Source organism: Triticum aestivum, chromosome 2D (genome assembly GCF_018294505.1).
Source record: "Triticum aestivum cultivar Chinese Spring chromosome 2D, IWGSC CS RefSeq v2.1, whole genome shotgun sequence".
In the NCBI taxonomy this organism is placed as follows: Eukaryota; Viridiplantae; Streptophyta; class Magnoliopsida; order Poales; family Poaceae; genus Triticum; species Triticum aestivum.
This window is the reverse complement of record NC_057799.1, coordinates 184,792,834-184,864,922: the sequence shown is the minus strand read 5'-3', so window position 1 is coordinate 184,864,922 and position 72,089 is coordinate 184,792,834. Positions and strand designations below refer to the sequence as shown.

At 44.7% G+C, this 72,089-nt stretch overlaps 1 protein-coding gene and 1 long non-coding RNA gene across 3 annotated transcripts; one reads left to right on the top strand and one right to left on the bottom strand.

The window, feature by feature from the left end:
• Window positions 1–39,059: 39,059 nt before the first annotated feature.
• LOC123052460 (uncharacterized) lies at window positions 39,060–46,534 on the bottom strand. 2 transcript variants are annotated; one of them, XR_006424721.1, is made up of 7 exons: window positions 46,460–46,534; window positions 46,298–46,360; window positions 45,309–45,362; window positions 44,507–44,825; window positions 43,880–43,953; window positions 43,536–43,790; window positions 39,060–39,920 (listed from the first exon to the last, which is right to left on the bottom strand). It is a non-coding gene; the product is annotated as an uncharacterized lncRNA (long non-coding RNA). The 2 variants fall into 2 exon arrangements; XR_006424722.1 differs by having other exon boundaries at window positions 39,060–40,674; window positions 46,460–46,531.
• On the top strand, window positions 40,942–43,500 carry LOC123052459 (phenylalanine ammonia-lyase-like). Its single transcript, XM_044475652.1, has one exon. The coding sequence runs from the start codon at window positions 41,118–41,120 to the stop codon at window positions 43,239–43,241; it is 2,124 nt and encodes a 707-aa protein (XP_044331587.1). The 5' UTR covers window positions 40,942–41,117; the 3' UTR covers window positions 43,242–43,500.
• Window positions 46,535–72,089: the final 25,555 nt, after the last annotated feature.

Below are 72,089 nucleotides of genomic sequence, written 5' to 3'. Positions count from 1 at the left end.
GGTGAATAAAAATATAGCCTCAAGTAAAGTTATCGATAGACGAAGACGAAAGAGGGGATGCCTTCCGGGGCATCCCCAAGCTTAGGATTTTGGTTGTCCTTGAATTTTACCTTGGGGTGCCTTGGGAATCCCCAAGCTTAGGCTCTTGCCACTCCATATTCCATAGTCCATTGAATCTTTACCCAAAACTTGAAAACTTCACAACACAAAACTTAACAGAAAACTCGTAAGCTCCGTTAGTATAAGAAAATAAATCACCACTTAGGAACTGTTGTGAAATCATTATAAATTCATATTGGTGTAATATCTACTGTATTCCAACTTCTCTATGGTTCATACCCTTCGATACTACTCATGGATTCATCAAAATACGCAAACAACACAATGAAAACAGAATCTGTCAAAAACAGAACAGTCTGTAGTAATCTGTATCAAACGTATACTTCTGGAACTCCAAAAATTCTGAAATAAATTGGTGGACCTGAGGAATTTGTCTATTAATCATCTTCAAAAATAATCAACCTAAAATCACTCTCCAGTAAAAAATGGCAGCTAATCTCATGGCCGCTAAAGTTTCTGTTTTTTACAGCAAGATCACAAAGACTTCACCCAAGTCTTCCCAAAGGTTCTACTTGGCACAAACACTAATTAAAACATAAAACCACATCTAAACATACGCTAGATGAATTATTTATTACTAAACAGGAACAAAAAGCAAGTAACAAAAATAAAATTGGGTCGCCTCCCAACAAGCGCTAACGTTTAACGCCCCTAGCTAGGCATGATGATTTCAATGATGCTCACATAAAAGATAAGAATTGAAACATAAATAGAGTATCATGAAACACATGGCAAGCACATTTAAGTCTAACCCACTTCCTATGCATAGGGATTTTGTGAGCAAACAACTTATGGGAACAATAATCAACTAGCATAGGAAGGCAAAACAAGCAAATCTTCAAGATTTTCAACACATAGAGAGGAAACTTGATATTATTGCAATATGTAGAAGCATGTGATCCTCTCTCATAATAATTTTCAGTATCATCATGAATGAATTCAACCATATAACCAGCACATAAAGCATTCTTTTCATGATCTACTTGCATAGAAATTTTACTACTCTCCACATAAGCAAAATTCTTCTCATTCGGAATAGTGGGAGTATCATAAGAGACTCGAATACTATAAATTGTTTCCACATTAAAAGAGTAATGTTCAGAAAAAGGGTAATCATAATCATGGCAAGTTTTATAACTATAATCATCACTACTTTTTATAGCATAAGTGTCATCACAATAATCATCATAAATAGGAGGCATGCTATCATCATAATAAATTTGCTCATCAAAACTTGGGAGGCTAAAAATATCATCTTCATTAAACATAGCATCCCCAAGCTTGGGACAAACATTAATTGCATCAAATATATTCTCAAACATGTCATTCTCATCAAGCATAGCATCCCCAAGCTTGGGCCTTTTCATATCATAAGCATAATCACTCTCATCATTAATAGTATGGATAGCACCAATAGTATAGCAATTATCATCATCACAATGAGTAATAGGAGCAACATCATTTGGGAGGGATACCTTTCTACCTTTGCTTCTCCGTCTTTTCTTTTTCTTCTTCACATCATGTGTGGGTTTAACCCTGTAGCGACCAGACCTCAAATGGCATGTGCTGCTGTGCACCAGTGTCATCCCTGGATCAGTAATGCTGACACGCACAGTACAAATGGAGGATTTATAACAGAGTAGCAATCACACACTTATTACATCGAATATCTCCAAAGAGATTAAGTATGATGAGCATGGCTTAAGGCCATCTAACAACGATAACAGCGGAAGACTTGGAAGATAAGTGAGTCCATCAACTCCAGCGGCATCACTGAGTATAAGACCACGACCTAGGGCATCTTACTCGTCGTCTGAAAAGTCTGCAACATGAAACGTTGCAGCCCGAAAACGGGTCAGCACATAGAATATGCTGGCAAAGTAACACATAGAGAATAATGAACAATGACAATGCTATACTATATGCATATATGGCTGGTGGAAAGCTCTATGGTTACAGTTTTTGCGAAAAGCCAATTTTATCCTACTTCAAAGGAATAAATTTTATTTAACTATCATGGTGGTTGTGAAACATTGAGATGGTTGACAGCATCTCAATCCCAATTAAAAAGAAATCAATAACCCAACAAAATTAATTAGAAGTAACATAGTGTTGAGATTCACATGATAATCCAAGTACTAGATACTCAAGCTGTCCATAACCGGGGACACGGCTAACCATGATTAGTTTATACACTCTGCAGAGGTTTGTGCACTTTTCCCCACAAGACTTGATCTCCTCCGTTGGATTACTCGCACTACATGGTGTTTGAGTAACGGATGACCAAGACACAGTCTTTCAGAAGTGTTTGCACCTTACGTATGGGTAGACAGTTACACCTACTTTCCCCTACATCTGCTAGTCTACCACTGTAAGAGTTCACACAACTTAGTCAACTATGCTAGAGCCCATAATAGCTTGCGGCTGCACACGGAAGTTTCTAGCATGAATAATCTCATGATCCCTTTGAACCTGGGTGGCGGTCCAAAAGAAAAACAGGCAATCCTGGAATACCCAGGTACCTCAATCCACCCAGATGTGAGTTTAAGTTGCCACCTTAAATAAACCATTAATTAACAATCTCACATCTGTCATGAATTTCACTCAAACCCAATCCACGTCTACGAGCATAGCATGGCAATAGAAAAGCAACGTAGAAGTAACTCCCAAGGGTTTGAATAGAAAACAGGTAATAGGTTCTACCTCAACTACTTCCCAATACCCACAATTTAATTAGATCCTAATCATGCAAGTGTTTGAGGAAAACAGGTCTAATGCAATAAAAACTGGGTATGAACGGAATATGATCAAAGTGTTACTTGCCTTGCTGATGATCCGCAAAACCTAGCGATTCGAAGTAACAGGCGGCACACTCCGGGTACTCTATCGCAAACAAACAAGCATACAATCAGTACTCATCTAATGCACAGGTAAAACTCGAATGAAAGATCCAACCAGAAAGTTCAACTTAAGAACTCCGGTTTGCAAAAAGAATCAACTCGAAAGAAGCAACGAAAGTCAAACGGCGAAAGAAAGAAACTTCGTTTGCTAATCTGGATCTAGGTCAAATTTTACTGTAGCAAAAACTTGTTTGAGTAGGTTAAACAGAAAGAGAATTTCGAGACGAAACTCTAGGCCCTTGAATCGCCTGATTCCGATAAACGAGCGGGAAGTTAAACAGAATCGAAGATTCGACCAGAAATCGAATCTGAGAAAATAACGAGAAAATCCGACGAAAAAGAAAAACGGACGAACGGTTAAATAACGGACGTTCGTTAACAGAGAAAAACCGACGAACGCGTTCGTTAGAACGAACGGTTCGGTGAACGCTCGTAAAATAATAAAACCGAAAAAAAACCGATCTAGGGTTTTTTTAAACGAAGGGTTTTTTTTACAGAAAACCGGCAACGACGAACGGGCGACGGCAGTACCTCGTCGGGGCTCCGGGGAGGGCTTCCGGCGGGCGCGGGGCTTGGCGGCGGGGTACAGGGCTCGGGGGGGGCGACTCCGGCGACGAGGGGCGGCGGCTCCGGCGGCTCCCGGCGGCGGCGGCGGGCAAGTGCGGGCGGCGGCGCTCGGCGAGATGGGGGGCGGCGGCGGCGGCTCTAGGTGAGGAAAGAGAGGGGGGTATATATATAGGAGGGGGGTCCGAAGGTGGCTTGGGGAAGGGGCGGGCGAGGGGAGGCGTGCGGCGGCCGGACTCGGCAAGGCGGCGGCGGCGCTCCCGTGCGCGGGGAGGAAAGGCTCGGGCGGGCCGGCCGGCGCTCGGTTGGGCTTCGGCCCAGCGGGCGTCGCGCGGTTTTTTTTTAAATAAAAAGTTCCGCAGAAAATAATTCGCAGAAAAATAAATAAAAATCAGAAAAATATGAAATAAATTTTCCCCGTCTAGTTAGAAAATCTAGAATAGGGTGAACATTTGTATAATCCAAAATAAATATTTTGAAAATATGCAATATTTTTAATGCAATAAAAATTGCAAATAAATTCCAAATAATGATTTTAACATTTTTCCTCCAGTATTTCAATTGTTTTGGAGAAGTCATATTTTCTCCTCTCGTTCATTTAAAATGAAATATTTTTCCGGAGAGAAAAATAATTAAAACCACAATCCTCGTTTGAAAATCAAATTTGAAAATTCGAGAAAATCCCCAACTCTCTCCGAGGGTCCTTGAGTTGCTTAGGATTTATCGAGGATTTGTCAAAATGCAACAAAACATGATATGCAATGATGATCTATGTATAACATTCCAAATTGAAAATTTGGGATGCTACAAACCCTCTTTTTTGAGCTCCTTATTAACGAGATTGGTTGAATAGAAAGCTCCTCCTCGTTACCTGATTCATCATAAGAAATAATAGGAGGATATTGGGAAGTCTCTTCCCTTTCATTAGTATTCTTTTCATCTTATATTTGTTTTCTTTTCTTTATGTAATTGGCAATATAAGGATTTTCAATGCAATTCACCGCACAATACATAAAAATTTCTTCTAGATCAAAATCAAGAACTTTATCAAGGACAAATTCTGGCATATCCTTAGTTATACGTTTCATTTCTTCATAACCCAAAAGCAAACTAACTTCATTATGATGTGCAAGGGAAATCAAGTCATCACAATTTTTGGACACGATACGATCATGAAACAATTTGCATTGGATATTTAAATGACCACGTTCATTGCAAAGTTCACAAGGATGAATAAGAAAATTTAAATTTTCAGCACAAACATCTAGCCTTTCTTGCAACCATTTAGTTTCTAAATACTTATGCCTCTTGCAAAATCTATCTTCCCTATTTGGTGTGTACTTGCAAACCCTATGCACTCCACAAAAATTGACATGCTTATAAGAGACGTTTTCATCATGACTAGTGTAATCATCATTAGTACTATGGATATTCAAAGAGTTCGTACTAACAACATTGCAATCATGCTCATCATTCAAAGATTTAGTGCCAAACATTCTAATGCATTATTCCTCTAGCAATTGAGCACAATTATCGGAATCCTTATTTTCATGAAAGATATTAAAAAGATGAAGCATATGAGGCACCCTCAATTCCATTTTTTTGTAGTTTTCTTTTATAGACTAAACTAGTGATAAAACAAGAAACAAAAAGATTCGATTGCAAGATCTAAAGATATAACTTCAAGCACTCACCTCCCCAGCAACGGCGCCAGAAAAGAGCTTGATGTCTACTACTCAACCTTCTTATTGTAGACGTCATTGGGCCTCCAAGTGCAGAGGTTTGTAGGACAGTAGCAAATTTCCCTCAAGTGGATGACCTAAGGTTTATTAATCCGTGGGAGGCGTAGGATGAAGATGGTCTCTCTCAAACAACCCTGCAACCAAATAACAAAGAGTCTATTTTGTCCCCAACACACCCAATACAATGGTAAATTGTATAGGTGCACTAGTTCGGCGAAGAGATGGTGATACAAGTGCAACATGGATGGCAGATATAGGCTTTTGTAATCTACCGGTGTACAAAAGTAGGGGCTCTCCTTTTGACCCCTCTACTTGTGCACGGGCAGTCAGAGCCGCACCTGCGGCCACACTTAGCAGGGCAAAGGGAGGGAGCAGAAGCACAAGAACACTAGAGCAGCGCCCCAGCCAGAAGCACAAGACGGGCAAAACAACGCCAAGACCAGAGACACAAAGAGCAAGAGGGCGAGGCGGACTCCCCCGGCAAGACCCTTGCCGGGGCGGCCTCCACGGCCCCGGCAAGAGCCTTGCCGGGGCAACTTGCCCAAACACCAGCAGAGCGAGCCACCCTTGAGCCCAAGGGTTCCAGACGCCAACAACCACATTGGAACCAAGGCCCGGGAGGCACCTCCGTGGTGGCATGCAGATCTTTGTCAAGATCATAAGCACATAAGATAAGATGAGGACCAGAAGACAACGATCCTCGGCGAGATCCTTGCCGAGGAGATCCACGAGACCCCCGGCAAAATCCTTGTCGGGGACAACTGCGATGCCGTGGCAAGACCCTTGCCGGGGCCCCAGCGAGACCCTTGCCGGGGGCACCTGTGAGGTCACAACCAGGCCCGCGTCTGCCAAGACTCCACTGCCGTTCCCATGCAGCTACCAGCCCAACCAGCTGGGCAGGCACCTGCGTGGCGACGTGCGGCTTCCAGGACAACTCAGCAAGCACCTGCATGGCGGCATGCAGATCTTCGTGAAGACCCTACCACCACGCCATCCCAGCAGCCTACCAGCCTACATGGCGCTACATGCATTGTTGGCCTGGATGCGTGTCGGAGCAAGGCGGGGCGGCGACGGACGGGACCAGCCTCTTTGCCATCCCGAATAAAGCAATGGGACACCTAAGGGGGCACATTTAATGCGTCTTGTCCCGTAATGACAAGCGATAAGCTTGCACATTGTACACCTTTCCACCTCCTGTGTGCCACTGTGGCGACCCCTTTTGTCTATAAAAGGAGGCCCGAGGCGTCCAGGAGAAGAATTCGGATCTTTTGGGCTACACACGCACCGTAGCTAGCTCAAGAACTCAAGAACACTCAAATACATACACCAAAGTAGGACTAGGGTATTACGCATCCTCGCGGCCCGAACCTGGGTAAACAATCTTTGTGCTGGCTCCTAGACCTGCTCTTTGCACAACCCCGTCCCGCCAACCATAGAAGGGATCCCAGTGATCCCATAGGTGTCGTTCCCACCGACATCTTTGGCGCGCCAGGTAGGGGGTGCGCAGTTGTGGAAATCTAGTCTGGTTGGGGCAGCGGCTTCATCGTGGTCGTCACTCCAAGGAAGAAGACGACCAAACGGGCGGTGTCGCCTGCGGATACGGTGAACGCCCGCACAACGACAGAAAAGCTAAGTCACGCGAAATCTTGGTTATTTTCACTTATATAAGGATGTTCTCCCTGAGAGATCTCGTTCTTTGTACGGGAAACCTACACGCGATGGGACCCTTCCGCTGTTGGCAATGCCTTTGTTTCTATCTCGAGCCCGCTCGACAGTTCATGTGGCCACGCTGGCAGCGGCAAGGTGGCCTACCCGTTCCCAGCTGCGCTCTTGTCCTGCCTCGAGTCCACTCGACAGTTCAAGCGACCGCGCTGGTGGCAGCGAGGTGGCTCGCCCGGCAGCAAGCGCCCTTCCGGCAAGGTGCTAAGGATCCGTCCTTAAAGCACCATGGCATGGGTTTACGCGCCGGCAGCCTTATCTCAACAAGCGTAGGGTACGAACATACGAAGAAAGATCTAACAGGAAGATAGCGTGCATGATATTAAAGTACTGCAGAGTTATATTACATCAATTGTTGCTGCGGTTCTAACTAAAGATAAAAATTGTATTGGTCATGAACTGCAGCGGCAATAAGAAACGGGGTGCCTAATCCCGACGCTGGCCCTCTACCCTCCGAACTCTGTCGACGCGGCTGATGATGGGCTCGATACGCTCCTCGAGCGCCGCGAGGTTCGCATCCTCCGGCAAGCTCTCCAGCGCGGCATTGAAGTCAAGGTTGGGGTTCTAGTACGCCACCTTGGTGAGGACCTTGGTCAAGACATCCCGGCAGAGCTTCCGGGCCTCATCGGCCAGAGAGGCCACCCTGTTGGAACGGAACTGCTCCAGGGCCCTGAGAACACCCTCGAAGAATAGGGTCAGCTTGGCATTGGGACTCACGTTCGGCTCCGGGACGTACCTCACGCTTGGCATCCCCATGGTAGCCAGCTGCGTGGTGATCCTGCCGGCGACGTCGGCGAGGTGACTGACCCAGAGGTTCTCGCCCTTCACAAAATCCTCGTGGTTGGTGGTGTCGTTCTTCCGCAGCTGCCTTTCCTTCTCCAGATTCTTGGTCAGGGTCTCCTCCCGGGCCTTGACCTCCGAAAGCGTCTCCTCAAGACCCTCCAGCTTCAGCCTCAGGTCTTTGATGGAGTCGTTGGCCTTGGAGAGCTGCTCAGCCTTGCCGAGGACTGCACCCTGCGCCTCCACCAGAGCACCGTTGAGCGTGTCTTTCTCCTTTGCCAACTTCAGGGCCTGATCCTTCAGCCCGTCCTGCTCCACCTCCAGCTCTTTCACCTTGCCAGCATGGACCAGAGCTTGGGCATTGAGCGCCTCCTAGTGCCTCTACTCCAGGTCCTGGGTCCGCTGCATGACAAGCTTCTCCACCTCCTCATCCTTGTCGCGGAGTGTTGCGGCGAGCTTCTCCTCATGAGCGGCAAGGTCCTCCTCCTGGGAGTTTAGCTCAGCCTGGTGCTGGTGCCGAGCGGCCTCATCTTTGGCGGCCTGCTCCTTCGCCAGCTCCCGGGCATTCTCGATGTCGGCCTGCTTCATGACAAGCTCCAGCTTGCGCTCAGCCAGCACATCCTGGGCGGCCTTTGAGTCCTTGTGGGCCTGGCGGAACCAAGCCTGCGCCCCGGTGACGCGCTCCTCGAGGTCCGCCTCCGCCTTGTCCACCACCGCCATCCTGGACTTGGCCCTGTCCAGGCGGGCAGGGTGAAGCGCCCGGAGCTTCTGGAAGTTGGCGCTCATGGCTTGGAGGAGCCGCTCTTCCTGGGAACCGCCGCCACCAGTGCTCGGTTCATCGACAACCTCGAGCCCGGCGGCGGCGAGCACCTCGTCATTAGACACCTCCCCCTTGGTGGGCACCTCGATGCTCGCCGTCCCTGGGAGGTGGACGAACAGGTCGTCGCTCACCTTCAGGTACCGGCCCGAGCTAGAGGCAGCGGAGGAGGAAGGTTGGTCGTCGACCGCCCCCACCTCGGCAGCAGCCTTGCCGGCCTCCCCGCCAGGCCCCTTGCCAGCCTCCTCGGCAGCGGCCTTGCCGGTCTCCCCGACCGGCTCCTTGGCAGCGTCCTCAGCAGCGTCGTTGGCGGCCTCTTCGGCAACGATCTTGTTGGCCTCGGCCTCAGCATCCCTGGCGACCTCCTCGATGACAGTATCGATGTTCTCCTGGTCCGCCGAGGGAGCGCCTAGATGCCAAGAAGGGGGATGAGGCAGAGCCGAACCAAGGTTCAAAAAGAAAAAGAACGAACAGGGACAGAAGGCAAATAACTCACCTGTGTCGGGCTCGGAAGAAGTGGCCCCCTCCCCACCAAGATTCAGTGCCGGGACGGAGTCGCCGGCGCCCAGGTTCGCCTCCTCCTCCTCCGTGTGCATGGGCTTGGTACTTGGCGCCCTTGCTGGGGATGCCCCTCGGGGTGGCGTGGTCGATGGGGGCGGCGTGTTGGGGGTGGCCCTCAGTGGCTCCTCCTGCTGCTGTCCTCCTCCTGCAACCACGGCAAGGTCAGCGCCAAGAGATCATACCCCAACGCACGTCGATAGGGAACGAGTGATGAACGCACGCTGGGGGCTGTGCCGGGGGTTGCTATCCGGGCTGCTCTCCACCACCAGTCGCACGCCCGAGGTACCCGCCGGGGGCTGGCCGCCCGTCGAGGCCCTGGCCCTCTTCGCCACCCTCTGAGCCAGCATCTCGACATCCCTGCAAAAATAAAAACAAGTCAAGAAAAGCGGCGTGATCTAAGGGGACAGAGATGAAAGAAGGTAGAATGCTTACTCATCCTCCGCCTCCTCTTCTGCTGCCTTCCTCTTCCTCCTCGGGCTCAGAGACCCAAGGTTGAAGACGACCTCTGTGTCGACATCCGCGGGAGGAGGGGAAGCGGGTGGGGTCCAAGGACGCTTGGACGAAGAAGATGCGGACGCCTTCCTCTTCGCCACCGTGGCCTTCACCACTATCTTTGCTGCGGCGGCCCTTGTCAGGCGCACGGACTCCCCCTGGGTCTCTTGCCACTGCTTGGTCCTGCCGGGCCGGACCGTCTCGCTAGAGGTGGCCCGCCGCAGGACGCGCTTTCTCTCCAAGGCCGGATGGTCGTCAGCTTCGGCCTCCTCCTCGGTCGATTCGTCGACCACGTTTTCAATGAGAGGGGCCCCAGTGTCGGCGCTGCTGGCCTCCCCAGCGGACTCCGCCCACCCGGCAAGCTCCTTCTCCTCCGCGGCAGCCTCGGCCTCGTCCTCCACATGGCCAGCGCTGCCAGCCTCCTTGAAGAGCTCCACCTCCGCCGCCCCGGTGACGATGTAGTCCAGCTCCACTTGGCTGGTGTCCTGGATGAGCAATGGCTCGGCATGGACGTACCTCTCCGATAGCTTGTCGAAGAACTCCTGTACCTGATCCGCCCCCGGATCGGCCCAGTTTGGGTCAAGCCCGTGCGCGTTGAAGTCCAGCATCATGGCGATGATGTCGTTGGCGAGAGTTGTTGCTTAGCGGGACCACTCTCGCCGGCAGCCCAAACAAGGGCCCCTCGACGACCTTGCCGGCCTTCACGGCCTTGCGTACCTCTCGGCCCTGCCGTTGTGGTACACGTCGAGCTGAAAAAGCCTCTGGCAAAGGTGGGCGTGCCGGATTACCGTGAGGTTGTGGTCCAAGCCAGGGTGAAGTATCATGATGTTGGCCGCGTTCGTGAAGAGCCAGGCCGGCCTCCCCTTGTTGTGCAGTGGAGCGATTCGGCGGCGGATGAAATCCGCCCCAATCATCTCAAGGGTGAGTCCGGCCATGGTGAGGCGGTGAATCCTGGTGGTGGCGACCGTGAGCTTCTCATCGTCGGTGTCGACATTGCTCCAATCGTCTCTGCGAACCGGCGGCGCCTGGCGAACCCAGCAAAATTCCTGCGGGCCCTCCTCTTCAATCCAGCACCACCGGCCCCGCCACTCCTCCCACCTCTCCTTCTGGGCGCCCTCCGGATATGTCCCCTTCCCCTGGCTCCTTGGGATCCAGGCGACACAATCGGAAATGGCACCCCCCTTTTGGATCCGAGGAAAGAAGTAGTGGCGGAAGAGCGCCGTGTTGGGATGCACCCCGGCGAAGCCCTTGCAGAGGTGGGAAAAAAGAGCCATGCACGCCACGGCATTTGGAGTAAAATCCAGAAGGTGGAATCCATAGGTGTGCATGACATCGTTGAAGAAATCGGATAAAGGGGGGCAGAGCCCGCAGGAAAAGTAATCAACGAAGAATGGGTACCGATTCGAGCCGGCCTCGGCGAAGCCGGCGGGGATGATGCGCGTGGCACGGTGCCCCTTCGCCTTGCACCCCCACATGGGCTTGAAGTAGTCTCGGAGGTGGATCGCATCGACCGTCGACGGAAAGTAGGCGAGCTGCATCCGCCGCGCCGCCGACTCACTCTCTGGCGCCTCCCTCTCCCCGGCGTCCTTGGCCACTCCCTTGCCTTTGCCTGTTTTGGGTGCCATGGCGGCTGAGGAAGACAAAGGGTGAGGGACAGCAAGGGCGCAGCGGCGGCGACGAGCGAAAGCAAGGGCTTGAGAAGGAAGAGCGGAAGAACGGCGGTTCCGAGATTGAAGAAGGCACAGAGGGTAAATGGACATCGCGCCTGTGGTTTCTCCTTTTTTATGGGGAAGGCGCGGGCCGCTTCGTTACCATTTACCACGATGTGATGCATGAGGGCAGCGGCCGCCCCACGCATGCCTCCACGCCACACACGACCCTCCATGACGCGCATTCAACGCGGGTCGTGGGGAAGCGCAACGAGCGAAGGAATTACTGCGGTAAAAATCCGCCTCGCCTGCCTGCGCACCATTCTGGGCCCGGCCCAACAACGCGTTGCGCTTATGTGTGGCCCAGGCCCGGGGGCTCCTGTCGGTGTACAAAAGTAGGGGATCTCCTTTTTACCCCTCTACTTGTGCACGGGCAGTCAGAGCCGCACCTGCGGCCACACTTAGCAGGGCAAAGGGAGGGAGCAGAAGCACAAGAACACCAGAGCAACGCCCCAGCCAGAAGCACAAGACGGGCAAAACAGCGCCAAGACCAGAGACACAAAGAGCAAGAGGGCGAGGCGGACTCCCCCGGCCAGAGCCTTGCCGGAGCGGCCTCCGCGGCCCCGGCAAGAGCCTTGTCGGGGCAACTTGCCCAAATGCCAGCAGAGCGCGCCACCCTTGAGCCCAAGGGTTCCAGACGCCAACAAACACATTGGAACCAAGGCTCGGGAGGCACCTCCGTGGTGGCATGCAGATCTTTGTCAAGATCATAAGCACACAAGATCAGATGATGGCCAGAAGACGATGATCCTCAGCGAGATCCTTGCCGAGGAGATCCACGAGACCCCAGGCAAGATCCTTGCCGGGACAACTGCGATGCCGTGGCAAGACCCTTGACGGGGCCCCAGCGAGACCCTTGCCGGGGGCACCTGCGAGGCCACAACCAGGCCCGCGTTTGCCAAGACTCCACCGCTGTTCCCATCCAGCTGCCAGCCCAACCAGCTGGGCATGCACCTGCGTGGCGACGTGCGGCTTCCAGGACAACTCAACAAGCACCTGGGAGGCATGCACATCTTTGTGAAGACCCTACCACCATGCCATCTTAGCAGCCTACCAGCCTACATGGCGCTGCATGCATCGTCGGCCTGGACGCGTGTCGGAGCAAAGCGAGGTGGCGACGGACGGGACGGGCCTCATTGCCATCCCCAATAAAGCAATGATACACCTAAGGGGGCGCATTTAATGCATCTTGTCCCGTAATGACAGGCGATAAGCTTGCACACTGTACACCTTTCCACCTCCTGTGTGCCACTGTGGCGACCTCTTTTGTCTATAAAAGGAGGCCCGAGGCGTCCAGGAGAAGGATTCGGATCTTTTGGGCTACACACGCACCGTAGCTAGCTCAGGAACTCAAGAACACTCAAATACATACAGCAAAGCAGGACTAGGGTATTACGCATCCTCGCGGCCCGAACCTGGGTAAACGATCTTTGTGCTGGCTCCTAGACCTACTCTTTGCACAACCCCGCGCCAGCCAACCGTAGAAGGGATCCCAGTCATCCCATAGGTGTCGTTCCCACCGACATAATCTGAAAATATAAAAACAGCAAGGTAACTAATGATAAAAGTGAGCACAAACGGTATTGCAATGCTAGGAAACAAGGCCTAGGGTTCATACTTTCACTAGCGCAAGTTCTCTCAACAATAATAACATAATTGGATCATATAACTATCCCTCAACATGGAACAAAGAATCACTCCAAAGTCAGTAATAGCAGAGAACAAATGAAGAGATTATGGTAGGGTACGAATCCACCTCAAAGTTATCCTTTCTGATCGATTTATTCAACAATCCGTAGTAAAATAACAGGAAGCTATTCTTTCCGTTCAATCTATCCTAGAGTTCATACTAGAATAACACCTTAAGACACAAATCAACCAAAACCCTAATGTCGCCTAGATACTCCAATGTCACCTCAAGTATCCGTGGGTATGATTATACGATATGCATCACAAATCTCAGATTCATCTATTCAACCAACACAAAGAACTTCAAAGAGTGCCCCAAAGTTTCTACCGGAGAGTCAAGACGAAAACGTGTGCCAACCCCTATGCATAGATTCCCAAGGTCACGGAACCCGCAAGTTGATCACCAAAACATACATCAAGTGAATCAATAGAATACCCCATTCTCACCATGGGTATCCCACGCAAGACATAGATCAAGTGTTCTCAACTCCTTAAAGACTCAAGCCGATAAGATAACTTCAAAGGGAAAACTCAATCCATTACAAGAGAGTAGAGGGGGAGAAACATCATAAGATCCAACTATAATAGCAAAGCTCGCGATACATCAAGATCGTGCCAAATCAAGAACATGGGAGAGAGATCAAACACATAGATACTGGTACATACCCTCAGCCCCGAGGGTGAACTACTCCCTCCTCGTCATGGAGAGCGTCGGGATGATGAAGATGGCCACCAGTGAGGGATCCCCCCTCCGGCAGGGTGCCGGAACAGGGTCCCGATTGGTTTTTGCTGGCTACAGAGGCTTGCGGCGGCGGAACTCCCGATCTAGGTTATTTTCTAGAGGTTTCTGTATTTATAGGATTTTTTGGCGTAGGTCTCATGTCAGGGGGCTCTCCGAGTCGTCCACAAGATAGGGCGGCGCGCCCAGGGGGTAGGGCGCGCCCCCACCCTGGTGGACAGCCCAGACTCTTCTGGCCCAAATCTTTTACTACGAGGGATTCTTTTGGTCCATCAAAAATTGGCACGTCAATTGGACTCTGTTTGGTATTCCTTTTCTGTAAATCTCAAAAACAAGGAAAAAACAGAAACTGGCACTGGGCTCTAGGTTAATAGGTTAGCCCCAAAAATCATATAAAATAGCATATAAATGCATATAAAACATCCACGGTTGATAATATAATAGCATGGAACAATCAAAAGTTATAGATACGTTGGAGACGTATCAATGTGCATTACCGAGAGGGCCCAAAGATACCTCTCCGATACACGGAGTGACAAATCCTAATCTCGATCTATGCCAACTCAACAAACACCATCGGAGACACCTGTAGAGCATCTTTATAATCACCCAGTTACGTTGTGGCATTTGATAGCACACAAGATGTTCCTCCGGTATTCGGGAGTTGCATAATCTCATAGTCAGAGGAACATGTATAAGTCATGAACAAAGCAATAGCAATAAAACTAATCGATCATTATGCTAAGCTAACGGATGGGTCTTGTCCATCACATCATTCTCTAATGATGTGATCACGTTCATCAAATGACAACACATGTCTATGGTTAGGAAACTTAACCATCTTTTGATTAACGAGCTAGTCGAGTAGAGGCATACTAGGGACACTCTGTTTGTCTATGTATTCACACATGTACTTAGTTTCCGGTTAATACAATTCTAGCATGAATAATAAACATTTATCATGATATAAGGAAATATAAATAACAACTTTATTATTGCCTCTAGGGCATGTTTCCTTCATTAAGCATGTGCGTGACTTGTTTATTTCAGTATTGCACACTGTGTGATGTTCAAGTATTAATTGTCCAGCTCAATTTCACCAATACCGGCAACAAACTTACAATACATGACTCAGGATATCACTAGAGATGCTGCCCATTTGCTATTTTTGGTGGATGCTAACCCTGTTGTACTTAACATGCCTGTCCATGTACTTACGCAGGGTCATAACGGCCGATGCTGTTGTTTGCCGTCGAGATTAGCTGCATCCCATGTCTTACAGTATTTCACATCATTTGTGCAATTGCAGTTTAACTTCTACCATTTACTAGTTGTCTGTAGGTACACATGTCAGTGGCATTGATCCACGCTTCGACCCGGAGGAACAGCTCGCCTCCGCTGCCGTGACTTTGGGCGGGCTCTGACCAAGATGAAGTGCCCCAACAACTACCTCTCAGGACTTACTAAGTATGTACTCACCAGTTCACTCTTACCAATACCAGTTGCAATTAATGGCTATGTTCTGTACGGTCGATGTATTAAGCATGTTCTAGTAAACATGCCTAACACGTTTTAGCTACTTTCCCTACCTTTTCATAGACAACTGAGCCATTCTCTGCTCTGGCAGCACCTGCCTTGTGATGTTTAACTCTGCCAATTGCATTTTTATCAGTACCGGTTTCAACAGCTATTAAGCATGTTGCAATTAATAGTTGAATCCATTTTTAAACAGTTATATTTCAATGGCTATAAACTTACAAAACATGACTTAGAATGTTGTTAAGCATGTTGCAATTAACAGTTGTATCCATTTTTTAATCTGCCCCTTTGCTACCATGCTACTCTCTGCAATGAAGATATACTAGAGATGCTGCCCATTTGCTATTTTTGGTGGATGCTAACCCTGTTGTACTTAACATGCCTGTCCATGTACTTACGCAGGGTTATAACGGCCGATGCTGTTGTTTGTCGTCGAGGTTAGCTGCATCCCATGTCTTACAATATTTCACATCATTTGTGCAATTGCAGTTTAACTTCTACCATTTACTAGTTGCCTGTAGGTACACATGTCAGTGGCACTGATCCACGCTTCGACCCAGAGGAACAGCTCGCCTCTGTCGCCGCTGACTTTGGGCGGGCTCTGGCCAAGATGAAGTGCCCCAGCAACTACCTCTCAGGACTTACCAAGTATGTACTCACCAGTTCAATCTTACCAATACCAGTTGCAACTAATGGCTATGTTTTGTACGGTCGATGTATTAAGCATGTTGTAGTAAACATGCCTAACACGTTTTAGCTATTTTCCCTACTTTTTATAGACAACTGGGCCATTATCTGCTCTGGCAGAACCTGCCTTGTGATGTTTAACTCTGCCAATTGCATTTTTATCAGTACCGGTTTCAATGGCCATTAAGCTTATTGCAATTAACAGTTGTATCCATTTTTAAACAGTTGTATTTCAATGGCTACAAACTTACAAAACATGTATTAGGATGTTGTTAAGCCTGTTGCAATTAAAAGTTGTATCCATTTTTTAATCCGTCCCTTTGCTACCGTGCTACTCTTTCGCAATGAAGATATCACTACAGATGTGGTCGTTTTATTACCATTTGCTATTTTTGGTGGATGTTAACCCCGTTGTAGTTAACATTGGCTTTCCATGTACTTACACAGGGCTACAATGGGCGATGTTGTTGTTTGCCGTCGAGGTTAGCTGCATCCCATGTCTTATACACCATCTATTCTTAAAGAGCAAAATGAGTGAATCTAGATTCTAATCTAAACTATATCTATAATTCTATATACATCTGTATGTAGTTCATATTGAAATCTCTAAAAATACTTGTACTTAGGAACATAGGTAGTTGTATTTTACATCATTTGTGTAATCTCAGTTTAGCTTCTAACATTTACTGGTTGCTTGTAGGTACATATATGAGTGGTACTTATCCACGCTTCGATCCCTTTTGTGTATGGGGCAATGAAATATTCATGAACAACCATCAAGTGAGGAAACTAAGAAAGATTGTTAGGCGAAAGAAACGGGTAATGAGAATTAAGCTCCTTATTTACACTTTGTCCAAGACAACAGTGAACTTTAGGATGGTAAGTAATGTGTTGCCTTTTCTCCCTGCCCAAAATAAGTTACTCTATTAGACCTCAGTATCTGATATTTTTCTCTTTTCAGTGGGTTCCGAAGCTATTTAATGATGATTACCTTGCAAACTACATGACCGGAGTGGAGGCAACTAAGGTTAAAGTATATAATTCATGCTACCATGATAATGCTCTAGAAGTCTTCCTGAAGGCGGTGAAGGATGGGCAAGCGATCGTCACAAGGGGTTGGACAAACATTGTTCGTGCCAATAGCATGCAGGAAGGCACATTATGGGCATTCTGCTTCTTCAACACCATCAGCAGTCAAAATGATTCACTTGTCTCTTCACCTTTACCGCCTGTATTGTGGTTCATCATAGTTAATTGCTGTCTAATCCTGTAATTACTGAGCATATTGTAGTGACAATTTTATTTATGGATTCGTTGTTGGACCATTGTGCTGAGAATTTGAATTGCACGTTTCATATTTCAAAATTTCCAATTCGAATAATAAATTACAGGAAAAAATAATAATATACAGGAGCGAAAAAAATATGCACACAGTTAGAAAGAAAACAGCATGTGCGATGAAAAAGATAGAACAGACGGTTCTTTGACGTGAAACATTTGCGATGCCCGATGGACGCACACACGTTTTCGTCTCATATGCGTGTGCGATTCATGGTAATACGACAAACGTTTCAAACTAGTGTGCGTGTGTGATAGGAATACCTATCGCACACAGTTATAAAAATGGACACGTTGGCGTTAGTAGAGGCACCGCACATATTTTACATTCTTGAACCGTGTGCGATAACATACCTATCACAAACATATCGGCAGATTAAATGTTGATGTCCACCTTTTTCACACGACTATAGCGGTGTAATCGTTTGGGATGTCTCTCTGATCAGAAACGTAACGTCGAGATGTAACGTGTGGGACTGGGGCAGCTTCTCATACGTTTATTCTATGGCGATCGTCAGTAGCCGCTCGCCCATCCCCGATGGTTTCTGGATCGTGTGGGAAGGACCCCCCTATCGCCCACACTCACTTGGCGACGGTTCCAAATGACGTCGCGGAAAGGGGTTAAAAACCGTTTGTATAGCACCTTACGGTACCGAAAATACAAGCCGAATACCAAACATACTTCACACCAAATACTAACATTTAAAGCTGGAGGCCCCAACAAAACCACAACGCCGTGTCTTGGACACATACTGGTCCGGCGCACTCATAGAGGCGCCCACCGCCGTCTTCCACCTATCCATCTTCAAAACAGGAACTGATGCATCGGCCTTACCAGGATTGTCGTCGATGCCGCCACGATGCCAAACAGCGTCGTCCTCCTGCGCGAGTCCGTCAACCCACATCGGGCGCCGAGACTCCACTGCGCCAGCCACCGAGATCCGTCGTCATCAATGCGGAGGATAAAACCCCGCTCCACCAGTGGGCCCTTCCAGTCAGCACCTGCTCCAAAACGATGCCCACAAGAGGGAGAGCGGCATCGAAGATGTCGTCATCGTCCGATCCGGTAATACCAAGATCTAGGGTTCCCCGCGGAGCGTCCCAAGAAGGGAACAACGTCATAGACGCTGCCATCATCCTCCATGACCAGAGTCGGCGCAGCTTTCATCGGAAGTCGCGTTCCCCCGATCTCGTCGTTGATTGGCACCCTACGGAACCTCCCCGTGAAGATGAAAGTTGTCGCCAGCATGCCAGCAGGGAGCATCCAACCGCCCCTCACCGGTCCCTCCTCGCGCCACCGGCCGGCCAAGGCCACACCGAGATGGATCTGAGCGGGGTCTGCACCAGATCCGCAGCCACCGTTGCCGCCAATTTGCACGCGTAGCAGCCCACCTCGGTGAATGGAGTGCTGCTACTTCTTGAGCTTGCGTTGGTTTTTCCCTTGAAGAGGAAAGGGTGATGTAGCAAAGTAGCTAGAGATAAGTATTTCCCTCACTTTGAGAACCAAGGTATCAATCCAGTAGGAGACAATGCACAAATCACCGAATACCTGCACAAACAATCAAACAACTTGCACCCAATGCGATAAAGGGGCTGTCAATGAAGAAAATATGCCCTAGAGGCAATAATAAAGTTGTTATTTATATTTCCTTATATCATGATAAATATTTATTATTCATGCTAGAATTGTATTAACCGAAAACTTAGTACATGTGTGAATACATAGACAAAACAGAGTGTCCCTAGTATGCCTCTACTTGACTAGCTCGTTAATGTAAGATGGTTAAGTTTCCTGACCATAGACATGTGTTGTCATTTGATGAACGGGTTCACATCATTAGAGAATGATGTGATGGACAAGACCCATCAGTTAGCTTAGCAATATGATCGTTTAGTTTTATTGCTATTGCTTTCTTCATGACTTATACATATTCCTCTGACGATGAGATTATGCAACTCCCGAATACCGGAGGAACACCTTGTGTGCTATTAAACGTCACAACGTAACTGGGTGATTATAAAGATGCTCTTAGTAGTGCCTGGGTGATTATAAAGGAACACCTTGTGTGATATACATGTTATTGATATGTACCTTTCTAATGCTCGTAGTAGTGCCTGGGTATTTGATACTGGTTCTGTTGCTCATATTTGCAACTCGAAACAGGGGCTACAGATTAAACAAAGATTTGCTAAGGACGAGGTGATGATGCGTGTGGGAAATGGTTCCAAAGTCGATGCCGTCGGCACGCTACCTCTACATCTACCTTCGGGGTTAGTTTTAGACCTAAATAATTGTTATTTGGTGCCAACGTGGAGCATGCACATTATATCTGGATCTTGTTTGATGCGAGGCGGTTATTCATTTAAATCAGAGAATAATGGTTGTTCTATTTATATCAGTAATATCTTTTATGGTCATGCACCCTTGATGAGTGGTCTATTTTTTGTAGAATCTCGATTGTAGTGATACACATATTCATAATATTGAAGCCAAAAGATGCAAAGTTAATAATGATAGTGCAACTTATTTGTGGCACTGCCGTTTAGGTCATATTGGTGTAAAGCGCATGAAGAAACTCCATGCTGATGGGCTTTTGGAATCACTTGATGCTTGCGAGCCATGCCTCATGGGCAAGATGACTAAGACTCCGTTCTCCAGAACAATGGAGCAAGCAACTAAATTATTGTAATTAATACAAACTAATGTAGGCGGTCCGATGAGTGTTGAGGCTCGCGGCGGGTATCGTTATTTTCTAACCTTCACAGATGATTTGAGTAGATATGGGTATATCTACTTAATGAAACATAAGTCTGAAACATTTGAAAAGTTCAAAGAATTTCAGAGTGAAGTGGAAAATCATCGTAACAAGAAAATAAAATTTCTATGATCTGATCGTGGAGGTGAATATTTGAGTTATGAGTTTGATCTTCATTTGAAACAATGTGGAATAGTTTCACAACTCACGCCACCTGGAACACCACAGCGTAATGGCGTGTCCGAACGTCGTAACCGTACTTTATTAGATATGGTGCGATCTATGATGTCTCTTGCCGATTTACCACCATCATTTTGGGGTTATGCTTTAGAGACGGCTGCATTCACATTAAATAGGGCACCATCTAAATCCATTGAGACGACACCATATGAACTGTGGTTTAGCAAGAAACCTAAGATGTCGTTTCTTAAAGTTTGGGGCTGCAATCCTTATGTGAAAAAGCTTCAACCTGATAAGCTCGAACCAAATCAGAAAAATGCGTCTTCATAGGATACCCAAAGGAGACTGTTGGGTACACCTTCTATCACAGATCCGAAGGCAAGATATTTGTTGCTAAGAATGGATCCTTTCTAGAGAAGTAGTTTCTCTCGAAAGAAGTTAGTGGGAGGAAAGTAGAACTTGATGAGGTAATTCTACCTTCTCCCAAATTGGAAACTAGTTCATCACAGAAATCAGTTCCAGTGATTCCTACACCAATTAGTGAGGAAGCTAATGATGATGATTATGAAACTTCAGATCAAGTTACTACCGAGCCTCGTAGGTCAACCAGAGTACGATCCGCACCAGAGTGGTATGGTAATCCTGTTCTGGAGGTCATGTTACTAGACCATGATGAACCTACGAGCTATGAGGAAGCGATGATGAGCCCAGATTCCACGAAATGGCTTGAGTCCATGAAATCTGAGATGGGATCCATGTATGAGAACAAAGTGTGGACTTTGGTTTAGTTGCTCTCTGATCGGCAAGCCATAGAGAATAATAGTGTTGGAAATATGCCCTAGAGGAAATAATAAATAGGTTATTATTATATTTCCTTGTTCATGATAATCGTTTATTATCCATGCTAGAATTGTATTGATAGGAAACTCAGATACATGTGTGGATACATAGACAACACCATGTCCCTAGTAAGCCTCTAGTTGACTAGCTCGTTGATCAATAGATGGTTACGGTTTCCTAACCATGGACATTGGATGTCGTTGATAACGGGATCACATCATTAGGAGAATGATGTGATGGACAAGACCCAATCCTAAGCCTAGCACAAGATCGTGTAGTTCGTTTGCTCAGAGCTTTTCCAATGTCAAGTATCATTTCCTTAGACCATGAGATTGTGCAACTCCCGGATATCGTAGGAATTCTTTGGGTGTACCAAACGTCACAACGTAACTGGGTGGCTATAAAGGTGCACTACAGGTATCTCCGAAAGTGTCTGTTGGGTTGGCACGAATCGAGACTGGGATTTGTCACTCCGTGTAAACGGAGAGGTATCTCTAGGCCCACTCGGTAGGACATCATCATAATGTGCACAAATGTGACCAAGGAGTTGATCACGGGATGATGTGAGTTATGGAACGAGTAAAGAGACTTGCCGGTAACGAGATTGAACAAGGTATAGGGATACCGACGATCGAATCTCGGGCAAGTAACATACCGATGGACAAAGGGAATTGAATACGGGATTGATTGAATCCCCGACATCGTGGTTCATCCGATGAGATCATCGTGGAACATGTGGGAGCCAACATGGGTATCCAGATCCCGCTGTTGGTTATTGGCCGGAGAACGTCTCGGTCATGTCTGCATGGTTCCCGAACCCGTAGGGTCTACACGCTTAAGGTTCGATGACGCTAGGGTTATAGGGAAAGTATGTACGTGGTTACCGAATGTTGTTCGGAGTCCCGGATGAGATCCCGGACGTCACGAGGAGTTCCGGAATGGTCCGAAGGTAAAGATTTATATATGGGAAGTCCTGTTTTGGTCACCGGAAAGGTTTCGGGTGATATCGGTAATGTACCGGGACCACCGGGAGGGTCCCGGGGGTCCACCAAGTGGGGCCACCAGCCCCAGAAGGCTGCGTGGGCCAAGTGTGGGAGGGGACCAGCCCCAGGTAGGCTGGTGCGCCCCCCCCCCCCCAACCAAGGCCCAAGGCGCATGGGAGAGTGGGAGGGGGCAAACCCTAGGTCCAGATGGGCCTTAGGGCCCATCTAGTGGGGCGCCACCCCCTCTCCTCCCCTTGGCCGCCCCCTTGAGGGGATCTAGGGCTGGCCGCCATCCCTTGGGGTGGAAACCCTAGAGGAGGGCGCAGCCCCCTTCCCCCCTATATATAGTTGAGGTTTGGGCTGCCCAAGACACATGAGAACGTCTCTCTTTCGGTGCAGCCCTACCCCTCTTCTTCCTCCTCCTCTCCCGCGGTGCTTGGCGAAGCCCTGCGGCATTGCCACGCACCTCCATCACCACCACGCCATCGTGTTGCTGCTGGATGGAGTCTTCCCCAACCTCTCCCTCTCTCCTTGCTGGATCAAGGCGTGGGAGACGTCACCGGGCTGCACGTGTGTTGAACGCGGAGGCACCGTTCTTCGGTGCTTAGATCGGAACCAACCGCGATCTGAATCGCTACGAGTACGACTCCCTCATCCGCGTTCTAGCAACGCTTCCGCATCGCGATCTATAAGGGTATGTAGATGCACTCCCCTTCCCCTCGTTGCTAGAGTACTCCATAGATTGATCTTGGTGATGCGTAGAAAATTTTGAATTTCTGCTACGTTCCCCAACAGTGGCATCATGAGCTAGGTCTATGCGTAGTTTCTCTGCACGAGTAGAACACAAAGTAGTTGTGGGCGTAGATGTTGCCAATTCTTCTTGCCGCTACTAGTCTTATCTTGTTTCGGCGGCATTGTGGGATGAAGCGGCCCGGACCGACCTTACACGTACGCTCACGTGAGACAGGTTCCACCGACTGACATGCACTAGTTGCATAAGGTGGCTAGCGGGTGTCTGTCTCTCCCACTTTAGTCGGAACGGATTCGATGAAAAGGGTCCTTATGAAGGGTAAATAGAAATTGGCATATCACGTTGTGGTTTTACGTAGGTAAGAAACGTTCTTGCCAGAAACCTATACAAGCCACGTAAAAACTTGCAACAACAATTAGAGGACGTCTAACTTGTTTTTGCAGCATGTGCTATGTGATGTGATATGGCCAGAAGATGTGATAAATGATATATGTGATGTATGAGATTGATCATATTCTTGTAATAGGAATCACGACTTGCATGTCGATGAGTATGACAACCGGCAGGAGCCATAGCAGTTGTCTTAATTTATTGTATGACCTGCGTGTCATTGAATAAACGCCATGTAAATTACTTTACTTTATTGCTAAGCGCGTTAGCCATAGAAGTAGAAGTAATCGTTGGCGTGACGACTTCATGAAGACACAATGATGGAGATCATGATGATGGAGATCATGGTGTCATGCCGGTGACAAAGATGATCATGGTGCCCCGAAGATGGAGATCAAAGGAGCAAAATGATATTGGCCATATCATGTCACTATTTGATTGCATGTGATGTTTATCATGTTATGCATCTTATTTGCTTAGAACGACGGTAGTAAGTAAGATGATCCCTCACTAAAATTTCAAGAGAAGTGTTCCCCCTAACTGTGCACCGTTGCGAAGGTTCGTTGTTTCGAAGCACCACGTGATGATCGGGTGTGATAGATTCTAACGTTCGAATACAACGGGTGTTGACAAGCCTAGCATGTACAGACATGGCCTCGGAACACATGCGAAACACTTAGGTTGACTTGACAAGCCTAGCATGTACAGACATGGCCTCGGAACACAAGAGACCGAAAGGTCGAACATGAGTCGTATAGCAGATACGATCAACATGGAGATGTTCACCGATGATGACTAGTCCGTCTCACGTGATGATCGGACACGGCCTAGTTTGACTCGGATCATGTATCACTTAGATGACTAGAGGGATGTCTATCTGAGTGGGAGTTCAATAATCAGATGAACTTCATTATCATGAACATAGTCAAAAGGTCTTTGCAAATTATGTCATACGCTTTAGTTCTACTGTTTAAGATATGTTCCTAGAGAAAATTTAGTTGAAAGTTGGTAGTAGCAATTATGCGGACTAGGTCCGTAAACTGAGGATTGTCCTCATTGCTGCACAGAAGGCTTATGTCCTTAATGCACCGCTCGGTGTGCTAAACCTCAGCGTCGTCTGTAGATGTTGCGAAACATCTGACATACACGTTTTGATGACTACGTGATAGTTCAGTGCGTAATGCTAACGGTTTAGAATTGTGGCACAAGAGACGTTTTTTGAAACGTCGCAGAACATATGAGATGTTCCGAAGACTGAAATTGGGATTTCAGACTAGTGCCCACGTCAGGAGGTATGAGACCTCTGACAAGTTTCTTGAGCCTGCAGACTAAGGGAGAAGAGCTCAATCGTTGAGCATGTGCTCAGATTGTCTGAGTGCCACAATCACTTGAATCGAGTGGGAGTTAATCTTCCAGATGAGATAGTGATGGTTCTCCATAATCACTGCCACCAAGCTATTAGAGCTTCATGATGAACTATAAATATCAAGGATAGATGATGATCCTTGAGCAACTCGCGATGTTTGACACCGCGAAAGTAGAAATCAAGAAGGAGCATCAATTGTTGATGGTTAGTAAAACCACTAGTTTCTAGAAGGGCAAGGGCAAAAGGGATAGTTCATGAAACAGCAAGTCATTTGCTGCTCTAGTGAAAAATCCCAAGGTTGAACCCAAACCCGAGACTAAGTGCTTCTGTAATGAGGGGAACGGTCACTGAAGCTGAACTACCCTAGATACTTGGTAGATGAGAAGGCAGACAAGGTCGACAGAAGTATATTGGATATACATTATATGAATGTGTACTTTACTAGTACTCCTAGCAGCACCAGGGTATTAGATACCGGTTCAGTTGCTAAGTGTTAGTAACTCGAAATAAAAGCTGCGGAATAAACGAAGACTAGCTAAAGGTGAGATGACGATATGTGTTGGAAGTGTTTCCAAGGTTGATGTGATCAAGCATCGCATGCTCCCTCTACCATCGAGATTTGGTGTTTGCGTTGAGCATGATTGGATTATGTTTATCACAATACGGTTATTCATTTAAGGAGAATAATGGTTACTCTGTTTATTTGAATAATACCTTCAATGGTCTTGCACCTAAAATGAATCTCGATCGTAGTGATACACATGTTCGTGCCAAAAGATATAAAATAGTAATGATAGTTCCACATACTTGTGGCACTGCCATTTGAGTCATATTGGTATAGAACGCATGAAGAAGCTCCATGTAGATGGATCTTTGGACTCACTCTTTTTTGAAAAGATTGAGACATGCGAACCATGTCTATTGGTATATATGCATGAAGAAACTCCATGCAGATGGATCGTTTGGACTCACTTGATTTTGAATCACTTGAGACATGCAAATCATACCACATGGGCAAGATGACTGAAAGGCCTCGTTTTCAGTAAGATGGAACAAGAAAGCAACTTGTTGGAAGTAATACATTTTGATGTGTGCAGTCCAATGAGTGCTGAGGCACGCAGTGGATATTGTTATGTTCTTACTTCACAGATGATTTGAGTAGATGCTGAGTGTATTTACTTGATGAAACACAAGTCTGAATTATTGAAAGGTTCAAGTAATTTCAGAGAGAAGTTCAAGATCGTCGTGACAAGAGGATAAAATGTCTATGATATGATCATAGAGATATCTGAGTTACGAGTTTGGCACACAATTAAGACATTGTGGAAAGTGTTTCACAATTAATACCGCCTGGAACACCATAGTGTGATGGTGTGTCCGGACATCATAGCTGCACCCTATTGGATATGGTGCATACCATGATGTCTCTTATCGAATTACCACTATCGTTTATGGGTTAGGCATTAGAGACAACCGCATTCACTTTAAAAGGGGCACCACGCAATTCCGTTGAGACGACATCGTTTAGAGAAACCTAAGTTGTCGTTTCTTAAAAGTTTGGGGCTGCGACGCTTATGTGAAAAAGTTTCAGGCTGATAAGCTCGAACCCAAAGCGGATAAATACATCTTCATAGAATACCCAAAACAGTTGGGTATACCTCCTATTTCAGATCTGGAAGCAAAAGTAATTGCTTCTAGAAACGAGTCCTTTCTCGAGGAAAAGTTTCTCTCGAAAGAATTGAGTGGGAGGATGGTGGAGACTTGATAAGGTTATTGAACCGTCACTTCAACTAGTGTGTAGCAGGGCACAGGAAGTTGTTCCTGTGGCACCTACGCCAATTGAAGTGGAAGCTATGATAGTGATCATGAAACTTCGGATCAAGTCACTACCAAACCTCGTAGGACGACGAGGATGCGTAATACTTCAGAGTAGTACGTGATCCTGTCTTGGAAGTCATGTTGTTGGACTACGATGAACCTATGAGCTATGGAGAAGCGAGGGTGGGCCCATATTCTGACAAATGGTTAGAAGCCATGAAATCCGAGATAAATGGAACTTTGAGAAGAAGACGGACGTGGACGGTAATGCTACCGTCTATGAAGCTCGACTTGTGGCAAAGAGTATTTCCACAAGTTCAAGGAGTTGACTACGATGAGTTTTTCCCATCCGTAGCGATGCTGAAGTCCGTCGGAATCAAGTTAGCATTAGCTGCATTTATGAAATCTGGCAGATGGATGTCAAAACAAGTTTCCTTACCAGTTTTCGTAAGGAAAGGTTGTATGTGATACAATCAGAAAGGTTTTGTCGATCCTAAGGATGCTAAAAGGTATGCTAGCTCCAGATCCTTCCATGGACTAGAGCAAGCATCTCGGAGTCAGAATATACGCTTTGATGGAGTGATCAAAGTTTTTGGGTTTATACAAAGTTTGTTAGAAACTTGTATTTACAATAAAGTGAGTGGGAGCGCTACAACATTTCTGATAAGTATATGTGAATGACAAATTGTTGATCCGAAATGATGTAAAATTTCTGGAAAGCATAAAGGGTTGTTTGAAAGGCGTTTTTCAAAGGAAGACCTGGATAAAGCTGCTTACATATTGGGCATCAAGATCTATAGAGATAGATCAAGACGCCTGATGATACTTTCAAAGAACACACACCTTGACATGATTTTGAAAGAGTTCAAAATAGATCAGCAAAGAAGGAGTTCTTGGCTGTGTTACAAGGTGTGAGTATTGAGTAAGACTCAAGACCTGACCACAGCAGAAGATAGAGAAAGGACGAAGGTCGTCCCCTATGCTTTAGACGTAGGCTCTATAGTATGCTATGCTGTGTACCGCACATGTAGTGTGCCTTGCCATGAGTTGGTCAAGAGGGTACAATAGTGATCCGGGAAAGGATCTCATGACAGCGGTCGAACTTATCCTTAGTACCTAGTGGACTAAGGAATTTTCTCGATTATGGAGGTGAAAAGGAGTTCGTCGTAAAGGGTTACGTCGATGCGAACTTTGACACTAATCCGGATGACTCTGAGTAGTAAACCGGATTCGTATAGTAGAGCATATACTTGAAATGGCTCCAAGTAGCGCGTGGTAGCATCCACAAGATGACATAGATATTCGTAAAGCACACACGGATCTGAAAGGTTCAGACCCGTTGACTAATAACCTCTCTCACAAGCATAACATGATCAAACCAGAACTCATTGAGTGTTAATCACATAGTGATGTGAACTAGATTGTTGACTCTAGTAAACTCTTTGGATGTTGGTCACATGGTGATGTGACCTATGAGTGTTAATCACATGGTGATGTGGACTAGATTATTGAATCTAGTGCAAGTGGGAGACTGTTGGAAATATGCCCTAGAGGCAATAATAAATAGGTTATTATTATATTTCCTTGTTCATGATAATCGTTTATTATCCATGCTAGAATTGTATTGATAGGAAACTCAGATACATGTGTGGATACATAGACAACACCATGTCCCTAGTAAGCCTCTAGTTGACTAGCTCGTTGATCAATAGATGGTTACGGTTTCCTAACCATGGACATTGGATGTCGTTGATAACGGGATCACATCATTAGGAGAATGATGTGATGGACAAGACCCAATCCTAAGCCTAGCACAAGATCGTGTAGTTCGTTTGCTCAGAGCTTTTCTAATGTCAAGTATCATTTCCTTAGACCTTGAGATTGTGCAACTCCCGGATACCGTAGGAATGCTTTGGGTGTACCAAACATCACAACGTAACTGGGTGGCTATAAAGGTGCACTACAGGTATCTCCGAAAGTGTCTGTTGGGTTGGCACGAATGGAGACTGGGATTTGTCACTCCGTGTAAATGGAGAGGTATCTCTGGGCCCACTCGGTAGGACATCATCATAATGTGCACAATGTGACCAAGGAGTTGATCACGGGATGAGGTGAGTTACGGAACGAGTAAATAGACTTGCCGGTAACGAGATTGAACAAGGTATAGGGATACCGACGATCGAATCTCGGGCAAGTAACATACCGATGGACAAAGGGAATTGAATACGGGATTGATTGAATCCCCGACATCGTGGTTCATCCGATGAGATCATCGTGGAACATGTGGGAGCCAACATGGGTATCCAGATCCCGCTGTTGGTTATTGGCCGGAGAACGTCTCGGTCATGTCTGCATGGTTCCCGAACCCGTAGGGTCTACACGCTTAAGGTTCGATGACGCTAGGGTTATAGGGAAAGTATGTACGTGGTTACCGAATGTTGTTCGGAGTCCCGGATGATATCCCGGACGTCACGAGGAGTTCCGGAATGGTCCGGAGGTAAAGATTTATATATGGGAAGTCCTGTTTTGGTCACCGGAAAGGTTTCGGGTGATATCGGTAATGTACCGGGACCACCGGGAGGGTCCCGGGGGTCCACCAAGTGGGGCCACCAGCCCCAGAAGGCTGCGTGGGCCAAGTGTGGGAGGGGACCAGCCCCAGGTAGGCTGGTGCGCCCCCCCCCCCCACCAAGGCCCAAGGCGCATGGGAGAGTGGGAGGGGGCAAACCCTAGGTCCAGATGGGCCTTAGGGCCCATCTAGTGGGGCGCCACCCCCTCTCCTCCCCTTGGCCGCCCCCCTTGAGGGGATCTAGGGCTGGCCGCCAGCCCTTGGGGTGGAAACCCTAGAGGGCGGCGCAGCCCCCTTCCCCCCTATATATAGTTGAGGTTTGGGCTGCCCAAGACACATGAGAACGTCTCTCTTTCGGTGCAGCCCTACCCCTCTTCTTCCTCCTCCTCTCCCGCGGTGCTTGGCGAAGCCCTGCGGGATTGCCACGCTCCTCCATCACCACCACGCCGTCGTGTTGCTGCTGGATGGAGTCTTCCCCAACCTCTCCCTCTCTCCTTGCTGGATCAAGGCGTGGGAGACGTCACCGGGCTGCACGTGTGTTGAACGCGGAGGCACCGTTCTTCGGTGCTTAGATCGGAACCAACCGCGATCTGAATCGCTACGAGTACGACTCCCTCATCCGCGTTCTTGCAACGCTTCCGCATCGCGATCTACAAGGGTATGTAGATGCACTCCCCTTCCCCTCGTTGCTAGAGTACTCCATAGATTGATCTTGGTGATGCGTAGAAAATTTTGAATTTCTGCTACGTTCCCCAACAAATAGATCTTCAAGGAGAAGACTGACACTGACGGTAATGTTACTGTCTACAAAGCTTGACTTGTTGCGAAAGGTTTTCGACAAGTTCAAGGAGTTGACTACGATGAGACGTTCTCACCCATAGCGATGCTTAAGTCTGTCTGAATCATGTTAGCAATTGCCGCATTTTATGATTATGAAATTTGGCAAATGGATGTCAAAACTGCATTCCTTAATGGATATCTTAAAGAAGAGTTTTATATGATGCAACCAGAAGGTTTTGTCGATCCTAAAGGTGCTAACAAAGTGTGCAAGCTCCAGCGATCCATTTATGGACTGGTGCAAGCCTCTTGGAGTTGGAATATGCGCTTTGATATAAGAAAGTGAGTGGGAGCTCTGTAGCATTTCTAATATTATATGTGGATGACATTTGTTGATTGGAAATAATACATAATTTCTGGATAGCATAAAAGGATACTTGAATAAGAATTTTTCAACGAAAGACCTCGGTGATGCTGCTTATATATTAGGCACCAAGATCTATAGAGATAGATCAAGACGCTTAATTGGACTTTGAAAAAGCACATACCTTGATAATGTTTTGAAGAAGTTCAAAATGGATCTGTCAAAGAAAGGGTTCTTGCCTGTGTTACAAGATGTGAAGTTGAGTCAGCTCAATGCCCAACCACTACAGAAGATAGAGACAAAATGAAAGTCATTCCCTATGCCTCAGCCATAGGTTCTATTATGTATGCAATGCTGTGTACCAGACGTGATGTGTGCCTTGCTATAAGTTTAGTAGGGAGGTACCAAAGTAATCCAGGAGTGGATCACTGGACAGCGGTCAAGAACATCCTGAAATACCTGAAAAGTACTAAGGATATGTTTCTCGTTTATGGAGGTGACAAAGAGCTTGTCGTAAATGGTTATGTCGATGCAAGCTTTGACACTGATCCGGATGACTCTAAGTCACTAACCGAATACTCATTTATATTGAATGATGGAGCTATCAGTTGGTGCAGTTCCAAGAAGAGCGTCGTGGCTGGATCTACGTGTGAAGCGGAGTATATAGCTGCTTCGGAAGCAGCAAATGAAGGGGTCTGGATGAAGGAGTTCATATCCGATCTAGGTGTAATACCTAGTGCATTGGGTCCAATGAAAATCTTTGGTGACAATACTGGAGCAATTGCCTTGGCGAAGGAATCCAGATTTCACAAGAGAACCAAACACATCAAGAGACGCTTCAATTCCATCCGCAATCAAGTCAAGGAGGGAGACATAGAGATTTGCAAGATACATACGGATCTGAATGTTGCAGACCCATTGACTAAGCCTCTTCCACGAGCAAAACATGATCAACACCAAGACTCCATGGGTGTTAGAATCACTACTATGTAATCTAGATTATTGACTCTAGTGCAAGTGGGAGAATGAAGGAAATATGCCCTAGAGGCAACAATAAAGTTGTTATTTATATTTCCCTATATCATGATAAAAAATTATTATTCATGCTAGAATTGTATTAACCAGAAACTTAGTACATGTGTGAATACATAGACAAAACAGAGTGTCCCTAGTATGCCTCTACTTGACTAGCTCGTTAATCAAAGATGGTTAAGTTTCCTGACCATAGACATGTGTTGTCATTTGATGAATGGGGTCACATCATTAGAGAATGATGTGATGGACAAGACCCATCAGTTAGCTTAGCATTATGATCGTTTAGTTTTATTGCTATTGCTTTCTTCATGACTTATACATATTCCTCTTACTATGAGATTATGCAACTCCCGAATACCGGAGGAACACCTTGTGTGCTATCATACGTCACAACCTAACTGGGTGATTATAAAGATGCTCTACAGGTGTCTCCGAAGGTGTTTGTTGGGTTGGCATAGATCAAGATTAGGATTTGTCACTCCGTGTATCGAAGAGGTATCTCTGGGGCCTCTCGGTAATGCACATCCCTATAAGCCTTGCAAGCAATGTGACTGATGAGTTAGTTGCGGGATGATGCATTACAGAACGAGTAAAGAGACTTGCCGGTAACAAGATTGAACTAGGTATGATGATACCGACGATCAAATCTCGGGCAAGTAACATACCGATGACAACGGGAATGACGTATGTTGTTTTGCGGTTTGATCGATAAAGATCTTTGTAGAATATGTAGGAACCATTATGAGCATCCATGTTCTGCTATTGGTTATTGACCAGAGATGTGTCTCGGTCATGTCTACATAGTTCTCGAACCCGTAGGGTCCGCACGCTTAACGTTCGATGACGATTTGTATTATGAGTTATGTGTTTTGGTGTCCGAAGTTTGTTTGGAGTCCCGGATGAGATCACGGACATGACGAGGAGTCTCGAAATGGTCGAGAGGTAAAGATTGATATATTGGAAGGTTATATACGAACACCGGAATGGTTTCGAAGAGGTTCAGGGATTTTTTGGAGTACCAGGAGGCTATCGGAACCCCCCGGGAAAGTTAATGGGCCTCATGGGCCATAGTGGAGAAGAGGAGGCAGGCCACGGGTCGGGGCGTGGTGCCCCCTTTCCTTCTCCTTCTCCCCCCTTTCCCCTTTCCCCCTCTCCGTTGGAAGGAAGGGGGGCGAATCCTACTAGGAGTGGAGTCCTAGTAGGACTCCCCCCCTTGGCGCGCCTCCTCCTGGCCGTCGGCCTCCTCCTCCCCTCCTTTATATACGGGGGCGGGGGGCACCCCAAAGGCACACCAAGAATTCTCTTAGCCGTGTGCGGTGCCCCCCTCCACAGTTTACTCCTCCGGTCATAGCGTCGTAGTGCTTAGGCGAAGCCCTGCGCTGATCACATCACCATCACCATCACCATCACCATTACCACACCGTCGTGCTGACGGAACTCTCCCTCGACCCTCTACTGGATCAAGAGTTCGAGGGACGTCATCGAGCTGAACGTGTGCTGAACACGGAGGTGCCGTACGTTCGGTACTTGGATCAGTTGGATCATGAAGACGTTCGACTACATCAACCGCGTTAACATAACGCTTCCGCTTTCGGTCTACGAGGGTACGTGGACACAATCTCCCCATCTCGTTGCTATGCATCTCCTAGATAGATCTTGCGTGATCGTAGGAAATTTTTTGAAATTTCATGCTACGTTCCCAACAGTCAATCCCTTCACGGTTACTTGCAAAAGTGAGATCTGATAGAGATAGATAAATGATAAAGTAAATTTTTGGTATTTTTGGTTTATAGATCGGAAAGTGAAAGATTGCAAAATAGTAGATCGAAAACTTATATGATGGAAAATAGACCCGGGAGACATAGGTTTCACTAGAGGCCTCTCTCAAGATAGCAAATAATACGGTGGGTGAACAAATTACTGCCGAGCAATTGATAGAAAAGCGCAATGTTATGACGATATCTAAGGCAATGATCATGAATATAGGCATCACGTCCGTGTCAAGTAGACCGAAATGATTCTCCATCTACTACTACTACTCCACACATCGACCGCTATCTGGCATGCATCTAGAGTATTAAGTTCATAAAGAACGGAGTAACGCATTAAGTAAGATAACATGATCTAGCGGAATTAACTCAAGCAATATGATGAAAACCACATCTTTTTATCCTCGATGGCAACAATACAATACGTGCCTTGCTGCCGCTACTATCACTGGGAAAGGACACCGCAAGATCGAACACAAAGCTAAGCACTTCTCCCATTGCAAGAAAAAACAATCTAGTTGGCCAAACCAAACCGATAGTTTGAAGAGAATTACAAAGATATCAAATCATGCATATAAGAATTCAGAGAAGATTCAAGTAATATTCATAGATAAGCTGATCAAAAATACACAATTCATCAGATCTCGGCAAACACACCACAAAATAGTATTACATCGAATAGATCTCCAAGAACATCAAGGAGAACATGGTATTGAGAATCAAAGAGAGAGAAGAAGTCATCTAGCTACTAGCTATGGACCCTTAGGTCTGTGGTAAACTACTCACGCTTCATCGGAAGGGCCATAGAGTTGATGTAGAAGCCCTCCGTGATCGAATCCCCCTCCGGCAGGGTGCCGGAAAAGGTCCCTAGATGTGATCTCACAGGTACAGAAGGTTGCGGCGGTGAAAAAGTGTTTTCATGGATGCCTCTGGTGGTTTGGGGATATTTGGGAATACATAGGCAAAATAATTAGGTCAGGAGGTGCACGGGGGCCCACAAGGGTGGGGGGCGCGCCCTCCGTCCTTGTGGCCACCTTGTGGCTCCTCCGACCTCATCCCCAAGTCTCCTAGTTGTCTTCTGGTCCAAGAAAAATCATCGCGAAGGTTTCAATCCGTTTGGTTTTCTTTTTCTGCGAAACTCAAAAACAAGGAAAAAACAGGAACTCGCACTGGGCTCTAGGTTAATAGGTTAGTCCCAAAAATAATATAAAATAACATATTGATGCATATAAAACATCCAAAACAGATAATATAATAGCATGGAACAATAAAAAATTATAGATACGTTGGAGACGTATCAAACATCCCCAAACTTAATTCCTGCTCGTCCTCGAGTATGTAAATGATAAAAATAGAATTTTTGATGTGGAATTCTACCTAACATATTTATTCGTGTAATTTTCTTTATTGTGGCATGAATGTTCACATCCATAAGATTCAAAACAAAAGTTTAATATTGACATAAAAACAATAATATTTCAAGCATACTAACAAGGCAATTATGTCTTCTCAAAATAACATGGCCAAAGAAAGTTTATCCCTACAAAATCATATAGTCTGGCTATGCTCCATCTTCATCACACAAAATATTCAAATCATGCACAACCCCGATGACAAGCCAAGCAATTGTTTCATACTTTTGATGTTCTCAAACTTTTTCAACTTTCACGCAATACATGAGTGTGAGCCATGGACATAGCACTATAGGTGGAATAGAATATGGTGGTTGTGGAGAAGACAAAACGAGGGAGATAGTCTCACATCAACTAGGCGTACCAACGGGCTATGGAGATGCCCATCGATAGATATCAATGTGAATGAGTAGGGATTGCCATGCAACGAATGCACTAGAGCTATAAGTTTACGAAAGCTCAAAAAGAAAACTAAGTGGGTGTGCATCCAACTTGCTTGCTCATGAAGACCTAGGGCAATTTGAGGAAGCCCATCGTTGGAATATACAAGCCAAGTTCTATAATGAAAAATTCCCACTAGTATATGAAAGTGACAACATAGGAGACTCTCTATCATGAAGATCATGGTGCTACTTTGAAGCACAAGTGTGGTAAAAGGATAGTAACATTGACCCTTCTCTCTTTTTCTCATTTTTAGGCCTTTTTTATTTTGGCCTTCTCTCTTTTTTTCTCTTTTTTTTATTTCCTCACATGGGACAATGCTCTAATAATGAAGATCATCACACTTTTATTTACTTACAACTCAAAAATTACAACTCGATACAAGAACAAAATATGACTCTATATGAATGCCTCCGGCGGTGTACCGGGATGTGCAATGAATCAAGAGTAACATGTATGAAAGAATTATGAATGGTAGCTTTGCCACAAATACGATGTGAATTGCATGATCATGCAAAGCAATATGACAATGGCGATGCGTGTCATGATAAACGGAACAGTGGAAAGTTGCATGGCAATATATCTCGGAATGGCTATGAAAATGCCATAATAGGTAGGTATGGTGGCTGTTTTGAGGAATGTATATGGTGGGTGTAAGGTACCGGCGAAAGTTGTGCAGTACTAGAGAGGCTAGCAATGGTGGAAGGGTGGGAGTGCGTATAATCCATGGACTCAACATTAGTCATAAAGAACTCACATACTTATTGCAAAAATCTATTAGTCATTGAAACAAAGTACTACGTGCATGCTCCTAGGGGGATAGATTGGTAGGAAAAGACCATCGCTCGTCCGCGACCGCCACTCATAAGGAAGACAATCAAAAAATATCTCATGCTCCAACTTCGTTACATAACGGTTCACCATACGTGCATGCCACGGGACTCACAAACCTTAACACAAGTATTTCTCAAATTCACAACTACTCACTAGCATGACTCTAATATCACCATCTTCATATCTCAAAACAATCATAAGGAATCAAACTTCTCGTAGTATTCAATGCACTTTATATTGAAGTTTTTATTATATCCCTCTTGGATGCCTATCATATTAAGACTAAATTTATAAACAAAGCAAATTACCGTGCTGTTTAAAGACTCTCAAAATAATATAAGTGAAGCCATGCTCTAAAAAGATATAAGTGAAGCACTAGAGCAAAATTGCCTAGCTCAAAAGATATAAGTGAAGCACATAGAGTATTCTAATAAATCACGATTCATGCGTGTCCCTCTCAAAAGGTATGTACAACAAGGATGATTGTGGCAAACTAAAAAGCAAAGACTCAAATCATACCAAGACGCTCCAAGCAAAACACATATCATGTGGTGAGTAAAAATATAGCCTCAAGTAAAGTTACCGATAAACGAAGATGAAAGAGGGGATGCCTTCCGGGGCATCCCCAAGCTTACGCTCTTGGTTGTCCTTGAATATTACCTTGGGGTGCCTTGGGCATCCCCAAGCTTAGGATCTTGCCACTCCTTATTCCAGAGTCCATCAAATCCTTACCCAAAACTTGAAAACTTCACAACACAAAACTCAACAGAAAATCTCATAAGCTCCGTTAGTATAAGAAAATAAATCACCACTTTTGATACTGTTGTGAACTCATTATTTATTTATATTGGTGTAATATCTACTGTATTCCAAATTTTCCATGGTTCATCCCCCCGATACTACCCATAGATTCATCAAAATAAGCAAACAGCTCAAAGAAAACAGAATCTGTCAAAAATAGAACATTGTGTAGTAATCTGTAACTCTCGAATACTTCTGTAACTCCAAAAATTCTGAAAAAATAGTACATCCTAATAAATTTGTTTATTAATCTTCTGCAAAAATAATCGGTATTTTATCGCGCTTCCGTGATTTTTAATAATTCTGGGACTGAGCGCAAAAGTTTCTGTTTTTAGCAAGATCAAATCAACTATCACCGTAAGCTATTGCAAAGGTCTTACTTAGCACAAACACTAATTAAAACACAAAACCACATCTAGCCAGAGGCTAGATTAATTATTTATTGCAAAACAGAACCTAAAAGGCAAAAACAAAAAATGAAATTGGGTTGCCTCCCAACAAGCGCTATTGTTTAACGTCCTTAACTAGGCATAAAACATGAATAGATCTAGGTATAATCATAATAATGATAAGGCAAATCTCGAAAACTCATCTCATACTCCCTTTGTTCAGCAGCAAGTTTCCTTTGTGGTAAGCAAAAGTAATCAAAAGGGCTAAATTTAATGGGATAAGAATCCCCAAGATCAAGCTCGGGAGGAATTGGTTCCTCCTTCGGCCCCTCATATTGTATAACCAACTCATCATTATAAGCATTCTTTTGGCAAAAAGTCATGAGCTTGCGTCCAAGAGAGAAACCCAATCCATTGTTTTGTATAGCAAAATTATTATTAAGCTCGGAAATCTTATCAACTAAATCATCGGTGGGGACCCTTTTTCTTAAATTTTCATTATAAGCCACATGATCTAATGATCGTAAACGCATTATGTCCTCTTGGTTAAAGAGAATTCCCTCTATGAGAGGACGACCACCATCTACTTTATAATGCGCAAAAATTTCACTAGTTTCTTTCATAATAAATCTAAATTCATGAGCTAGAAATATAGTGGCGACGCGCTTAACGAAAGAATGCTCAATATTAGAAAACTCCAGAAAAATCTTATGTATGGATGGATGCATATGAACAAATTGTCTTTCAAATTCAACCACAAGCAAAGATATAGCATCCGCAAGACTACTAGTTTTATGGAGAATAAATCCACCTAAAGTGGGTAGTGCACCGGCACAAGTAAAGAAATCTTGAATAACCCCTTTTCCAATAATATTGCTCCTACCTATGCGAAGTTTTTTAGTGTGCAAAATAGTAGATTCTTCATGAGGATTAGTATTAGCGAAAGCATCAAAGTTCTCCCCATCGTTACTACTATTCTTTTCAGCGATAACCTCCCCAATTTCAGACATGGTGGCAACAAACCAATCTAGCAAACGAGTAAACCAAAAAACTAACAAAGAAAACAAATGAAAGAGGGCGAAGAAAAGGCAAATCTTTTCGAAAATCGTTTTAGAAGTGGGAGAGAGAAAAACAAGAGGTGAATGGCGAATAATGTAATGCAAGAGATGAGAGTTTATGATGGGTACTTGGTATGTCTTGACTTGGCGTAGATCTCCTCGACAACGGTGCCAGAAATTCTTCCTGCTACTTCTTGAGCTTGTGTTGGTTTTCCCTTGATAAGGAAAGGGTGATGCAGCAAAGTAGAGATAAGTATTTCCCTCAGTTTGAGAATCAAGGTATCAATCCAGTAGGAGACAACACACAAATCATCGAATACCTGCACAAACAATCAAACAACTTGCACCCAACGCGATAAAGGGGTTGTCAATCTCTTCACAGTTACTTGCAAAAATGAGATCTGGTAGAGATAAATAAACGATAAAGTAAATATTTTTGGTTTATAGATCGGAAAGTAAAATATTGCAAAATAGTAGACAGGAAACTTATATGATGGAAAATAGACCCGGGAGCCATAGGTTTCACTAGAGGCCTCTCTCAAGATAGCAAATAATACGGTGGGTGAATAAATTACTGCCAAGCAATTGATAGAAAAGCGCAAAGTTATGACGATATCTAAGGAAATGATCATGAATATAGGCATCGCGTCCGTGTCAAGTAGACCGAAACGATTCTGCATCTACTACTATTACTCCACACATCGACCGATATCCAACATGCATCTAGAGTATTAAGTTCATAAAGAACGGAGTAACGCATTAAGTAAGATAACATGATATAGAGGAATTAACTCAAGCAATATGATGAAAACCCCATCTTTTTATCCTCGATGACAAGAATACAATACATGCCTTGCTGCCCCTACTGTCACTGGGAAAGGACACCGCAAGATTGAACCCAAAGATAAGCACTTCTCGCGTTGCAAGAAAAACCAATCTAGTTGGCCAAACCAAACTGATAGTTCGAACAGAATTACAAAGATATCAAATCATGCATATAAGAATTCAGATAATATTCATCGGATCTCGCCAAACACACCGCAAAAAAGTATTACATCAAATAGATCTCCAAGAACATCGAGGAGAACATGGTATTGAGAATCAAAGAGAGAGAAGAAGCCATTAGCTACTAGCTATGAACCCGTAAGTCTGTGGTAAACTACTCACGCTTTATCGGAAGGGCAATAGAGTAGATGTAGAAGCCCTCCGTGATCGAATCCCCCTCCGGCACGGTGCCGAAAAAGGTCTCTAGATGGGATCTCACGAGTACAGAAGGTTGCGGCGGTAGAAAAGTGTTTTCGTGGATGCCTCTGGTGGTTTGGGGATATTTGGCAATATATAGGCGAAAAAATTAGGTCAGTAGGTCCACGGGGGCCCCACAAGGGTGGGGGGCACCCTACCCTCCTGGGCGCGTCCTCCGTCCTTGTGGCCGCCTCGTGGCTCCTCCGACTTCATTTCCAAGTCTGCTGGTTGTCTTCTGGTCCAAGAAAAATCATCGCGAAGATTTCATTTCGTTTGGACTCCGTTTGATATTCTTTTTCTGCGAAACTCAAAAACAAGGAAAAAACAGGAACTCGCGCTGGGCTCTAAGTTAATAGGTTAGTCCAAAAAATAATATAAAATAGCATATTAATGCATATAAAACATCCAAAACAGATAATATAATCACATGGAACAATAAAAAATTATAGATACGTTGGAGACATATCAAGTGCCGCCACCGCCACCATCCATCTCCAAGCCGACCATCCTGCCAGCAATGGAGCCTCGATCGCCGCTGCACAGTAGGGGCGCCGCCCTAACTGCTGCCTTCATCATCCCCACATGAAGCGCCCCTCCGCTTCACGGGAGATCCCGCAACGACCACCCGCCCAGGAGCCTTTGGCATTGGGTTCGCCGCCACCGCGGCACTTGCCGGCGGCAAGGGAGGTCTCAAAGGTGGGCTACCGGCTTGGGTTGGGGGGGGGAGGGGGTGGCGACGCAAAGGGGTACGCCTGCACGCTCTACATGGTCAGTCATTAAGATAACGTTCAATTTGTATAAGCAAGTAAATTGCCAATATTTATGGTCAGATGAAATTTCAAATAGGTCCAGTGCTCTAATAAGTGGGAGTCTATGCCTTATTATGGTCACTATGTCTATATACAAATGATTTTTAATGGCAAAAAAATATTCACCTTTGCATGTAATTTTATATGGTATGCATCCGCTTCGTACATGGACTACGCTACATCGAACACAGTACCAACAGTTGTTCAAGATGATGCGTATACAAATGGAGCGGGTGGCCAGAGAGGGTTTTACCCAACATGTGTAGCAACATAATCTACGAATTGCCGATATGTTGTTTTTTCTTTTTTTACGAGATTGTTCGTGTTTTGTGTTTTGGTTATGCAAAGCTGAGTATTGTTCGCTTTTGTGTTTTGGCTATGAAAAACCTGTTTGATGTTTTATTTTGAGTTAATAAAATCACCCTCTATATTTATCGAAAAAACCAAACTCGTCCAAATCTCCCGTGTGAACTTGCCGTCTTCAAGTCATGGTCAAAAAGCCATGCTGTACGTCAGAGCTCCGCTACAGTACGTACCAATGCATTTGCAAAGAACCAGTCTCACCCAATCATACAAGAATCAGACTAGGACACACCTAATAACTGAAATAAATCTAAAACTGACTGGAACACTAACGGGAGCACATCTCCAAACCAGACTTGATCAAAAGATGGCCGCCGAATGGTTAATCAGCGACCTGAAAATGGCAGACGAAAACCATCACCATCAGGCAGCAACCGCGTGCAACACATTTGCACTGCATATTATACTGGTATCCCATCGTCGCAGCAGCTGCCTTTCTTGGCCTTGTTCAAAGTCCGCACGCACGAGGCCACCAACCCAACCATTGTGCCAAGTCCGGCGGTCAACACAACCATCCCGGTCACAGTCCACACCAATCCCCAGCTCCCCACCCACCCTGCGTGCAGTCCACTACCTATTTAAATCCTTCCCTCTCCACCATTCTCCTCCAAGAAGAGCATCCCGACCTCCCTACTCCAACGAGCTCTTCTCTCTCACGGCTGCTCCACAATTTCATCAGTCAGTCGCCACATCAAAAATCCAGCTGACACAGTCGAGCTCTTCTCTCTCACACAACTGCTGCAAGCGAGACTTCAAGATACAGTGTTGATCAAACCAATGGCCGCCAACGGCAGCGATGGTATTTGCGTGGCCCAGCCACGGAGTGCTGACCCGCTCAACTGGGGGAAGGCGGCGGAGGAGCTGTCGGGGAGCCATCTGGACGCCGTCAAGCGGATGGTAGAGGAGTACCGCAGGCCGGTGGTGGTTATGGAGGGCGCCAGCTTGACCATCGCCCAGGTCGCGGCGGTGGCCGCCGCCGATGGTGCCAGGGTGGAGCTCGACGAGTCCGCCCGCGGCCGCGTCAAGGAGAGCAGCGACTGGGTGATGACCAGCATGGCGAACGGCACCGACAGCTACGGCGTCACCACCGGCTTCGGCGCCACCTCCTATCGGAGGACCAAGGAGGGCGGCGCTCTGCAGAGGGAGCTCATCCGGTTCCTTAACGCCGGGGCGTTCGGCACCGGCAGCGACGGCCACGTGCTGCCCGCGGCCACCACGCGCGCGGCGATGCTTGTCCGCGTCAACACCCTGCTCCAAGGGTACTCCGGCATCCGCTTCGAGATCCTCGAGACCATCGCCACGCTGCTCAACGCCAACGTGACACCGTGCCTGCCGCTCCGGGGCACCATCACCGCTTCCGGCGATCTCGTCCCGCTCTCCTACATCGCGGGACTTGTCACCGGCCGCCCAAATGCCGTGGCTGTGGCTCCCGATGGCACCAAGGTTAATGCCGCAGAAGCATTTAAGATTGCGGGCATCCAGCATGGCTTCTTTGAGCTGCAACCCAAGGAAGGTCTTGCTATGGTTAATGGCACGGCGGTGGGTTCTGGACTCGCGTCCATAGTTCTCTTTGAAGCGAATGTCCTTGGTGTGCTTGCTGAAGTTTTGTCAGCCGTGTTCTGCGAAGTGATGAACGGCAAGCCAGAGTACACCGACCATCTGACACACAAGTTGAAGCACCATCCTGGACAGATCGAGGCCGCGGCAATCATGGAACACATCCTGGAGGGCAGCTCCTACATGATGCTCGCAAAGAAGCTTGGTGAGCTCGACCCATTGATGAAGCCAAAGCAAGACAGATATGCTCTCCGCACATCGCCGCAATGGCTTGGGCCACAAATTGAGGTCATCCGTGCAGCGACGAAGTCGATTGAGCGTGAGATCAACTCCGTCAATGACAACCCACTCATTGACGTGTCTCGTGGAAAGGCAATTCATGGTGGCAACTTCCAAGGCACGCCCATCGGTGTGTCGATGGACAACACGAGGCTTGCCGTTGCTGCGATCGGCAAGCTCATGTTTGCCCAGTTCTCGGAGCTAGTGAACGACTTCTACAACAATGGCTTGCCCTCCAACCTCTCTGGTGGCTGCAACCCAAGTCTGGACTATGGTTTCAAGGGTGCCGAGATCGCCATGGCTTCATACTGCTCGGAGCTCCAATTCTTGGGCAACCCTGTGACCAACCATGTCCAGAGTGCAGAGCAACACAACCAAGATGTTAACTCCCTCGGATTAATCTCAGCCCGGAAGACTGCCGAGGCCATCGACATTCTGAAGCTCATGTCGTCTACATTTTTGGTTGCGCTGTGCCAAGCCATCGACCTGCGCCACCTCGAGGAGAATGTCAAGAATGCTGTCAAGAATTGTGTCACAAGAGTGGCCAGGAAGACCCTGATCACAAATGACATGGGTGGTCTCCACAACGCGCGTTTTTGTGAGAAGGACCTGCTCCAAACAATTGACCGCGAGGCAGTGTTTGCATACGCGGACGACCCTTGCAGCGCCAACTACCCTCTCATGAAGAAGATGCGCGCGGTGCTGGTGGAGCACGCCCTGGCCAACGGTGAGGCTGAGCGCAATGTGGAGACCTCGGTGTTTGCCAAGGTTGCCAAATTCGAGCAGGAGGTCTGCGCGACACTGCCTCAGGAGGTTGAGGCTGCTAGAGGTGCAGTGGAGAATGGCACCGCTGCAGAACCGAACCGTATCACTGACTGCCGATCATACCCTCTGTACCGGTTCGTGCGCGAGGAGCTGGGAACAGTGTACTTGACCGGAGAGAAGACACGGTCACCCGGGGAGGAGGTGGACAAGGTGTTTATTGCCATGAACCAGGGTAAGCACATCGACGCGCTGTTGGAATGCCTCAAGGAGTGGAACGGCGAGCCTTTGCCTATCTGCTAATCAAGGAGATGAAGAGAAGATATGCTGTGCTTCAGAACTCTGAAAGGCACCACAATTTCTAAAGTGATAATAGTGTTGTTTGATTTCATTTTTTTGCTTTCCTAATACTTGTAGCGCCATGCAGCAACTAGAGGCTGTTCTGATGTAAGCAAAAGGGCACAACTTTTCATGACAAATGTTGATGTTCTTGAAAAGTGTCGAAAGAAGCCAGTCTACTATTGAATCAGCACGTTGAAACTAATGGATCGGAAATTCAGGATGACATGATGTTAAGGAAGATATGCTGATACTCACATCTGTCACACTGTCATTTTCTCCAAGTCCAGGTATAACCTCTTCATAGTCCGCCATGTGCGAGCATAACCAGATAGCTGCTACTAACCTGAGGAAAACAAGAACTGACCACCAAAAATGTGTCAGAAACATTAATTGGGATGAACTGAGGGAAAGATAGGTTGATGACTGAAGGATAAGTTGAGAAGTGTTTTCTCGCTGTCTTCTGTTCGATCGTAAGTGCTGAAGAACTTGAGAAGTTTCCGCTTAAGGTATCTGACAAAGAAGCAGATTAAGTCAGTGAGATGGAAGCATTCGGCCACAATACTTGGCCGGAATTGCAGAAAACCAAACATATAAAAAACCTGTCAGTTAATACGGGGATCAATCTGCGTTTTTTCTTCCAGCTCTTTACTTTCTTTATCAACTCCTTAAATGCCTGAAACAATCTGTGAGTTAACATATCGCATTTGGTAACCATTCCATACAGCTCTGTAAGGTGATACCGTCGGTTACAAAAGTGCTTACATACACTATTGATACTAAACAACAAGATATTAACAAACATAACTAGGGTAACAAATCGCCTGAAAAACTTCAGTTATTAACAATCTAGGAGTACTATAAAATAGTTAAACAGTATGAATACTTAGGGTGCATTTTTGTTAAGTATTATAAAATAGTTAAGATTTTTGGATAAACATTGTCACACTAATATCCCTTACAAATAAACTTAAGGTGCATTTTTGTTAAGTTGGGTTTCAGGTTGTAACATTATAATAAGCTTCAGACTTGAGTTTGCGTCAACACGGCGTAAACTGCAATGCCATGTCACTACTGCTAAGCAATTGTGCATCTCCTCCAAGCGATACAACAATGATGGTTAGACAGCTGAATCCATTTTGACATGTACAGTAACTTGAGGAGAATTGTCCCTTACGAATATGTTTATCCAAGAAAAAACACAATTGTGGAAAAGGTCAGGAACTTACTTTGTGGCTACTAGAAAATTCAGAGGCCCATCCAAAACGTGCATGTTCCTCCTCAGCCACCTCTTCGATAGCTGCAAGGAAGCATTCTTCCTCATTTGTGTCTTGCCTATCAAGAACTTGCTCCTGTCGTGCATCGGCATAAACAAAGATAGGAAATTATGAAGCTCCTGTAGAAACACTCCCCGTCAATTTTCACTGGCCTAAAGTCTGAGTAGAGACCACGAAAGTCCAACACATTCACAGGATCTACTCTTTCGTGTAAATGAATTGCACGAATCTGTTCGGCACAATAATCAAGGGCGCCCTCGAAAGACATTGCCTGCACCACGCAGGCAGATAAGAGGATTCAGTTTATGCTGATTAGAACTAGGAAATAACAGATCTGAACTAGGAAATAACAGATCTAAAGCCTGATGGAAATTTTGTTTTGCAGCAACGGATCTAAAACGTGATCCAAATTTTGTATTGCTTCTGGTTTTCTGGTTTGCACGTTCTCGGGAATTGATTGGAACTACTAATAAATGCAAGAAACCTTCATTGACATTGATTGGCTGCTGTTGAGTAAAAAAATATATGTGCAATGTTTCATACACTCAAGGGTATAAGGTCTATTGGTTCCGTCACATTGCAAAGTTAACATACTATTAAGCATTCAGACAAGAAAGTAAGAAGCATATTCCACGAAATCAGTTAGTTGTACAGTAATCATGAATGTCCACAGTACCATCTGACCTGGGATTTTGATCCCGACATTTCATGGGTTTCCACTTTGAAAATAACCAAAGACTAAAAGGAGCCAAACCTGTCGATTCACGTGAGGTCTCTCCGAGCTTCCGATTCCTTTTCTACAAAAAAGCTTTTCCACAAGAGAGGGTTAAGATCAATATATATAACTTGCCAAACTTTTTCTTCGAGAAACTATAACTTGCCAAACTTATAAGTAATTGTACAGATTAAACATCACAGCCAGGATTTAAGAATACAAAACAGGGGAATGAGAGATGGAGTTTTTGAAGAATCTAATAATAGTATCACAGAACTGATGCTGCAAAACTCGAAACATCTTACTTTAGCAACTGTTTACAAGAATCATGTTGTGAGGCTTCCAAGACGGTTTCAGGTACCAACCAACCAAACATCACAGCTTTTAGACCAAAATTCAGAGTTAGTGGTCAGTGAGTTTAATTATTTATTTTGTGGGCGGTGGTCAGTGATTTTGCATGTGAATGACCAATGATCTACGGAAATCATGTCCAGGTAAGCAACCCCGAATAAACATATGCATTAACTATGCCTATAACACCATCCATTTACATTAAAACCTCTTACCTTTGGCTTTACGACTTCTAGCTAAAATTTCACAGGAGCACTGATCAAGATATGCATGCCTAAAACAAAGAAATGTTCCCAGTATTTCCCCACGCTGTACCCTGCGATGAATATGCTACCACACTTGATAGAAGAATGAACCGATACAGGCACGAGCACCCAAATCTTAAACATATTCGAGTTTTTGACTAATCACAGAGAGGTTGTTCCTCCATATTCCAAGATGGCAAGAAGAGCACGGAGTAATAATCAGGATTTGCCTAATCTGCGCGTATAATAAAACCAGATTGGCCCCAACATTCGCCCAAAAGTTTCATTCTTTTACCCTGAATCGTTACCAACATTCCACACGAACTCTGAGATCACAAATTCCACATCCCGAACACAAAAATTGGCACAAGAATGCACAAAGAAGAGCAAAGAATCACAGAGTAATCAAGAAACACAAGATTCAGGCTATACCTTGGTCTTGCTGAAGCTGATTATCTTGCTCAAGAACGTCTTCTTCGCCTTCGGCAATCCAGCCTACTCGACAGAAACCAAGAATCACTAAGTCGAGATCGGATATCTGCAAAGAAAACACAGCAGGTCGCGACATATCAAGCGCAAGAGACGCTCCATCACCTGCTCCTGGCGTGCGCAGCAGCGGAGCTCGATCCTCCGGCTTCGAAGATTCGGCCCTCGGCCTGCCCATCGACGGGCGGAGCAGGGGGGGGGGGGGGGTGATGGCGAGGAGACTCCGGAGCCGCCCTCCCTCGCCGCGGAGCTCGATTTCCCAGCTTTGCGGCTTCCGCCCCCGGCCTGCTCATCAACGGGCGGAGGAGAGTGAGGTGGTGGCGACGAGACACCTGAGCCGCCCTGCGCTGCCCCAGAGCTCGGCGCCGCAGTAGGGGAGGCGGCGTTGGTGTCCTCGCGTTGCACGTGCACACGGGCCGGCTTGCTTGCCAACGTCCCGATCTATTCCTGAACCGGATGCCATCGCGGCGGGAAAAACTTTGCAGGAGGAGCGGAGAGGACTTGATTGGCAATTCTGCTAATGCGAGGGCGTTGCAGGAAGTTCGCGAAAGGGGATGGTGAGTTAGAGCCTGTTTGGTTTCTCTCCGCTCCCGTGACTCAGCCCGGAGCGGAGCAGGCTACTGCAGTTTTTTATGGAGTTGCTCAAACCGAGCTCCGCATCTCCGTGGAGTGGAGCGGAGCAGAGAGATTTCAAACAGAGCATTATTCTAACCTATCTAGAAACAAGAATGATGGGAGAAGCAGATATCATGATACACACATCCTGAAAGTCCGACTGAGTTCGGGAACCTTTCGTCCCTTCAGTGACGGTGAGCATCTCGCCGACCGTGCAAGCTCGATTCCGGCGAATCCGGCCGCATCACCCACTGCAACCCAGCTCTCTTCCCACTTCCCCTTGCTTTTGAATCCCCTTCCCGCAAACCTCATCCGCGTCTTGCTGTATTCGATTCAGTTCTAAGACCGATCCAAACCCAAATTCCCCTCCAGATTAGCGAGCTCACACCCATCCCTCGCTCCTTCCCTTCTTGTAGTGTTCTTCTCAGATTCACTTCCTTCCTTTGCTCATTCCCACCCCTCAAGGCCTTCGCGTTACTGGGGGACGCGATTGTAATACACCATACTCCCTTAGCTTGGCCTTGGCGGCGCTTGGCAGCGGCGACAGGTGGTGTTTTGGAGGCGGCAGCAGGTGGGTTTTTTTTTGGAGGCGGCGGCAGGGAGGCGCTGTTGTTGGTGAAAAAGATGGGAGACCCAGAGAACAGATTCCAGAGGTTGCAGCTATCAGAGGCGGAGAAGTCAGGCATCCGAATTGGGGGCTGGAGTAGCAACTCAAGCATATCCGGAAAGCTGCAGGTTATAGGGAAGCTTTTCTCGGAGCGTCCAGCAAAAGTCGATATCCTAGCAAAGACACTGGGGAGCTTTTGGTGCCCGTTCTCGGGGGTTAAATGTAAGAACTTGGGCATGAACAGATTCTTATTCACCTTCCCGGGTGTAGTGATGAAGAAGAAGGCCCTCATGGGGGGGCTGGAGTTTTAGGAAGGAGTTGCTGGTGATTGAAGACTTTGCGCCCAGCAAAACTTTGGATGAATACGAATTCAGGTATTGTCCGATATGGGTGCGTGTTTTTGGTTTACCCATGGGGAGCATGAGCAGAGAAACTGGAGAACAATTTGGGAACATAATTGGAAAAACTCTTGAAGTAGATGTTGATGGTAATGGCTTGGCAATAGGACAATTTCTGAGAATTAAAGTTAGAACGGATATTAGGAAACCGATCATGAGGTTTCTATCTGTTTGTGTGGACAAAGATGAAGATGAGGAATTGGCAGGTGTAGAGGAGATAGAAGAAGAAGACGACTCAGAGGAAAAGAAGAATAAGGACAAGGAAAGGATAATAACCTTCAAATATGAGCATCTTCCAGATTTTTGATTTCGTTTTGGAATCATTAGTGCTACCTCTTGAGCACTGCGTTGGTTTTCCCTTGAAGAGGAAAGGGTGATGCAGCAAAGTAGCGCAAGTATTTCCCTCAGTTTTTGAGAACCAAGGTGTCAATCCAGTAGGAGGCCACGCTCAAGTCCCTCGTACCTACACAAACAAATAAGAACCTTGCAACCAACGCGATAAAGGGGTTGTCAATCCCTTCACGGCCACTTGTAAAATTGAGATCTGATAGAGATGATAAGATAATATTTTTCGTATTTTTATGATAAAGATTAAAAGTAAAGATTGCAAAATAAACGGTAATAGAAATAGCTTGTTGACGGGAAATTAATATGATGGAGAATAGACCCGGGGGCCATAGGTTTCACTAGTGGCTTCTCTCAAGATAGCATAAGTATTACGGTGGGTAAACAAATTACTGTCGAACAATTGATAGAATTGAGCATAGTTATGAGAATATCTAGGTATGATCATGTATATAGGCATCACGTCCATGACAAGTAGACCGACTCCTACCTGCATCTACTACTATTACTCCACACATCGACCGCTATCCAGCATGCATCTAGAGTATTAAGTTCATAAGAACGGAGTAACGCTTTAAGCAAGATGACATAATGTAGAGGGATAAACTCATGCAATATGATATAAAACCCATCTTTTTATCCTCGATGGCAACAATACAATACGTGTCGTTTCCCCTACTGTCACTGGGATCGAGCACCGCAAGATTGAACCCAAAGCTAAGCACTTCTCCCATTGCAAGAAAGATCAATCTAGTAGGCCAAACCAAACTGATAATTCGAAGAGACTTGCAAAGATAACCAATCATACATAAAAGAATTCAGAGAAGATTCAAATATTGTTCATAGATAATCTTGATCATAAACCCACAATTCATCGGATCTCGACAAACACACCGCAAAAGAAGATTACATCGAATAGATCTCCAAGAGAATCGAGGAGAACTTTGTATTGAGATCCAAAGAGAGAGAAGAAGCCATCTAGCTAATAGCTATGGACCCGAAAGTCTGAGGTAAACTACTCACACATCATCGGAGAGGCTACGGTGTTGATGTAGAAGCCCTCTGTGATCAATGCCCCCTCCGGCGGAGCGCCGGAAAAGGCCCCAAGATGGGATCTCATGGGTACGAAGGTTGCGGCGGTGGAATTAGGTTTCGTGGTGCTCCCCGATGGTTTGGGGGTATGTAGGTATATATAGGAGGAAGAAGTAGGTCGGTGGAGCCACGAGGGGCCCACGAGGGTGGAGGGCGCGCCCAGGGGGTAGGCGCACCCCCTGCCTCGTGGCCTCCTCGTTCGTTTCTTGACGTCCACTCCAAGTCCTCTGGATCACCTTTGTTCCAAAAATAACTCTCCCGAAGGTTTCATTCCGTTTGGAATCCGTTTGATATTCCTTTTCCGCGAAACACTGAAATAGGCAAAAAAACAGCAATTTGGGCTCGGCCTCCAGTTAATAGGTTAGTCCCAAAAATAATATAAAAGTGTATAAATAAGCCCATTAAACATCCAAAACAAAATATATAATAGCATGGAGCAATAAAAAATTATAGATACGTTGGAGACGTATCAAGCATCCCCAAGCTTAATTCCTGCTCATCCTCGAGTAGGTAAATGACAAAAACAGAATTTTTGATGTGGAATGCTACTTAGCATATTCTTCAATGCATTTCTCTTTATTGTGGCATGAATGTTCAGATCCGAAAGATTCAACATAAAAGTTTAATATTAACATGAAAATAATAATACTTCAAGCATACTAACAAAGCAATCATGTCTTCTCAAAATAACATGGCCAAAGAAAGTTATCCCTACAAAATCATATAGTCTGGCTATGCTCTATCTTCACCACACAAAGTATTTAAATCATGCACAACCCCGATGACAAGCCAAGCAATTGTTTCATACTTTTGATGTTCTCAAACTTTTTCGATCTTCACGCAATATATGAGCGTGAGCCATGGACATGGCACTATAGGTCGAATAGAATGGTGGTTGTGGAGAAGACAGAAAGCAGAAGATAGTCTCACATCAACTAGGCGTATCAACGGGCTATGGAGATGCCCATCAATAGATATCAATGTGAGTGAGTAGGGATTGCCATGCAACTGATGCACTAGAGCTATAAGTGTATGAAAGCTCAACAAAAGAAACTAAGTGGATGTGCATCCAACTCGCTTGGTCACGAAGACCTAGGGCATTTTGAGGAAGCCATCATTGGAATATACAAGCCAAGTTCTATAATGTAAAATTCCCACTAGTTTATGAAAATGACAACATGGGAGACTCTCTATCATGAAGATCATGGTGCTACTTTGAAGCACAAGTGTGGAAAAAGGATAGTAACATTGTCCCTTCTCTCTTTTTCTCTCATTATTTTTTTATTTGGGCCTTCTTTCTTTCATTTTTTCTTTTGTCCTCTTTTCTTTTTTTTCGTTCGGAGTCTCATCCCGACTTATGGGGGGATCATAGTCTCCATCATCCTTTCCTCACATGGGACAATGCTCTAATCATGATCATCACACTTTTATTTACTTACAACTCAAGAATTACAAATCAGTACTTACAACAAAATATGACTCTATGTGAATGCCTCTGGCCGTGTACCGGGGTATGCAATGAATCAAGAGTGACATGTATGAAAGAATTATGAAGGTGGCTTTGCCACAAATATGATGTCAACTACATGATCATGCAAAGCAATATGACAATGATGAAGCGTGTCGTAATAAATGGAACGGTGGAAGTTGCATGGCAATATATCTCGGAATGGCTATGGAAATGCCATAATAGGTAGGTATGGTGGCTGTTTTGAGGAAGGTATATGGTGGGTATATGATACTGGCGAAAGGTGCACGGTATTAGAGAGGCTAGCAATGGTGGAAGGATGAGAGTGCGTATAATCCATGGACTCAACATTAGTCATAAAGAACTCACATACTTATTGCAAAAATCTATTAGTTATCGAAACAAAGTACTACGCGCATGCTCCTAGGGGGATAGATTGGTAGGAAAAGACCATCGCTCGTCCCCGACCGCCACTCATAAGGAAGACAATCAATAAATAAATCATGCTCCGACTTCATCACATAACGGTTCACCATACGTGCATGCTACGGGAATCACAAACTTTAGAACAAGTATTTATCAAATTCACAACTACTCAACTAGCATGACTCTAATATCATCATCTTCATATTTCAAAACAATTATCAAGTATCAAACTTCTCTTTGTATTCAATGCACTTAGAAGTTTTTATCTTGGATGCCTATCATATTAGGACTAATTTTATAACCAAAGCAAATTACCATGCTATTCTAAGGACCCTCAAAATAATATAAGTGAAGCATGAGAGATCAATAATTTCTATAAAATATAACCACCACCGTGCTCTAAAAGATATAAGTGAAGTACTAGAGCAAAATTGTTTAGCTCAAAAGATATAAGTGAAGCACATAGAGTATTCTAATAAATTCCGAATAATGTGTGTCTCTCTCAAAAGGTGTGTACAGAAAGGATGATTGTGGTAAACTCAAAAGCAAAGACTCAAATCATACAAGATGCTCCAAGCAAAACACATATCATGTGGTAAATAAAAATATAGCTCCAAGTAAAGTTACCGATGGACGAAGACAATAGAGGGGATGCCTTCCGGGGCATCCCCAAGCTTAGGCTTTTGTGTTGTTGATACGTCTCCAACGTATCTATAATTTTTGATTGTTCCATGCTATATTATATTCTGTTTTGGACATTAATGGGCTTTATTATACACTTCATATTATTTTTGGGGCTAACCCATTAACCGGAGGCCCAACCCAGAATTGTTGTTTTTGCCTATTTCAGAGTTTCGCAGAAAAAGAATATCAAACGGAGTCCAAACGGAATGAAACCTTCGGGAACGTGATTTTCGGAACGAACGTGATCCAGAGGACTTGGACCCTACGTCAAGACATCAACCAGGAGGGCACGAGGTAGGGGGCGCGCCAACCCCCCTGGGCGCGCCCTCCACCCTTGTGGGCCCCATGTTGCTCCACCGACGTACTTCTTTCTCCTATATATACCTACGTACCCCCAAACTACCAGATACGGAGCCAAAAACCTAATTCCACCGCCGCAACCTTCTGTACCCGTGAGATCCCATCTTGGGGCCTTTTCCGGAGCTCCGCCGGAGGGGGCATCGATCACGGAGGGCTTCTACATCAACACCATAGCCTCTCCGATGATGTGTGAGTAGTTTACCTCAGACCTTCGGGTCCATAGTTATTAGCTAGATGGCTTCTTCTCTCTTTTTGGATCTCAATACAATGTTCTCCCCCTCTCTTGTGGAGATCTATTCGATGTAATCTTCTTTTGCGGTGTGTTTGTTGAGACCGATGAATTGTGGGTTTATGATCAAGTTTATCTATGAACAATATTTGAATCTTCTCTGAATTCTTTTATGTATGATTGGTTATCTTTGCAAGTCTCTTCGAATTATCAGTTTGGTTTGGCCTACTAGATTGATCTTTCTTGCAATGGGAGAAGTGCTTAGCTTTGGGTTCAATCTTGCGGTGTCCTTTCCCAGTGACAGTAGGGGCAGCAAGGCACGTATTGTATTGTTGCCATCGAGGATAACAAGATCGGGTTTATATCATATTGCATGAGTTTATCCCTCTACATCATGTCATCTTACTTAAAGCGTTACTCTGTTCTTATGAACTTAATACTCTAGATGCATGCTGGATAGCGGTCGATGTGTGGAGTAATAGTAGTAGATGCAGGCAGGAGTCGGTCTACTTGTCTCGGACATGATGCCTATATACATGATCATACCTAGATATTCTCATAACTATGCTCAATTCTGTCAATTGCTCAACAGTAATTTGTTCACCCACCGTAATACTTATGCTCTTGAGAGAAGCCACTAGTGAAACCTATGGCCCCCGGGTCTATCTTCTATCATATTAATCTCCCATCAACAAGTTATTTCTGGTGTCGTCTTTATTTTGCTTTCTTTACTTTGCATCTTTATCATAAAAATATCAAAAATATTATCTTATCATATCTATCAGATCTCACTCTCGTAAGTGACCGTGAAGGGATTGACAACCCCTTTATTGCGTTGGTTGCGAGGATTTATTTGTTTGTGTAGGTGCGAGGGACTCGTGCATGGCCTCCTACTGGATTGATACCTTGGTTCTCAAAAACTGAGGGAAATACTTACGCTACTTTGCTACATCACCCTTTCCTATTCAAGGGAAAACCAACGCAGTGCTCAAGAGGTAGCAAGAAGGATTTCTGGCGCCGTTGCCGGGGAGTCTACGCAAAAGTCAACATACCAAGTACCCATCACAAACCCTTATCTCCCGCATTACATTATTTGCCATTTGCCTCTCGTTTTCCTCTCCCCCACTTCACCATTGCCGTTTTATTCGCCCTCTCCTTTCCGTTCGCCTTTTCTTTCGCTTGCTTCTTGTTTGCTCGTGTATTGGATTGCTTGCTTGTCACGATGGCTCAAGATAATACTAAATTGTGTGACTTTACCAATACAAATAATAATGATTTTCTTAGCACGCCGATTGCTCCTCTTACCGATACTGAATCTTGTGAAATCAATGCTGCTTGGTTGAATCTTGTCATGAAAGATCAATTCGCCGGCCTTCCTAGTGAAGATGCCGCTACCCATCTAAATAGCTTCGTTGATTTGTGTGATATGCAAAAGAAGAAAGATGTGGATAATGATATTGTTAAATTGAAGCTATTTCCTTTTTCGCTTAGAGATCGTGCTAAAGCTTGGTTTTCATCTTTGCCTAAAAATAGTATTGATTCTTGGAATAAGTGCAAAGATGCTTTTATCTCTAAGTATTTTCCTCCCGCTAAGATCATCTCTCTTAGAAACGATATTATGAATTTTAAGCAATTTGATCATGAACATGTTGCACAAGCTTGGGAGAGGATGAAATTAATGATACGTAATTGTCCTACACATGGTTTGAATTTGTGGATGATCATACAAAATTTTATGCCGGATTGAATTTTGCTTCTAGAAATCTTTTAGATTCGGCCGCGGGAGGCACTTTTATGGAAATCACTTTAGGAGAAGCTACTAAACTCCTAGATAATATTATGGTTAATTATTCTCAATGGCACACTAAAAGATCTACTAATAAAAAAGTGCATGCGATAGAAGAAATTAATGTTTTGAGTGGAAAAGATGGATGAACTTATGAAATTATTTGCTAGTTAAAATGTTTCTTCTGATCCTAATGATATGCCTTTGTCTACTTTGATTGAGAATAATAATGAATCTATGGATGTGAATTTTGTTGGTAGGAATAATTTTGGTAACAACGCGTATAGAGGAAACTTTAATCCTAGGCCATACCCTAGTAACTCCTCCAATAATTATGGTAATTCCTACAACAATTCTTATGGAAATTTTAATAAGATGCCTTCTGAATTTGAGACTAGTGTTAAAGAATTTATGAATTCACAAAAGAATTTCAATGCTTTGCTTGAAGAAAAATTGCTTAAAGTTGATGAATTGGCTAGGAACGTTGATAGAATTTCTCTTGATGTTGATTCTTTGAAACTTAGATCTATTCCACCTAAGCATGATATCAATGAGTCTCTCAAAGCCATGAGAATTTCCATTGATGAGTGCAAAGAAAGAACCGCTAGGATGCGTGCTAAGAAAGATTGCTTTGTGAAAGCGTGTTCTTCTAATTTCTATGAAAATAAAGATGAAGATCTAAAAGTTATTGATGTGTCCCCTATTAAATCTTTGTTTTGCAATATGAATCTTGATAATGATGGGACTGAATATGATCCACCTTTACCTAGAAGGCGTTCCAAAAATTCGGAGTCTTTAGATCTTGATGCAAAAATTGGTAAAAGTGGGATTGAAGAGATCAAAACTCTAGATATTAATGAACCCACTATTTTGGATTTCAAGGAATTTAATTATGATAATTGCTCTTTGATAGATTGTATTTCCTTGTTGCAATCCGTGCTAAATTCTCCACATGCTTATAGCCAACATAAAGCTTTTACTAAACATATCGTTGATGCTTTGATGCAATCTTATGAAGAAAAACTTGAGTTGGAAGTTTCTATCCCTAGAAAACTTTATGATGAGTGGGAACCTACTATTAAAATTAAAATTAAAGATCATGAGTGCTATGCTTTATGTGATTTGGGTGCTAGTGTTTCCACGATCCCAAAAACTTTGTGCGATTTGCTAGGTTTCCGTGATTTTGATGATTGCTCTTTAAACTTGCACCTTGCGGATTCCACCATTAAGAAACCTATGGGAAGAATTAATGATGTTCTTATTATTGCAAATAGGAATTATGTGCCCGTAGATTTTATTGTTCTTGATATAGATTGCAATCCTTCATGTCATATTATTCTTGGTAGACCTTTCCTTAGAACGATTGGTGCAATTATTGATATGAAGGAAGGAAATATTAGATTCCAATTTCCGTTAAGGAAAGGCATGGAACACTTCCCTAGAAATAAAATAAAATTACCATATGAATCTATCATGAGATCCCCTTATGGATTGCCTACCAAAGATGACAATACCTAGATCTATCCTTGCTATTATGCCTAGCTAGGGGCGTTAAACGATAGCGCTTGTTGGGAGGCAACCCAATTTTATTTTTAGTTTTTTGCTTTTCGGTTCTGTTTAGGAATAAATATTTGATCTAGCCTCTGGTTAGATTTGTTTTTATGTTTTAATTAGTGTTTGTGCCAAGTTTAACCTATAGGATCTTCTTGGATGATAGTTATTTGATCTTGCTGAAAATTTTCAGAAACTTTCTGTTCACGAAAATAATTGTTAAAAATCATCAGAACGTGATAAAATATTGAATCCAATTGCTGCTGATCAATAAAAAAATTGTCTAGGTCTTCCTATGTTGGCTGAATTTTTGGAGTTCCAGAAGTTCGCGTTAGTTACAGATTACTACAGACTGTTCTATTTTTGACAGATTCTGTTTTTCGTGTGTTGTTTGCTTATTTTGATGAATCTATGGCTAGTAAAATAGTTTATAAACCATAGAGAAGTTGGAATACAGTATGTTTAACACCAATATAAATAAAGAATGAGTTCATTACAGTACCTTGAAGTGATGTTTTGTTTTCTTTCGCTAACGGAGCTCACGAGATTTTCTGTTAAGTTTTGTGTTGTGAAGTTTTCAAGTTTTGGGTAAAACATTTGATGGATTATGGAACAAGGAGTGGCAAGAGCCTAAGCTTGGGGATGCCCATGGCACCCCAAGATAATCTAAGGACACCAAAAAGCCAAAGCTTGGGGATGCCCCAGAAGGCATCCCCTCTTTCGTCTACTTCCATCGGTAACTTTACTTGGAGCTATATTTTTATTCACCACATGATATGTGTTTTGCTTGGAGCGTCTTGTATGATTTGAGTCTTTGCTTTTTAGTTTACCACAATCATCTTTGCTGTACACACCTTTTGAGAGAGACACACATGATTCGGAATTTATTAGAATACTCTATGCGCTTCACTTATATCTTTTGAGCTATATAGTTTTTGCTCTAGTGCTTCACTTATATCTTTTAGAGCACGGTGGTGGTTTTGTTTTATAGAAACTATTATTCTCTCATGCTTCACTTATATTATTTTGAGAGTCTTAAACAGCATGGTAATTTCTTAAATTGGGAAATTAATCCTAATATGTTAGGTATTCAAGACTAGTAAAAAACTTTCTTATGAGTGTGCTGAATGCTAAGAGAAGTTTGATGCTTGATGATTGTTTTGAGATATGGAGGTAGTGATATTAAAGTTGTGCTAGTTGAGTAGTTGTGAATTTGAGAAATACTTGTGTTGAAGTTTGCAAGTCCCGTAGCATGCACGTATGGTAAACGTTATGTAACAAATTTGAAACATGAGGTGTTCTTTGATTGTCCTCCTTATGAGTGGCGGTCGGGGACGAGCGATGGTCTTTTCCTACCAATCTATCCCCCTAGGAGCATGCGCATAGTGCTTGGTTTTTGATGACTTGTAGATTTTTGCAATAAGTATGTGAGTTCTTTATGACTAATGTTGAGTCCATGGATTATACGCACTCTTACCCTTCCATCATTGCTAGCCTCTTCGGTACCGTGCATTGCCCTTTCTCACATTGAGAGTTGGTGCAAACTTCGCCGGTGCATCCAAACCCCGTGATATGATACGCTCTTTCACACATAAACCTCCTTATATCTTCCTCAAAACAGCCACCATACCTACCTATTATGGCATTTCCATAGCCATTCCGAGATATATTGCCATGCAACTTTCCACCGTTCCGTTTATTATGACACGCTCATCATTGTCATATTGCTTTGCATGATCATGTAGTTGACATCGTATTTGTGGCAAAGCCACCGTTCATAATTTTTCATACATGTCACTCTTGATTCATTGCTATCCCGGTATACCGCCGGAGGCATTCATATAGAGTCATACTTTGTTCTAGTATCGAGTTATAATCATTGAGTTGTAAATAAATAGAAGTGTGATGATCATCATTCATAGAGCATCGTCCCAAAAAAAGAGAGAGAAAGGCCAAATAAAAAAAGAAGGGAAAAAAAGAGAATAAAAAGGGACAATGCTACTATCCTTTTTTCCACACTTGTGCTTCAAAGTAGCACCATGGTCTTCATGATAGAGAGTCTCTTGTTTTGTCACTTTCATATACTAGTGGGAATTTTTCATTATAGAACTAGGCTTGTATATTCCAACAATGGGCTTCCTCAAATGCCCTAGGTCTTTGTGAGCAAGCAAGTTGGATGCACACCCACTTAGTTTCTTTTGTTGAGCTTTCATGCATTTATAGCTCTAGTGCATCCGTTGCATGGCAATCCCTACTCCTTGCATTAACATCAATCGATGGGCATCTCCATAGCTCATTGATTAGCCGCGTTGATGTGAGACTTTCTCCTTTTTTGTCTTCTCCACATAACCCCCATCATTATATTCTATTCCACCCATAGTGCTATATCCATGGCTCACGCTCATGTATTGCGTGAAGGTTGAAAAAGTTTGAGATTACTAAAGTATGAAACAATTGCTTGGCTTGTCATCGGGGTTGTGCATGATGAGAGCATTCTTGTGTGACGAAAATGGAGCATGACTAAACTATATGATTTTGTAGGGATGAACTTTCTTTGGCCATGTTATTTTGAGAGGACATAATTGCTTAGTTAGTATGCTTGAAGTATTATTACTTTTATGTCAATATTAAACCTTTATCTTGAATCTTTCGGATCTGAATATTCATACCACAATTAGGAGAATTACATTGAAATTATGCCAAGTAGCATTCCACATCAAAAATTCTGTTTTTATCATTTACCTACTCGAGGACGAGCAGGAATTAAGCTTGGGGATGCTTGATACGTCTCCAACGTATCTATAATTTTTGATTGTTCCATGCTATATTATATTCTGTTTTGGACATTAATGGGCTTTATTATACACTTTTATATTATTTTTGGGACTAACCTATTAACCGGAGGCCCAGCCCAGAATTGCTGTTTTTTGCCTATTTCAGAGTTTCGCAGAAAAAGAATATCAAACGGAGTCCAAACGGAATGAAACCTTCGGGAACGTGATTTTCGGAACGAACGTGATCCAGAGGACTTGGACCCTACGTCAAGACATCAACCAGGAGGGCACGAGGTAGGGGGCGCGCCTACCCCCTGGGCGCGCCCTCCACCCTCGTGGGCCCCACGTTGCTCCACCGACGTACTTCTTCCTCCTATATATACCTACGTACCCCCAAACTACCAGATACGGAGCCAAAAACCTAATTCCACCGCCGCAACCTTCTGTACCCGTGAGATCCCATCTTGGGGCCTTTTCCGGAGCTCCGCCGGAGGGGGCATCGATCACGGAGGGCTTCTACATCAACACCATAGCCTCTCCGATGATGTGTGAGTAGTTTACCTCAGACCTTCGGGTCCATAGTTATTAGCTAGATGGCTTCTTCTCTCTTTTTGGATCTCAATACAATGTTCTCCCCCTCTCTTGTGGAGATCTATTCGATGTAATCTTCTTTTGCGGTGTGTTTGTTGAGACCGATGAATTGTGGGTTTATGATCAAGTTTATCTATGAACAATATTTGAATCTTCTCTGAATTCTTTTATGTATGATTGGTTATCTTTGCAAGTCTCTTCGAATTATCAGTTTGGTTTGGCCTACTAGATTGATCTTTCTTGCAATGGGAGAAGTGCTTAGCTTTGGGTTCAATCTTGCGGTGTCCTTTCCCAGTGACAGTAGGGGCAGCAAGGCACGTATTGTATTGTTGCCATCGAGGATAACAAGATGGGGTTTATATCATATTGCATGAGTTTATCCCTCTACATCATGTCATCTTACTTAAAGCGTTACTCTGTTCTTATGAACTTAATACTCTAGATGCATGCTGGATAGCGGTCGATGTGTGGAGTAATAGTAGTAGATGCAGGCAGGAGTCGGTCTACTTGTCTCGGACGTGATGCCTATATACATGATCATACCTAGATATTCTCATAACTATGCTCAATTCTGTCAATTGCTCAACAGTAATTTGTTCACCCACCGTAATACTTATGCTCTTGAGAGAAGCCACTAGTGAAACCTATGGCCCCCGGGTCTATTTTCCATCATATTAATCTCCCGTCAACAAGTTATTTCTAGCGTCGTCTTTATTTTGCTTTCTTTACTTTGCATCTTTATCATAAAAATACCAAAAATATTATCTTATCAATCTATCAGATCTCACTCTCGTAAGTGACCGTGAAGGGATTGACAACCCCTTTATTGCGTTGGTTGCGAGGATTTATTTGTTTGTGTAGGTGCGAGGGACTCGTGCGTGGCCTCCTACTGGATTGATACCTTGGTTCTCAAAAACTGAGGGAAATACTTACGCTACTTTGCTGCATCACCCTTTCCTCTTCAAGGGAAAACCAATGCAGTGCTCAAGAGGTTGCAGTTGTCCTTAGATTTTACCTTGGGGTGCCTTGGGCATCCCCAATCTTAGGCTCTTGCCACTCCTTGTTCCATAATCCATTAAATCTTTACCCAAAACTTGAAAACTTCACAACACAAAACTTAACAGAAAATCTCGTGAGCTCCGTTAGCGAAAGAAAACAAAACACCACTTCAAGGTACAGTAATGAACTCATTCTTTATTTATATTTGTGTTAAACCTACTGTATTCCAACTTTTCTATGGTTCATAATCTCCATTAGTAGCCATAGATTCATCAAAATAAGCAAACAACACACGAAAAACAGAATCTGTCAAAAACAGAACAGTCTGTAGTAATCTGTAACTAACGCAAACTTCTGGAACTCCAATTGGAATCAGTATTTTATCACGTCCTGGTGATTTTTTACAATTGTTTTGGTGAACAGAAAGTTTCTGGAATTTTCAGCAAGATCAAATAACTATGATCCAAGAAGATCCTATAGGTTTAACTTGGCACAAACACTAATTAAAACACAAAACCACATCTAAACAGAAGCTAGATGGATTATTTATTCCTAAAAATAACCAAAAAGCAAAAAAAAACTAAAATAAAATTGGGTTGCCTCCCAATAAGTGCTATCATTTAACGCCCCTAGCTAGGCATAAAAGCGAAGATAGATCTAGGTGTTGCCATCTTTGGTAGGCAATTCTTCAATAAGACACCTATAACCCCTAGGAGTTTCTTTCTTTTTATTTATTATCAAACTCCTAGGCACGAAATCGAGAAAATTATTTGTAGCAAAAGGTTCCTTAAGGACAGTGAGAAAGTTGGGGTGAACACTTATGGATTTGAGGTCCGCATTTCCCTTACTAGAAGTTTCACCCTTATTTTTAGGAACATACATCAATTTGGCAATATTAGCATTAGGAGGAGTGTTTTTCACGGAAGAAAAGGCAGACCCTAGGTTGGTAATAATATCCTCAATTTTATCAATTCTAGTGGAATCTTGATCTATCTTTTCATTAACCATAGGTTCCTTTTCTTTTAAAAATTTAAGAGCAACTCCTACCTTAGATCCGTATTGGGTAATTTGGTTGTGGATCTTTCTATCCAAATTTTCGATCAACTCTATGGTGGCAACCTTATTTTCAATAATTTCAAGCCGTTGCATCACATGTTCCAAAGTTAAAATAGTTCCATTAACCAAAAGAGGTGGTGGGCAGAACAAATCTATCATAGCATTATAAGAATCAAAAGTATGGCTACCCAAGAAATTTCCTCCGGTAATGGTATCAAGAATATATCTATTCCAAGGAGTGATGCCTACATAAAAATTGCGAAGAAGAACGGAAGTAGATTGCTTCCTAGTAGATCTATTTTGCGCATTGCAAATTCTGTACCAAGCATCTTTTAGATTCTCTCCCTCCCTTTGTTTAAAATTAAGAACTTCATTATCGGGAGACAAAGGAGTAGATAAAGGACTAGCCATAACGACGAAGCAAGTGAAAAAGAGGTGAACGGAAAGAGAGGGCGAATAAAACAGCAAGGGTGAAGTGGGGGGAGAGGAAAACGAGAGGCAAATGGCAAATAATGTAATGCGAGGGATATGAGTTTGTGATGGGTACTTGGTATGTATTGACTTGTGCGTAGACTCCCCGGCAACAGCGTCAGAAATGGCTCGTTGTCGGGAGATCAAATCTTGACTTGACTTGGTGTAAGCCTCCCCGGCATCGGCGCCAGAAATCCTTCTTACTATCTCTTGAGCACTGTGTTGGTTTTCCCTTGAAGAGGAAAGGGTGATGCAGCAAAGTAGCGTAAGTATTTCTCTCAGTTTTTTAGAACCAAGGTATCAATCCGGTAGGAGGCCACGCTCAAGTCCCTCGTACCTACACAAACAAATAAGAACCTTGCAACCAACGCGATAAAGGGGTTGTCAATCCCTTCACGGCCACATGAAAAAGTGAGATCTGATAGAGATGATAAGATAATATTTTTGGTATTTTTATGATAAAGATTAAAAGTAAAGATTGCAAAATAAACGGTAATAGAAATAGCTTGTTGACGGGAAATTAATATGATGGAGAATAGACCCGGGGGCCATAGGTTTCACTAGTGGCTTCTCTCAAGATAGCATAAGTATTACGGTGGGTAAACAAATTATTGTCGAACAATTGATAGAATTGAGCATAGTTATGAGAATATCTAGGTATGATCATGTATATAGGCATCACGTTCGTGACAAGTAGACCGACTCCTGCCTGCATCTACTACTATTACTCCACACATCGACCGCTATCCAGCATGCATCTAGAGTATTAAGTTCATAAGAACGGAGTAACACTTTAAGCAAGATGACATGATGTAGAGGGATAAACTCATGCAATATGATATAAACCCCATCTTTTTATCCACGTGTTGTTTCCCCTACTGTCACTGGGATCGAGCACCGCAAGATTGAACCCAAAGCTAAGCACTTCTCCCATTGCAAGAAAGATCAATCTAGTAGGCCAAACCAAACTGATAATTCGAAGAGACTTGCAAAGATAACCAATCATACATAAAAGAATTCAGAGAAGATTCAAATATTGTTCATAGATAATCTTGATCATAAACCCACAATTCATCGGATCTCGACAAACACACCACAAAAGAAGATTACATCGAATAGATCTCCAAGAGAATCGAGGAGAACTTTGTATTGAGATCCAAAGAGAGAGAAGAAGCCATCTAGCTAATAGCTATGGACCCAAAGGTCTGAGGTAAACTACTCACACATCATTGGAGAGGCTACAGTGTTGATGTAGAAGCCCTCCGTGATCAATGCCCCCTCCGGCGGAGCGCCGGAAAAGGCCCCAAGATGGGATCTCACGGGTACAGAAGGTTGCGGTGGTGGAATTAGGTTTTCGTGGTCCTCCCCGATGGTTTGGGGGTACGTAGGTATATATAGGAGGAAGAAGTAGGTCGGTGGAGCCACGAGGGGCCCACGAGGGTGGAGGGCACGCCCCCTTCCTTGTGGCCTCCTCGTTCGTTTCTTGACGTCCACTCCAAGTCCTCTGGATCACGTTTGTTCCAAAAATAAGTCTCCCGAAGGTTTCGTTCCGTTTGGACTCCGTTTGATATTCCTTTTCTGCGAAACACTGAAATAGGCAAAAAAACAACAATTTGGGTTGGGCCTCCGGTTAATAGGTTAGTCCCAAAATAAATATAAAAGTGTGTAAATAAGCCCATTAAACATCCAAAACAGAATATATAATAGCATGGAGCAATAAAAAATTATAGATACATTGGAGACGTATCAATTAGCCACATCGACAAGTTTTGCATGCTAAAGCCAAAAGGCGGGGAAGAACAACAATTTGGCAACTGGCTTCGTGCCGACAGTATGAGAAGGAACTACGGTGAAGATGATAGAAGCAGAAGATCCAGTGAAAGAGGTGATTTCTGGAAAACAAACAGCTCTGGGAGTAAGGGGAGTAAACAGGGCAGTGATGACCCTTCTTGGAGGAAAAGACACTCTGGTAATGGGGAAGAGAAAGTATATGAGAAAAGGGGGGATAAGGAGGTAAGCAGCCTCACAGAGAGGATGTCGTAGAACGAAGTAAACACAAAAGGAGGGAAAGAGAATTAATCCAAATGAAACCAACGAGGAAAATGACCCAAGCATCAAGAAGGCATGTGAGGGAGTTGAAAAGCTAGTAGTTGATGAAGAGAAGTCCCAAAAGATAGGTAAAGGAAAAGTTGTAGAAGGAATCAAGATCAATGAAGAAAATAAGCAAGAACCAGAGACCTCACAGGAGTTGTTGACCCCGAAGGGTGGACCCTTGAAGTCGCAGCAATTGCACCAAGGAAAGCCAGGTGGGAACAAGAACTTTGATGGATCAACCGTCCAAGATATAAAGGGTTAAAAACACACTTTTAAACAATATGTAAGAGTAACTGGTGGGAAGGCAAGATCAACTGGGGAAGTATGTGCAAATAAAAGGCGTATGGATGATATGGACATTGATGCTGAAATTGAATATGTCAAGAAGTCAAAGATGGAAACTGAAGCAGTAGTGAGTCAGGCTGGTAGCTGCAATAAGAAAATGGGAACTGATGCAATGGTGCGTAAGGCTGGGAGTAGTGTCAAGGAGGGTGTTGTCGAACAATGCGAAGAAACCAATGTTGAGACCGCTGGGCCGCGGGGACAGCCCGGCGAGTCCAAATGAAGCTTGTTGCTTGGAACTGCCGGGGATTGGGTAATGGCCCGGCAGTTCGTGGGCTTCTAGACCTCCAGAAGCATGATGACCCAGATGTGTTATTCCTTTCAAAAAAATGTTGGGTAAGAGAATCTGTAGGTTCAAGTGGATGCTAGGTATGTCAAGTATGGTGGCCAAGGATTGTGAAGGCAAGAGGGGAGGAATTTCCCTGTTCTGGAAGAAAGATGTTGATATAAAGTTGCACAACTTCTCTAAATACCATATAGATGTGAAAATAGTGGAAAAAGACGGTTTCAATTGGAGGTTTACCGGAATTTATGGAGAACCAGCCATTGAAAAGAGGGACATGATACGTCTCCAACGTATCTATAATTTTTGATTTCTCCATGCTATTATATATTCTGTTTTGGATGTTTAATGGACTTATTTATACACTTTTATATTATTTTTGGGACTAACCTATTAACCGGAGGCCCATCCCAAATTGCTGTTTTTTTTGCCTATTTCAGTGTTTCGCAGAAAAGGAATACCAAACGGAGTCCAAACGGAATGAAACCTTCGAGAGAGTTATTTTTGGAACAAACATGATCCAGAGGACTTGGAGTGGACGTCAAGAAACGAACGAGGAGGCCACAAGGTAGGGGTGCGCGCCTACCCCTGGACGCGCGCTCCACCCTCGTGGGCTCCTCGTGGCTCCACCGACCTACTTCTTCCTCCTATATATACCTACGTACCCCCAAACCATCGGGGAACACCACGAAAACCTAATTCCACCGCCGCAACCTTCTGTACCCGTGAGATCCCATCTTGGGGCCTTTTCCAGCGCTCTGCCGGAGGGGGCATCGATCACGGAGGGCTTCTACATCAACACCATAGCCTCTCCGATGATGTGTGAGTAGTTTACCACAGACCTTCGGGTCCATAGTTATTAGTTAGATGGCTTCTTCTCTCTCTTTGGATCTCAATACAAAGTTCTCCTCAATCTTCTTGGAGATCTATTCGATGTAACTCTTTTTGTGGTGTGTTTGTCGAGATCCGATGAATTGTGGGTTTATGATCAAGATTATCTATGAACAATATTCGAATCTTCTCTGAATTCTTTTATGTATGATTGGTTATCTTTGCAAGTCTCTTCAAATTATCAGTTTGGTTTGGCCTACTAGATTGATCTTTCTTCCAATGGGAGAAGTGCTTAGCTTTGGGTTCAATCTTGCGGTGCTCAATCCCAGTGACAGTAGGGGAAACGGCACGTATTGTATTGTTGCCATCGAGGATAAAAAGATGGGGTTTATATCATATTGCATGAGTTTATCCCTGTAAATCATGTCATCTTGCTTAAAGCGTTACTCCGTTCTTATGAACTTAATACTCTAGATGCATGCTGGATAGCGGTCGATGTGTGGAGTAATAGTAGTAGATGCAGGCAGGAGTCGGTCTACTTGTCACGGACGTGATGCCTATATACATGATCATGCCTAGATATTCTCATAATTATGCACTTTTCTATCAATTGCTCGACAGTAATTTGTTTACCCACCGTAATACTTATGCTATCTTGAGAGAAGCCACTAGTGAAACCTATGGCCCCCGGGTCTATTTTCCATCATATAAGTTTCCAATCTACTTTTACTTTGCAATCTTTACTTTCAATCCTTATCATAAAAATACCAAAAATATTATCATCTCTATCAGATCTCACTTTTGCAAGTGGTCGTGAAGGGATTGACAACCCCTTTATCGCGTTGGTTGCAAGGTTCTTATTTGTTTGTGTAGGTACGAGGGACTTGAGCGTGGCCTCCTACTGGATTGATACCTTGGTTCTCAAAAACTGAGGGAAATACTTATGCTACTTTGCTGCATCACCCTTTCCTCTTCAAGGGAAAACCAACGCAGTGCTCAAGAGGTAGTAAGAAGGATTTCCGGCGCCATTGCCGGGGAGGCTTACACCAAGTCAAGTCAAGATTTGATCTCCCGACAATGAGCCATTTCTGGCGCTGTTGCCGGGGAGTCTACGCACAAGTCAAGACATACCAAGTACCCATCACAAACTCTTATCCCTCGCATTATATTATTTGCCATTTGCCTCTCGTTTTCATCTCCCCCACTTCACCCTTGCCGTTTTATTCGCCCTCTCTTTCCGTTTGCCTATTTATTGCTTGCCTCGTCATTATGGCTAGTCCTTTATCTACTCCTTTGTCTCCCAAGAATGAAGTTCTTAATTTCAAACAAAGGGAGGGAGAGAATCTAAAAGATGCTTGGTACAGAATTTGCAATGCGCAAAATAGATCTACTAGGAAGCAATCTACTTCCGTTCTTCTTCGCAATTTTTATGTAGGCATCACTCCTTGGAATAGATATATTCTTGATACCATTACCGGAGGAAATTTCTTGGGTAGCCATACTTTTGATTCTTATAATGCTATGATAGATTTGTTCGGCCCACCACCTCTTTTGGTTAATGGAACTATTTTAACTTTGGAACATGTGATGCAACGGCTTGAAATTATTGAAAATAAGGTTGCCACCGTAGAGTTGATTGAAAATTTGGATAGAAAGATCCACAACCAAATTACCCAATACGGATCTAAGGTAGGAGTTGCTCTTAAATTTTTTAAAGAAAAGGAACCTATGGTTAATGAAAAGATAGATCAAGATTCCACTAGAATTGATAAAATTGAGGATATTATTACCAACCTAGGGTCTTCCTTTTCTTCCGTGAAAAACACTCCTCCTAATGCTAAGATTGCCAAATTGATGTATGTTCCTAAAAATGAGGGTGAAACTTCTAGTAAGGGATATGCGGACCTCAAATCCATAAGTGTTCACCCCAACTTTCTCGTTGTCCTTAAGGAACCTTTTGCTACAAATGATTTTCTCGATTTGGAGCCTAGGAGTTTGATAATCAATAAAAAGAAAGAAACTCCTAGGGGTTATAGGTGTCTTATTGAAGAATTTCCTACCAAAGATGGCAACACCTAGATCTATCTTCGCTTTTATGCCTAGTTAGGGGCGTTAAACGATAGCGCTTGTTGAGAGGCAACCCAATTTTATTTTAGTTTTTTTCTTTTTGGTTCTGTTTAGGAATAAATAATCCATCTAGCTTCTGTTTAGATGTGGTTTTGTGTTTTAATTAGTGTTTGTGCCAAGTTAAACCTATAGGATCTTCTTGGATGATAGTTATTTGATCTTGCTGAAAATTCCAGAAACTTTCTGTTCACGAAAACAATTGTTTAAAATCACGAGAACATGATAAAATACTGATTCTAATTGCAGTAGATCAATAAACAAATTATCTAGGTTGTCCTATTTTGGTAGAATTTTTGGAGTTCCAGAAGTTTGTGTTAGTTACAGATTACTACAGACTGTTCTATTTTTGACAGATTCTGTTTTTCGTGTGTTGTTTGCTTATTTTGATGAATCTATGGCTAGTAATGGAGCTTATGAACCATAGAAAAGTTGGAATACAGTAGGTTTAACACCAATATAAATAAAGAATGAGTTCATTACAGTACCTTGAAGTGGTGTTCTGTTTTCTTTCGCTAACAGAGCTCACGAGATTTTCTGTTAAGTTTTGTGTTGTGAAGTTTTCATGTTTTGGGTAAAGATTTGATGGATTATGGAACAAGGAGTGGCAAGATCCTAAGCTTGGGGATTCCCAAGGCACCCCAAGGTAAAATCCCAGGACAACCCAAATTCCTAAGCTTGGGGATGCCCCGGAAGGCATCCCCTCTTTTGTCTTCGTCCATAGGTAACTTTACTTGGAGCTATATTTTTATTCACCACATGATATGTGTTTTGCTTGGAGCGTCTTGTATGATTTGAGTCTTTGCTTTTGAGTTTACCACAATAATCCTTTCTGTACACACCTTTTGAGAGAGACACACATTATTCGGAATTTATTAGAATACTCTATGTGCTTCACTTATATCTTTTGAGCTAAACAATTTTGCTCTAGTACTTCACTTATATCTTTTAGAGCACGGTGGTGGTTATATTTTATAGAAATTATTGATCTCTCATGCTCCACTTATATTATTTTGAGAGTCCTTAGAACAGCATGGTAATTTGCTTTGGTTATAAAATTAGTCCTAATATGATAGGCATCCAAGATAAAAACTTCTAAGTGCATTGAATACTAAGAGAAGTTTGATACTTGATAATTGTTTTGAAATATGAAGATGGTGATATTAGAGTCATGCTAGTTGAGTAGTTGTGAATTTGATAAATACTTGTTCTAAAGTTTGTGATTCCCGTAACATGCACGTATGGTGAACCGTTATGTGATGAAATCGGAGCATGATTTATTTATAAATTGTCTTCCTTATGAGTGGCGGTCGGGGACGAGCGATGGTCTTTTCCTACCAATCTATCCCCCTAGGAGCATGCGCGTAGTACTTTGTTTCGATAACTAATAGTTATTTGCAATAAGTATGTGAGTTCTTTATGACTAATGTTGAGTCCATGGATTATACGCACTCTCATCCTTCCACCATTGCTAGCCTCTCTAATACCGTGCACCTTTCGCCGATATCATATACCCACCATCACTACAAAAAAGACACATCCGTGACATTTTGGGCCGAACGAATTTTTTTCTGTTATACTTATGACACTTCTATGACGATAATTGTGACAAAACCCGGTATCATCATAGATGTGCTGGGGTCCTACTTCTATGATAAAAAATATGACAAAAATGGGCTTTTAGTCCTGGGCGGGCCGGAGACGCAGCTGCATGACATTCTTTGGGCCGTCCATGACGGAAAAAACCGTGGTAGAAGTGAGGGCGAGGAAAATATCGGGGTGTTCCCGGTTACGGTGGGTGGTCGGGGCCGAGCGATGCGCGTTTCTCTCGCACACGCACGCGCGTGGGTGCGAGGCGTTGGCCTCTAACTGAACCCGAGCGAGGCGTTGGGCTCTAACTGAACCCGAGCGATTGCACTGCAGGCTATGCGTTACTGAACCCAAGCGATCGATCGATGGCTGTTAACTGAACCCGATCGCGCGATTCCTTCGCTACTGCTGCTAACTGAAGTCGATCGATACTGCCTCTGGATGAACAGTGAGCATTGCTGGGGGGTTTGGATGAACAGTTCCCGATGGGGGTGGATGAACAGGACCCCGTGGTGTTGCCTCTGGATGAACAGGACCTTGATCGATCGAACCAGTGGGGCTGGATGAACAGGACCCCGTGGAGGGCAGGATGAACAGGACCACCCCGTGGAGGGCTGGATGAACAGTAGACGGTGGAGGGCTGGATGAACAGTAGCCTATGGAGGGGTGGTTGAACAGGAGCCCGTGGAGAGGGCTGGTTGAACAGTAGCCGGTGGAGTAGCGCACAGTGGAGGCTGGATGAACAGGATGTTGGGGAACGTAGCAGAAATTCAAAATTTTCTACGCGTCACCAAGATCAATCTACGGAGTTTACTAGCAACGAGAGGGAAGGAGTGCATCTACATACCCTTGTAGATCGCGATGCGGAAGCGTTGCAAGAACGCGGACGAGGGAGTCGTACTCGTAGCGATTCAGATCGCGGTTGATTCCGATCTAAGCACCGAAGAACGGTGCCTCCGCGTTCAACACACGTGCAGCCCGGGGACGTCTCCCACGCCTTGATCCAGCAAGGAGAGAGGGAGAGGTTGGGGAAGACTCCATCCAGCAGCAGCACAACGGCATGGTGGTGATGGAGGAGCGTGGCAATCCCGCAGGGCTTCGCCAAGCACCGCGGGAGAGGAGGAGGAGGAGGTAGGGCTGCGCAAGGGAGAGGAAAACTCATCTGTTTGCAGCCCCCAATGCCTCAACTATATATAGGGGAGAGGGAGGGGGCTGCGCCCCCTCTAGGGTTTCCACCCCAAGGGGTGCGGCAGCCCCAAACCCATCTAGGGTGGCGGCCAAGTGGGGGGGGGGAGAGGGAGGCGCACCAGGCATGGGCCTTAAGGGCCCATCTGCCCTAGGGTTTGCCCCCTCTTCTCTCCAGGCGCATGGGCCTTGGTGGGGAGGCGCCCCAGCCCACCTAGGGGCTGGTCCCTTCTCACACTTGGCCCATGTATGCCTCCGGGGCCCTGTGGCCCCTCCCGGTGGACCCCCGGACCCCTCCGGTGGTCCCGGTACACTACCGGTGATGCCCGGAACACTTCCGGTGGCCAAAACCATACTTCCTATATATAAATCTTTACCTCCGGACCATTCCGGAACTCCTCGTGATGTCCGGGATCTCATCCGGGACTCCGAACAACATTCGGTAACCACGTACAAACTTTCCCTATAACCCTAGCGTCATCGAACCTTAAGCGTGTAGACCCTACGGGTTCGGGAACCATGCAGACATGACCGAGACGTTCTCCGGTCAATAACCAACAGCGGGATCTGGATACCCATGTTGGCTCCCACATGTTCCACGATGATCTCATCGAATGAACCACGATGTCGGGGATTCAATCAATCCCGTATGCAATTCCCTTTGTCTATCGGTATGTTACTTGCCTGAGATTCGATCGTCGGTATCCTATACCTTGTTCAATCTCGTTACCGGCAAGTCTCTTTACTCGTTCCGTAACTCACATCATCCCGTGATCAACTCCTTGGTCACACTGTGCACATTATGATGATGTCCTACCGAGTGGGCCCAGAGATACCTCTCCGTTTACACGGAGTGACAAATCCCAGTCTCGATTCGTGCCAACCCAACAGACACTTTCGGAGATACCTGTAGTGCACCTTTATAGCCACCCAGTTACGTTGTGACGTTTGGTACAGCCAAAGCATTCCTACGGTATCCGGGAGTTGCACAATCTCATGGTCTAAGGAAATGATACTTGACATTAGAAAAGCTCTGAGCAAACGAACTACACGATCTTGTGCTAGGCTTAGGATTGGGTCTTGTCCATCACATCATTCTCCTAATGATGTGATCCCGTTATCAACGACATCCAATGTCCATGGTCAGGAAACCGTAACCATCTATTGATCAACGAGCTAGTCAACTAGAGGCTTACTAGGGACATGGTGTTGTCTATGTATCCACGCATGTATCTGAGTTTCCTATCAATACAATTCTAGCATGGATAATAAACGATTATCATGAACAAGGAAATATAATAATAACCTATTTATTATTGCCTCTAGGGCATATTTCCAACACAGGAGCCCGTGGATGAACAGTCGCAGGTGGAGGCAGGAGGAGGTCGACGGTGGATGAACAGTAGCCCGTGGAGGCTGGAGGGGGTCAACGGTGGATGAACAGTATCCCGTGGAGTCCCATTTTGCGGTACGCCACACCCCTCCCGATGAACAAGACCCCCGTTTCGACCATAGCGCTCCAACACAAGTCCGTTTCCTCCGTTTTGCGGTACGCCACACCCCTCCCGATCAACAGGACCCCCGTTTCGACCTTAGGAGGTCCGTTTCCTCCGTTTTGCGGTACGCCAGACCCCTCCCGATGAACAGGATCCCGTTTCGACCGTGGCCGATCAAACACAAGGCCATTTCCTCCATTTTGCGGTACGCCAGGCCTCGTTTCCATCGGCTGTTCTGTCCAAGCCCTCCCGATGAACACGACGACGCATTTCGCTCCGACCTAGCCGGTTGGCTCCCCATGAACATGACGACGACACAGTTTCTCCGTTCCGACCCAGCC

Excerpts from the sequence above, each read along its gene's own strand:
- LOC123052459 (XM_044475652.1), top strand. The coding sequence starts at position 41,118 with ATGGCCGCCAACGGCAGCGATGGTATTTGCGTGGCCCAGCCACGGAGT.